The following is a 72,089-nucleotide window of genomic DNA, read 5'->3' as shown; positions in this document are numbered from 1 at the left end:
GAGTAAATGATTTAAAACAAATTTCACACTTGTTTTCTCCCGTGTGAAATCTCATATGTTGTTTCAAAACAGTTTCATTGGCAAACTGCTTAAAACAAACGTCACATTTTAAAGTTTTATCTTCACCAGATCGACTGACACGTTCTGTATTGAACGGTTCAGAAACGGTCTCCGTAATTTCCAATATGTTCTGTTCCAAAAAACCTAAAAAAATATAAATGTATTATATATATATATATATATATATATATATATATATATATATATATATATATATATATATATATATAGTTTGATAACTATTTACATTCTAATTTTCATCTATTTTTTACTTATCACAAAAGAAATAATAAATTTTATAAATTAATCTCTCAGGATTCTTCGTGCCTTCGTATTTGGATACCTAGAAGCCAATTGGAAATAAAAAAAAAACCCACATATGGAACCTACACAACAGTAAAAATTCATAAAATAATGCTTTGTGACATACAAAAAAAAATATTTCTAATAATTATCTGATCAGATCAAAACTACTTACTGACAGTATTATTGACTATTGACGATCATTTAGATTATATAAAAAAACAAATTTCAATTGTATGTTATACCGTGCGTAACCTTTCCTCTCCACCAACCATATGGCTGCGAACGGCAGCCATATGGTTGGTGGAGAGGTAGTCGTGGGTTCGAAACTAGCTTTTGGAAACGGTATTTGGTCCAACAAAACAAATTATCAAAGATAAGACAGGATAGATAAAGAGATCGATAGAAAAAACCAATCGGTTTCTTCAATTTTCTCCCAGTCAGATTTTTTCTATACTAATTAAATTAATAACCAAATTGACCAAAAGGTCACCAAATAGCAAGAATATTTTTCACAGTAATAAAAGAAAAAATAGAATACCACATGATGGACCATTAAGGGGAAGAACAAGCCGGATTCCGTAAAGCCAGATCGTGTCTAGATAATAATATATTCATCATGAGACAGGTGATAGAAAAGAACAAAAAGAAAAATATTAAAACACATACGACCTTTATCGACTTTACTAGAAAGTATAGCATGCCCAGGAAACTATGAGAAGCAATGAGATAATGAATAGTCGAATGGGTGCACAGATGACCAAGTCATTTCTGCACAAGGCAGGGAGGATATGGAATATATGATAAGCAAATTAAAAAAAGAATATGAGCTATGGGGACAACTATAGGATGAATATGTGTAAGACCGAATACTTATGTATTAGATCCGAGGTTGCAGATTTGAATTTATAAGAAAAGACTATTAAGAGTTATGACTTTTAAGTCTTGCAAAGTATTAAAAAGGACCTTTCACACCACAGTGATGCATATTATCCTCTATGGAGAAGTAAGGCCAATGACAACATCAATACGAAATTAAATAAGAACAGTTGAACTGGACTTTATGAGATGTCTATACATCACCAGAGCGGATAGAATAAAAATAGGAAATATGCAACAAAATGGAAGTAGAATGCTCAATTATAAAAAAGTTGAAAAACAAAGCCCTGCACTGGTACGGGCATGTACAAAGAATGCCAGAGCACAGGTGGCCGAAAGGAATATTGAACTGATAGAAGACCTGCTACAAGATGGAAAACATTCATACGAAATGCTATGATAGCTAGAGACCTCAGAGAGGGCGACTGGGAAAATAGAGTGCTGTGTAGGACACAAACATCGAACTCATAATGGGAAACGCCGAAGAAAAACAATTGGCAAGAAATCGATCTCTTCGAAATATACCTCCCACTTGCCTTTCAAAAAATTTTCATGCATTTCATACAAATTAGAAAGTTATAGGCCATCTCAAACATCTGTACCTTATGAGAAATTATGAGCAAAATCATTACTGCCTGTTTATTTAACAATCAGGTTTTAAATTCTTATCTGTTCCCAACGTCATGTCTTGTCTTATCTACCTATTTAAGATTAGAGAAAAGATACGATTACTAAATCGAACCTTTCTCGGAAACTTTTAAATCACAAAGAAAGTTTTCTTATTCGGTTCACTGCACATTGTCCTTTTTTAAGGATTGAGTTTAGAAGAATCCAAGTATCGATACTTCTAAACTCAATCGTTATATTCATTTCAACGAGAACTTCAGCAATTTTCACACATCGCATCCGATGTAAAATCGTTTCCAAAAGGAACCTCATGGTTTCCTATACAATTTCGTGGTCAATGGTCATCGGTACCTTATATTTCCAACCTTTCTTTTTAATCAGAGTTATAATATAAAAAATTTGACTTTTCTATTCTGTCCTGCTTAAACGAGTATTTTTGTTATCTAGTTGATTTTTCGTACAAAGTCTGATCTCCATAGATAGAAAGCCACATTATCTTTTGTTTTTCTCTTCGTAATAGTTGAGCTCTTTTTGTCAAGAATAGTTGTTTTTTTTAAATTGCTTTGGTGTCTCCAACAATAAAGTTAACTTTCCATGCTTTTTTTTTTATAAAAAGTTTTTTTTTTTTAAATTGTTTACTAAGCTCTAATTAAAACAAGTTACTTTTTCTCTTGGCTTCATGTTTCGATATATTGTACATCAGCAATAGAATAGAAGTATTGTATTATATTATATTGTATTCTTGTTAACATACTGTGACTTTTTAAAGTTTGTAAAAAATTGATTATTAATTATTAATTAAAATATTAATTATTTTATTGTAGTTATTAAATGTATTTTCTAACACCTAATACTGCATATAAATACACTGCAATAAATACTGCACGAAACGTTTTCTATTAAAAGATTGAAATAGTTTTTTAATTTTTTTTTCTCCTTGACCGATATCCTCATTTACAGGTTACATATTACAGGAGTATATATATATATATATATATATATATATATATATATATATAATAAAGTTTTATTTATTTTACATAACGTGTCAGTCAATAATACCTAACTACTTTATATATATATATATATATATATATATATATATATATATATATATATATATATATATATATATATATATATATATATATATATATATATATATATATATATATATATATATATATATATATATATATATATATATATATATATATATATATATATATATATATATATATATATATATATATATATATATATATATATATATATATATATATATATATATATATATATAGAAGAATTTTGAAAATACCTTGGACAGACAAAGTAACAAATAGTGAAGTTCTTCGAAGAATGAACAAAGAACGGGAGCTGTTGATCACCATCAAGAGAAAAAAGTTGTAATATTTTGGTCATGTGATGAGAGGGAAAAAGTACCGATTGCTCCAGTTAATTATCCAAGGAAAGACTCAGGGCAAACGAAGCGTGGGGAGACGACGTATATCTTGGCTGCGCAATTTAAGAGACTGGTTCCAGTGCACATCTAACCAATTATTTAGAGCAACAGCTTCAAAGATACGAATAGCAATGATGATTGCCAAACTCCGTAGCGGAGAGGGCACTTAAAGAAGTGCTCTTAGGCCTCCCATTTTTTATCTGCCGTTGCCAACCTGGCATTCAGTTCCCATTACTCTGTATTTCCGAGTATCATGTACGTTGACTTGTCCTGGTTTATTACTAGGTCAAAATATTTTGCCTCCTTTTCTAATCTTTTGATAACATTTTGTAATTCTTTTCCTGTTTTCGTTAGAATAGTAAGAGCGAAGGCCAGACATTGATGTTCACTGTTGAAGGTGGATCCGGTCGTTTTAACTCGGCTATTTATGATTATTGTTTCCAATACCAAATTAAAAACCACCGTGGATAACGGATATCCTTGTCTAAGACCTCTATTCACTTCAAACTCATTCGATGAAAATCCTCTCTGAACATGAGTGTCTGGTAATTTTGCCCGTCGCATGCGACGGGAGTTCCAAACAATTGCCACCTACAGACACTCGTTAAATTTTTAAAATTATAAACATATAGTTATAATATATTACACATTAATCAAAATTGTTAGCACTAACTCAACCGTATCGTTTCAAAAACAAAATATGATTGAAATGTCAGATGTTGGTAGTTAAAATTCCTTTCCATGGTGGCGTAGTTACCCTACCGGACACACAGTGTGATTTGTCGTCCTAACCTTATATACATACTGCTATCATTTTGGTATCATCTTGCAAAGTGGCGTCTGTATATCGATGCCACTGTACAATTAGCTTTTCTTCATTATTAATATATAAGTGATTAATTAATGTTTCTTGAATTGAAAAGAGCGGAAAATTTTACAAATGCGGAATTTTGGCTGTGGTCGACGATTTTATGCTGAGTTGTATACAGGAACTACCTCATCACACAATATTTGATCGTCTTCACCAACGGTTGCGACCAAGTGATATATTTAAAATTGCCAACTTATTCAACGTAAGCAACTTGCCTGTATTTAAAATTCTTAAAGATCTTCAACCGTATTCTTTTCATATCCAACGTGTGCAAGCTCTACTACCTAGAGACTTCTATCCCCCATATTTTCCAGTGGATTTTTAATCAAGTCCCCTTTTTATCAATAAATTTTTTTTATTGGGGTTTCTTTTGAAGAAATTCCTCTATAGCTGAGACAACACTTATGGTTTCTGCGTGATAGTGCACCAGCCCATTTCAGAATTAATGTACGTAAGCATTTAGATAGTATATCAAAATCGTTAGATAGGTAGGGGAGGTACAGTACAGTGGCCTGCTAGATCACCGAGTTTTAATCCTCTAGAATTTTTTGCATTTAGGGTTTTCTTAAGTCCTTAGTTTATTCCACTCCCGTCGAAAATGTTGACTGTGAGACAATAAGAATGAGAGTGAATTATAGCCGTCTGTGAGACAATAAGAAATACACCAGGAATATTTGCGCGAATACGAGTCAATGAAGCGACGAGTTGAATCCTGTTTCACATCTGAGTGATTTTGACCATTTGTGCCTAGATAAGAAATACGCGATATTTTATTTTTTTGCATAAAAATGGTGTACCATATGAAAAAAGATGGATAGGTTTTTTGTCACAAATTGAACGAGAAATTTAAAAATAATTTTTATTTTAAAATATCTCACTGTAATACCATTTATTTAATTGGGAATTTTACCCGTATGCGCTCCAATAATGAATATAAAATTTTTAGTTGTATCTTAAAATTTGCGCAATAATCAATTTTTAAAACCCACCAAATTTTATTTCCATATCTCAACCGGTCAACACCCGGTATCTCGGAAACAAAGCATTTGTGGACATAAATTTATATAGCAAACTCTCATTATTTGTTTATGCAGAATCAACGCCTAAAGTTTGTCGCACTTATTTACTAACACCCTTTACCTAAAAATGTATATTTCAATTTCATTCACAATCATTTTGGCATCGCTGTTGAATACAATATTATTTTCATCACGTTTTTGTTCCAAAGTAATGCGTTTTTAAGTCAGTGTGCCACATCAGATATGTAAAAATTATGTTGCAATTATACAGTGTAGTGCAAAAGAAACTATTTTGAAATCAAATCCTCAAACTCGTCGATTTTTATTGTTAATTACACCCTTTACTAGGATATTTCTTTTTGATGTAATTTCCTTTTTCTCATGGTGCCGCTTCGTTTCGGAGCCTCACGATCATGCTACGACGTTCACAGCGCAGAGCTACGATGTTCTGCGCTCTGGTCCACTTTCGCCTTGCAAAATTCATTGAATCATTGAATCATATATATATATATATATATATATATATATATATATATATATATATATATATATATATATATATATATATATATATATATATGATTGTTGAGCATTGAATGTCGTAAATATATAAAGTTTAACGGCTTTTATGATATTAATCAATTATGATTTTGTTTATTCGACCTAACATGTTAGCGTAATATTTTCTATTCAGCCGGAGTTCCAAAGCTAGCAACTTCTTAATTGTGACCTCTGTTAAGGTCCATGCCTCAACTCTATAAATCAATTCCGAGAATACATAAAATTTTGGCAGTCATGTTTACTTTCAAATATGTTCTGAGTACTGATTGAATAAGATTGATATCCATCATGAGACTGTCCAATAAAATTATTGAAAAACCAAGGCAAACAACTCTATATAACTACAAAACAAATTGGGCAGATTTTAGGGAACACTGAGATCCAGAAATCAATCTTCAAATTCCATTAAAAAAGCCACTAGAAATAGAAGACGACACAAAAGAATCCACAATAGCTCTACAGAAAGCAGCGTGGGCAGCAACCCCGACTGTTGCCTACACTAAACCCGGAAAAAATCTTGACACCACAATTAAACAAAAAATACTAGAGAAAAGGCAGATACGAAAAAAATGTCAGATATCTAGATGTGCAAACGATAAAGCAAAACTAAATACAGCTAACAAAGTTACCGAATAATATCAAAAACAAAGGTATCCAGGATTACCTAGGTTCTCTTGCAGCCTCTGAATATACAGCCTACTCACTTTGAAAGGTGACAAAAATGACAAAACAACAACAACAACATTGTCCTCCAATAAGAGACATGCAGGGTAAATGGGCCAAAGATAACAAAAAAAAGCCGCAGCCTTTGCTGAACACCTAGTAAAAGTTGTTGAACCAAACTAACCAGATTCCAACTACAATTATAGCGAGATTCATAACTTCTTAGAAGACCCACTTCAACTGGACTTACCGATTAAAAACTTCACGCTTACTGAATTTATAAGTTATTGCAAGAATGTACAATAAAAGGGTACACATTTCTGCAGCGCATTTGAACACCATCACCAACACCAGAATAGGCTACTTTCCGAGTCAGTTGAAAATTTCACAGATTATCTTGACACCAAAACCTGAAAAAAAAAAACCAGACGACCTAAAATCCTATAAGTTTACTGCCGATTCTACCAAAGGTATTGGAAAAGCTTCTATTGATAAGATTTATTCCAATCTTAGAAAAAACTAAACTTATTCCGGACCTCCAATTCGGCTTCAATTTAAAGCATGGGACAATTGAACAAATCCACAGAATAGTAAAAAAATCTCCTACGCGCTGGAAATTAAATCCTACTTCTCAGCAGCCTTCCTAGACGCCAGTCAAGCATTCGATAAGGTTTAGCATGAAGGCCTACTTTATAAGATAGACATTAAGATAAATAATTGCCATATCCTTGTGATGGGTAGCTCTTTCGGGGCGACAGACTCAGTAAAACACAGGTTTGAAATAAAAATAAATCTATTAAGTATATATATATACAATAAATAAAAACTAAAAAAAAGGAATTCTACGTTGTATACTTATAAAACAAAAATAAAATGAATTCTACGTTTCCGTCTGGGTCCCGCGATGAATGAATATTCCCCGGCAAACGTCTATAAAAGAAAAGAAACTAATTAGTACTACTAATATACTCGCTTTCGCTTCAATTCAGAGAAAGCTCCGTATATGCTCGCAAACAAAATATTTAGCTGTGCAGACCCACGGCAATGTTCAATACACAATGCCGACGGGTTCCGCTTGGCTAAGGACAGAGTATGATCCTCAATACGGAAATCTCTGTCCCGGTTGGTTCTGTGCAGATCCACGGTAATGCTCAATACGCAATACCGATGGGTTCCGCTTGGTTAGGGACAGAGTATGATCCTCAATACGGAACTATCTCTGTCCAGAATGTCTCGCTGGTTCAGTACACCGGCGAGTCAGGGAGCCTAGAGCGCTAGCTGCAAGACTGTCTAATTCCGCTATTCACACGCCTTAAATAGCCGTCCTGAATCCCACTACGAAGTCACGTCGTAGAAGTGGATGCGCAAATATTGACACTCCCACGGTTCGAACTGTTAAACGATCAGAGCGATCGTTACACCCCCTTCTCTTTGAAAAAAAAAAAAAGTAACATACCTTTTTTTTGTGTAGATGGTGTCTACAGCCTCGTGATACCATCTATCCCTCTCGGTATCTTTATTACAATCTTCCTCCCCACGGTTTTAAATCTTTTACATGCGCCGTCATCTGCTTGCGGCTACTATTATCGGCCAATTTCAGTTTTACTATTACTGGTGATATCACTGACGTTACTATGTATGGTCCTGAGTACTTCGGCGCTAGTTTGCTGGTGAAAGCTGCACTAGCCGATGATAGATGGTGTTCCTTTTTCATGACTCGATCTCCTGGATGTGGCTGCCAGTCTCTTCGTCTTAGATCGTAATGTTTCTTCTGGTCCTCGAAAGCGTGTTCCATGTGTACTTTCGCTAGTTCTCTTAACGCTTCTAACTTGTTTAAGTTTTCTGCATACCCCTGTATATCTTGTCCATTTGTCGCCTCTGTTGTGTCTAATTCCCTTCCGAAATTAAGGAGCGCTGGTGAAAATCCTGTTGAATCGTGTCTTGACGAATTTATGGCGTAGCAGAATTCTGGTATGAATTTGTCCCAGTCTTTATGGTTATCCTCCACGTAAGTAGCTATCATCGTTTTCAGTACTTTGTTCGTTCGTTCTACTGGATTGCACTGAGGTGAGTACGGCGGTGTTAGAATGTGATTTATGTTATAGGACTTTAGGAACGCCTTAAAATTTCCGCTTGTAAATTGCGCGCCGTTGTCCGAGATGATTTTCTTCGGGATACCGAATTGCATGACTACCTTTGATCGTAGAGTGTCGATGATTGAGTTCGTAGATGCTGCTCTTATTGGCTGAGCGACGACCCATTTGGTAAACCGGTCTTGCACGACTATTAAGAAAATGTTTCCTTTTGCAGATCTTGGGAATGGTCCCATTAAATCAACTGAGACAGTATGCCAAGGCTTTTCTACAGTGGACGGTTGCATTTTCCCGGCTGGTTGCATTTGAGACGGTTTATATTGGAGGCACTTCGTACAGGCTCTAACGTAGTCTGCAATTTGTTTAAACATCTTAGGCCAATAGTACTTTTGCGCTATTCGGCAAATTGTTTTTGCAATTCCTAAGTGGCCTGCTGTGGTCGAGTCATGATTTTCCTCCAAAATATCTTTCCTTTTATATCTTGGTACGCATAATTTCCATGGGTTATTAAACTCTGGGTCGGCTAAATTACGGCTGCTCCAAACGTGTTTATATAATTTCCCGTTTGATATTTGTAAATCCGGGAAATCGTCTGGGTTCTGGAGTACATTCCTATATAAATTATCGTACCAACTGCATGATTCCAGTTCTGATGCTAATAATTCCGACTCTGGTTCTTCGCTCTGGTTTTCTTGTGGTTGTCGTGACAAAGCATCTGCTACCTTGTTGAGGACTCCCTTTCTATATATTACCTCGAAATCGTACTGTTGGAGTTCTAAACTCCACCTGGCTAACCGACCTGACGGGTTTTTAAGGTTCTTCAGCCATTTGAGGGACTGATGGTCTGATATGACCTTAAAATTGTATCCTTCTATATACGGCCTCATTTGCTTTATCCCGTACACGATGGATAGACATTCTTTTTCCGTTGTGGAATATTTTGTCTCGGCTGGTGTGAGGGTTCGACTAGCATATGCAATTACTTTATCCTGGCCGTCGTATTTCTGTGTTAGTGCAACTCCAAGTCCACAGTTCGACGCATCTGTTTGCAGGTAAAATGTTTTCGAAAAATCGGGGCATGCTAATACTGGGGCCGATGTAAGTTTTGATTTTAGCTCTTCAAACGCGTTTTCCTGCTTATCGGTCCATTTCCATCTTATCTTCTTCTTCAGAAGCATGTTTAGCGGTCCTGCTATTGTCGAATAGTTCTCTATGAATCGGCGGTACCATGATGTTATTCCTAGGAACCGGCGGAGTTGACGTACATTTCTCGGTGCTGTAAGTCCGGTTATAGCGTTGGTTTTCTCCGGGTCAGTTTTTATTCCTTCTGCTCCAACCACATGTCCTAAGTATCTGAGTTCTGACTGGCAAAACGTGCATTTCTCGAAGTTCAGCTGTAATCTGGCTTCTTTCAGTCTTCGGAAAACTTCATGTAGGTGATTTAAATGCTCTTGGAGCGTTTTAGATATTACTACGATATCATCCAAGTAGGCAAACGCGAATTCCATATCGGGAGGTATTACCTTATCCAGTAGTCGTTGAAAAGTGGCTCCTGCGGAATGCAGTCCGAATGGGGTGGTTTTGAACTGAAAATGGCCTTTTCCGGGTACGCTGAATGCTGTCACTGGGCGGCTTGTTTCTTCTAGGGGTATTTGAAAATATCCCTGTTTCAAATCGAGGGTCGATATAAAATTTGCTTCCTTAAGTCTATCCAGAATTTCCGATATTCTGGGTAACGGATATGCGTCTTTATCTGATAGTTCGTTGACTTTTCTAAAGTCAATGCAAAATCTGTACGAGTTATCCTTTTTCCTAACTAGTACAATCGGTGAACTCCAACCACTTGTGGAGGGTTCGATGGTTCCTTCTTTTAACATCTTGTCCACTTCTTGGTTGATGATCTGTAGCATTGCGGGATTGTGCCGCCTATAAGGCTGCTTGACTGGATCGCACTTTTTCTTCAATTTTATTTCGTGTCTTATTAAGTTGGTGGGTCCTGTTATGTTCTCAAACTCCCTTAGTTCTTTTCTTAGGAACCTTTCTAACTCCGTATTTTGAGTGGAGTCTTTTAAAGTGTTACAAGTCTCTTCTTGATGTTGTATGTATTGTTTGGTCGTATGTTTATCGAATTTAAGTTCGATAGAATGGTTCCTGAGGAATTCCACTCCTATTAATGCATCTTCCGTCAACCCTGGCATTACTATGAATGTTTGTCGGGTTTGTAACTTATCGATCTCGCATTCAATTGTCAACTTCTGGTTAAGCTCCATTGACGCTCCATTTGCTAGTCTTGTTCTCCCGCTGTAGCTATCTAGAGAGTCCTTGTATATCTGAGCTATTCTATCCCCGACGTAATTTTTAGTAGTTCCTGTGTCGATGAGCGCTCTGTATGTTCTTTGCCCTATTTTTAGTGATGCGAACAGTCGAATGTCATTGCTTGCTGGCTGTGTAACGGCGAAAACGAATGGAGTCGAATCTTGTTTTACAGACTGGGACGACTCCTTGTTTCTCCAGTCTGTAATTCGTTTCCCTGACGCCTGAAACAGCAGTCGCTGCTGTAAACCCCTTCTCTGCCGCAACGCGAACAAAACTTTTTCCATGGGTTTTTGCAGTTTTTACGGCTGTGACCTGGCATCTTGCATCTAAAGCATGCCGTTTTCGCATCGTACTCTGCTTGGTCCATGCGTCTCCAGTTTCCACGGCAAATCTGATTTGCTCGGGTCTTTTCGTCTTCTAGAGCTTCGTATTCTTGGGCTAAATCCTGTAATTCGGCTAAGTTTCCGAAATCCCGGCGGCGAGCATAAAGCTTATATTCTGGTAACAAATTTTTGTATATCCTTTCGAGTTCTTGGTTTTTGGAAAAAGAGCCTTCTCGTCTGATTAATGTTTGAATCTCCGTGATGTATTTATCTACTGGTTCGTTCTGTCTCTGTTTTCTGTTTCGGATTTCCTCTTCTAGTTGTAGCAAATATCCCCTGGGATAGAAAGCTTTTTTAAAATCTTCGCTGAAATCTGTCCATGACTTCCAATTTTCGTTATTGTTTCTGTACCATAACAAAGCGTGGTCTCCTAATAATTCTGGTAATGCTCTTAGTAGATCTTGTTTATCGATCTCGTAGGCCAAGCTTAATTCGTCTATCCTCTCTAAGAATTCTATTGCATCCGAATGTTTCTTGTCGAAGTGTGTGTTCCACTTTCGTACTTGATTTAGCAATTCTGGTTGCCCCATTTGTTTCGTTATTGTTAATTCCTGTAATTGTCTTCGGATGCCCGAAATTTCCTGGGCCAGTGTGTCGGATTCTGTTCCCTTGGAAGTTTTTTCTTTTGGGATTGTTCCTGTAGCTTCCTCGCGATTTTTAAAATAGGTTCTGAGTCGTGCTCTCAATTCGTCGACGGTTCCCTTGGGATCTAAGCCGTATTTTTCGGCCTCGCTCTGCAATTCCTCTTTGCAAAGTCGGTTTATCCACGACGTACCTGTTACTGAGTCTGTGTCTTTATCTGTCGGCATGTTATTAATTTTGCTCGGGCGCCAGTTTGTGATGGGTAGCTCTTTCGGGGCGACAGACTTAGTAAAACACAGGTTTGAAATAAAAATAAATCTATTAAGTATATATATACAATAAATAAAAACTAAAAAAAAAGGAATTCTACGTTGTATACTTATAAAACAAAAATAAAATGAATTCTACGTTTCCGTCTGGGTCCCGCGATGAATGAATATTCCCCGGCAAACGTCTATAAAAGAAAAGAAACTAATTAGTACTACTAATATACTCGCTTTCGCTTCAATTCAGAGAAAGCTCCGTATATGCTCGCAAACAAAATATCTAGCTGTGCAGACCCACGGCAATGTTCAATACACAATGCCGACGGGTTCCGCTTGGCTAAGGACAGAGTATGATCCTCAATACGGAAATCTCTGTCCCGGTTGGTTCTGTGCAGATCCACGGTAATGCTCAATACGCAATACCGATGGGTTCCGCTTGGTTAGGGACAGAGTATGATCCTCAATACGGAACTATCTCTGTCCAGAATGTCTCGCTGGTTCAGTACACCGGCGAGTCAGGGAGCCTAGAGCGCTAGCTGCAAGACTGTCTAATTCCGCTATTCACACGCCTTAAATAGCCGTCCTGAATCCCACTACGAAGTCACGTCGTAGAAGTGGATGCGCAAATATTGACACTCCCACGGTTCGAACTGTTAAACGATCAGAGCGATCGTTACATCCTTTCTTTCCTCTCCTAAAATCCTACCTGTCATATAAACTTCCTGGTAAAGCAGCACGATGAATAGACTCAACTCCATCCTATCAAAGCAGGTGTTCCACAAGGAAGCGTACTTGGGACTATTTTATTAGGTTATGTACGCAGCATACCTCCCATCCAGCAGCAACACATAAGTTGCTACTTTTGCAGACGACACCGCAATACTGGCCATGAACTCTAGTCCCACAAAAGCGTCAGAAAATTTACAAAAAAAAACCTAAATAAAATAAAAACTTGGCTAAAAAAATGGCAAATTAGAGTAAATGAGACCAAGTCAACACATGTAACGTTCACAATGAAACCAGGTGAATGTCCACCAGTCACACTCAGTAGCAAACAATTACGTAAGACAATAAACACAAAATAATTAGGTATCCATCTTGATAAACGACTAACCTGGCAGAAGACATTGTTATCAAAAGAAAACAACCGAGTATTAAATTTAGACATACCTATGTACTGGTTGATTGGTCGAAACTCTATCTAAATTTAAATTATCTTGCAACCCTCCACCGCTTTCAGAATAAAGTGTTAAGGTCTATAGTAAATGTCCCATGGTATGTTACATCCTCCTCTATAGAAAAAGATCTGGAACTACCTTTGGTAAAAAAAAGTTATAACAAGTTACAATGTCAAATATGGTGAACGGATAAAAGTACATCCAAATGCACTCGCGAAGCAGCTATTTAACAACAATAATGAAGTGCGTAGGCCAAAACGTTTTAAATTTAAACCAAATGATCTACCAAACAGATTTAATGTTTGCAAAACTAACTAAATTTTAAATTCTACTTAATTATGTAATATGTAATTTGATTGTGTTTTATTATTTTATTGCTTTTAAATTATATACTTTTTAATTAAACTACTCATAATAAATTAGAAACCTTTATAGTTGCTAAGTAAAGAAAAGGAACTCTCCACTGGAAGAGGCTATGTAAACAAACAAATTACTTATTCTTTATTTTTGGATACATTGTAATTTTCATTGGAGTTAATAAAAATAACTAAAGGAAATTTACGGCTACAAAAGAAATTTAAAAAAATGGCAGAATTAATTAAGGAGACAGCAAAACATATTCCACTTCCACTGCCTCTTATGCACCTATTAAAAGTATATTTGAGGACGAACCTACACCAAATACATTACAAGATTTGGATATATTTAGCCCCAGAAAAACCTGGTCTGTTAGTCATTTTCTTTTATGTTCAGTGCTTAAACTTGAGTTTCCATTTCTTACAGAATCACGACATTACACTAAAGTTCAATCACTACTGTATAGAACATGGTAACTGGTCTTGTTTCTCCAGCAGAAAAAAGTAGCGTAAATATAACATTTTCTCAATATGTATGTTAGGGATGTACCGGATATCTGGACAATCCGGCCGGAACCGGAATTCCTACCGCTAACCGGACAGGACCACGGAATTCCGACCGGATCAGGACCTATCTATAAGGAAGTATTTCAACATTATATTCCGATAGAAAGTATGGGACATCAATAATAATATGCCGAGTTTAAGAGACTGCTACACTATTTCTACTTAATATAAAACAGCATCCAAAAAATATATAAGTGAAAAAATAATCGCTATTTACAATTGGGTTAGGTAAAAAATTTTCAAAGCTTTAAAAGAAGCAGTGACAAACCACTGAATTCAGAAATATGGAAAAAACGCAATGTTATTTTGTGTTGTAATAAATTTTGGATTTGCAATAGCTGACAAAATTGCAACCTTGGACAAAAAGCTGGACCATGAGAAACAAAAAATTCATTTACTGGTAACGGACAGCGAAGCTAATATGGTAAAAGACTGTAAAGATTAAATTTTGCCAGATCATGATGCTGAAGACAGGACCAGTAGTTCCGGTCAATTGGCCGGATTAGTGGTACCGCCGGAATTCCAGTACATCCCTAATGTATGTGCACGCTTGGAGACAATGAACCTCGAAGATGCTGCTAAAACAAGGAAGCAGATCTGTGTATAGTTAGAGTAGTTTTTTACATTGTTGAAGTGAATACTTCTTATCGCTCGGTACGATGTTTTGGACTTGCGAGAAATCCTATATAGCCTGACTCGAAAAATCGAGACGGGTGTAGTAATCTTGCGGTATACCGTAATATACATAATATACATACATAAATACACTTATTATAATTTTATATAATATATATTTATATAACAACTGGAGAACAACTTATCTAATTGTAATTTTAAAATATTTGTATGAAATAAAATACAACTTAACTAAAATTAACCAAAATTAAGCAAGATTAAGTTAATTTAAATAAACTTAAATAAAATTTAAAAAAATTCTCACAAATTATAAAAAAATGTAAACAATTATATAAACTTAAATAAAATAAATAAAAATACATAAAAATAGCTAAAATTATAGAAAATAAAAAATTATACAAAACTACAGCTATAAAAAATTAAATAAAATTATAAATAATTATATAGATCATATTTAAAATGTACATGATGAATAAATTGTATATTATAATTAACACATTTTGAAAACACAAAATTTTTAAAGAAAAAAGATTTTTAAATATAAAATTATTATATAAAAAAAATTAGATGTGTAGTGTTATTATAAAAAATATTAATAATTCAGTAATAAATGGACATAAATTTCATGAACTTACATATAGCAATGAAGCAGTTAAGGGAATGAAATTAAAAAAATCTCCAGGCCCAGGCGGAATACATCCAGAGTTGATTAGGTATGGATCATCAAAACTGTTTGAGATGATCCGAAAATTATTCGAAAGATGCTTAAACGGAGAAGAAGTTCCAGAAGAATGGAGACAATCGTATATCTCTCCAATACACAAGAAAGGCACAAAGATGGATCCTAAAAACTATAGAGGGATCGCAGTGATTGCTACTATAGGCCGACTATACTCAAAAGTACTACGAAACCTGATAGAAAATGATATCAAAGACAAACAACCCGAAGAACAAGCGGGATTTAGGGCCGGACGCTCCACTATGGATAATATCTTCACATTAAAAATTGCAATGGAAAAACGAGTGCAGAGAAATAGAGAAACTCATATAGCTTTAATAGATTTGGAAAAAGCATATGACAGTGTACCGATCTCCCAACTATGGATAGAAATGGGTAACTTGAAAATAAACCCAATTCTTATTAACGCCACTCAAAAATATTACGAACAAAACTTTGCAAGAATTAAAATGGGACAAGAAATCACCTCTCCTTTTCAAACAACAAAAGGACTAAGACAAGGCTGCTGTCTGTCACCCACCTTATTTAAAATCTATTTGGACAGATCCTTAGTGAAATGGGTAAAAAAATGTAGAAACATGGGAATAACGGTGGAAGAAAACAAGCTATATACACTTTTCTTTGCGGATGACCAGGTAGTAATTGCCGAAGACAGCTACGATCTTAGCTATATGGTAAGAAAACTGCAAGAAGAATATGAGGTGGCAGGTCTAAACATGAATATGACAAAATGTGAATATCTCTCAGTGGGAACAGATGAAATATGTGACCTAGTCTTGGAAGACGACAAAATCAAAGGCGTGCAATCCTGCAAATATTTGGGGGTCATTTTCAACAAGAAGGGAAATAGCGCAGACGAAATCAGGGAAAGAATAAACAAGGGCAGAGCAGCGACCCGTGCCTTAAACTCTCTTCTCTGGCAAAAAACAATTCGACGAGAAACCAAAAAACACATTTACGGTAGTATAGTTCAAAGTATTACACTTTACGGTTCGGAAGTATGGGACGTCACCAAAGCTAATAGAAACAAACTTTTGACGACAGAAATGGATTATCTGAGACGAAGCTGCGGTAGATCGAAACTGGAGAGAGTTAGAAACGAACAAATAAGAAACGAAATGAAAATGGAGAGAAATATCAATGATGACATAGAAAGAAAACAATTAATCTGGTTCGGACATGTTAAAAGAATGCCAGAGTACAGATGGCCTAGGAGAGTACTGGAATGGATCCCTCCTGAAAGAAGAAAGAGAGGACGACCACGGAGAAGTTGGCGCAACGATATTGATGAAGCAATGGCGGCAAGAGACTTAGAAGAGGCAACTGCATATGACAGAAAAAGATGGAAATTGGGGGCGGAGAAGCGGCGACAGCCGTAATAAATCCGTTATTATTATTTATTTTACATATAGCAATAACACGCTATAAGAACTATTCACTTCTTTCGGCACTCCCCAAATGCCACACTCTTTTTTTTATTAACTTAGTATATTTTTTAAGGCATTCTACATTAGTTGGTTTATTGATGGAAATAAAACAGTTAATTGTGCTGCTGTCTTTTTATTTTCCTAATTTAATCATAAAATAGAACAAAAAATTTACAAAATAATGGAAAACAACATTTTGAACAATAAAATTATTACAAATATCACAAATGTCATGGAATATAAAAAAACTGTTAAAAATGTAATCAAGTGAACTCAATACTTCCAAATCAAAAATGTGTAGATGTCACATGACATTACGCCTAACGGCACCGCCAACAGAAAGTTTATAAATCGGCTTTAATACCATCTTTGGGTTATAAGATTTCATTCGACACCTTATTTGCCATTACATATTTTCTAATAACGGAGGAGTTATGTTCACGAAACGACAGAAAGATTCATATTCAGGAATATAGCATTCAAACTTTTTAAAAATAAAAGAGGTATAGGATATGAATACAGATCATTCTCCCATCCTTATAACAAGTGAAGAAGTGATACAAAAGGAGTTATCTCCTAGGTAAGTAAACAGAAGGGTAGATTGGGAAAGCTTCAAACCAGAACTAGGAGCAATGATTAATCTTTCTGTTAAGTTAAAAACAACCAAACAACTTGACTCCGAAGTAGAGCTATTCACAAAACAAATCCAAGAAGCACATGGAACAATAAACCAACCAACCAAACTCGAACAGAAGGAAAAAATTTCCCAAAAGAAATAACAGATATAATCTCGGAGAATAGGAACCCAAGACGAAAATCGTAGCAAGGCATATAGCCACCTCATAAAACAGAACTAAGGAGTGCAATGCAAAAACTCAAAAGAGAAAACAAAAAAAAATACAAATGAATCAATTGGACTTTTCCTTAGCCAATTATTGACGTATGACAAAAGCATTGCCTATTCATTATGGAAGGCTACTAACAAACTGAAAAGACCGATCACGCACAACGCTTCAATAAGAAATGCAGATGGTAGCTGGACCAGAAATAATGAACACAAGCTAAACGTTTTGCCGGCGGAATATTTAAAAAACACATTCCCACCAAACGAGGGAGATGACCTTGAGGAACTAACTGATATGTACCAAGACGAAATGGAAATTAAATTTTTTACTCCTAAAGAAGTTCAAAAGAGGATGCATGCAAATTATAGTTTGGGAAAAGCGCCTGGATCGAATCTGGTAAGAGGAGAAATATTAAAACAGCTTCCAACAATATAGCTTACAGCTATAGTGAAAATTACTCACTTAATAAATGCATCATTCAGATTTAAATATGTGCTCATTTACTTGAAAGTTGCGGAGGTTATAATGATAGCAAAGCTAGATAAACCGCAAAATGAAGTTTCATCATACATATCTATATCTCTGCTGACTATACTATAGAAAATATTTGACACAGTATTGCTAAAAGATTAAAAACCCAGTAACATACGAAAGAGAACCTCATACCACCTTATCAGTTTGGTCTCAAAGAAAGACATTAGACATTGGATCAATTATATAGAATAACTAATTTAATAGAAAGCACTGGAAGGAAAAAAGTTTGTTCAGCCATCTTTTTGGAATAGCATGAAGGCCTCATTCACAAACTAAAAAGAGTATTACCAAAACATTACTCTCAATTATTGGAATCTTATATTATACAACCTATTATACACTAATGAAATTCCAGACCTTAAAGATGCGCTGACGATCGAACTATCATAAAGACCATAAAGAAACCTCAAGAAAAATGCAGATCTCAGTGAATAAAATCAATGATTGGACAACAAAATGTAGAATTAAATTTAATGGTATAAAATCAGTGCATGTCAACTTCATCTAGAAAAGAGAGCAATATCAATATAATAGAACAAATATCATTCATGTCCCTGTTGCAGATTCTGCAAAATATATGGGGTTATATTTGGATAAGAGACTGCGTTGGAAGAGACGAACTCAATATAAAATTTAGAGAGATGAACTGGATGCTTGAAATAAATTCTAAATTATCCTTTGATAACAAACTACTGATTTACAAACAAATACCAGTATGAACATACGGCGCACAGCACTGGGGATGGCGCCAGTAAAAACAACATTGAAGTAATAGAAGTTTTAGAATAGAGTACTAAGAACCGGCGTTGATGCTCAATGATACGTAGATACAGTACAAACAATCCTGACCACGGCGAAGAAGACGAAATTTGGTTTCCATGCGAAACGCACCGTACTATGCAACGTCGAAGGTAGAACGTTTCAGTTTGGTTAGTATAATTTCACTTACAATAGACACTTTCTGCCTTTACGTGAATTTTGACTCGACCTTCGCGCAGCTCCATGTTCAGGAGTATTTGCACTATCTTTAAAAACAGGCGCATCCACCGAGATCTGAAGATGGAGACAGTAGAACAAATGATTGCCAAATGTGCCAGCAAATATAAACAACGTTTACTTCAACATGTGAATATCAAGACCATCCAACTTCTCGACAACACATATATAGAAAGAAAGCCCAAGAGGACGAAACCCTTCGAGTTAGTGAAGTGAAAATAGTTGGCGTCAAAGCAGAGCATTGTGCGAGCTTAATATACCAGTGTAAAGTGCAAATTACTGTAATTAAGTTAGTACCTATAGAAACATTACTGAATGAAACTATAGTCCTTAAAATGACAACTGTAACAATTTAGGTTAGAATAGAACGAATCAATAATGTTTTTGATCAGATTGTAGTACAAAGTACCTTCAGCTTGTAAGCAAATAATTAATGTAAAAGAATACTTTATTTTTATATTAGCGCCACGGGTCGTCGCCTGGCTTGCCGGCCTCTTTATCAGACGCTGATGCCAAAGTATAAGTTGCCAATACCTATGTCCAATAATCAGTTTGTCATTATTCGTGACGCTGACAAAAAAAGATCTGTTGTGTTCACTATATGTTTCCGCACATCGGAGCAAATTAAGACAGAGACGCCACGATCTCGTTTCCCTCTAATACGCTTAAACCTTCCCATGAGTACTTTTTCAGAAAGTAATACATAGTTTTGTTGCTTGTGTGTCTCGGAGTTAAGGTAGGTATCTAAAAGTAGACATTCTAATTGTCCAGGTCTTTTTCTATTAAGTAGAATGATTACAAAAAATTGTTGTAGAATTTGGACTGGATTGGATCTGGACTAATTGTCCAGGTCTTTTTCTGTTAAGTAGAATGATTACAAAAAATTGTTTCTAACAATATCTTGTACGAATCTCTGTAGTTTAAATTCGATTTTAAATTGTATGCTGGAAGTCATATCTACCTACTTAGTAAAATCTTCTTCTTTGTGCAGATGAAACACGTCCTCGACTGTTCAACCTGTCCATTGTCTAATGTTACGAAGCCAGGACAGTTGTTTTCTTTCGACCCAGCGTTTTTCTTTTCCGATTTTGCCCTGAATGATCAACGGCAGTAAGCTATATGTAGATCCTCTCATTGTATAACCGAAGTATTGCACCTTCCTCATTTTAATAATGTTGAATAATTCTCGTCCTTTCTGCATGGTCTCAAGCATACGTTCGTTAGATGTGTGCTGTCCACGGGATTCTGAGCATGCAACTGCACAACTGGAACGCTTCTGATTTGTTAAGATTTTTTATTTTTGTTGTCCAGGTTTGACATCCTGACGTAGCACATACCGAACAATATAAATTTACATATTTTATACAATATACAAGGTGTCCAGAAACTCCCCTGACAAACGAAAACAGGAGATTCCTTAGATAATTATAAGACGACTTAACCCAATTTACCTAGTCCGAAAATGCTTCCCAAGAAAGCTGGAACTCTTTGAAGATGGCGCCTAATAAGTAGGTTTTTTCGAATACCTCCAGAACCCTTTTATTTAGAAAAACGAAAACTGGTACGATTATTTATCCTTCAGAGTTGAATCGATGCCATTAATTGCGAATTTCTAGTACCGTTCATAGGCGTCCTTTTGGATAGGTCAACGTTTAAGCATTTGTGAGACTAGATTATTAAATTTTTAAGCATTCTAGTACTAAAAGGTACTCTTACAGACAAACAGATATTCCGTGAAATTAAAAAGTCACCGCGCAGAAACAAATTACAAATTTGAAAGTGGTGGTCTAGTAAAGCCATTCGTGCAGTAAACGTTATGCAGTGAGGAGCTGGATATTTTTACACTGTTGCATTGTTTCTTTTACTCGCGGTATTTAAATTTAATTTAGTTGGGATTTTACGTTTTGTATTTGTGTATTTTGTTTTACCCATTTCCTGCAAAAGTTCGTTTCAGAACTCTGTTAAAATTAAAAACTGTAAAAGCAAGGAAATAATTCTGATATAAAAAAGTAGTGTTATTGAACCTAAATTAGTGTTACGAAAATTGAACAACGTATGTCTTATAGAAAGTAGTAAAAAATACCTTTATCTAACCACTAACTTTAAATGTATTTTTAAGTTTTGAAACGCCACATTTTTCATAAATGACGTTACATTACATCACTAATGATCTAATTCAATTTTACGTAACTGCCTAGTCCAGTAGTCAGAGATTTGTTCCCTAAAAATCATACGAACAAGCTGCATTATACTGAGAATGTCAATTTTGGGACCCAAAAAAAGATGCAAAAAACTGTACCTTGTTCGTATAATTTTATAAGTTACTGGAGTAAGTAACTATTTATATAGTAATTGTATATGATATCCACAGCAAATTATGTATGCTAGCACTAATGGATAAATGTACTTGCAGGGCAATGCTCCTCGTTCTCCTCTCCAAGAAAACATATAAAGAAAAAGAAGTAAACTATAAGCGATGCAGAAGTACTTGAGCTAAAAAATATTCTGTCGAAATTTAGAGACGCTGTAGGTTATCAAGGTAGTCGAGAATCTTTAAAATTGTTTATAAGAGACATTGGCTTCCGCTGGAGAAAAACAAAAACAAATCGACTTCTAATCAAAAAGGCTTCTAATGGAAAGACATGACATTCAGGAGCTTCGTATACACTACTTAAGAGCTGTTAATAAGTATCGAGAAGAAGGTCGCTCTATAGTGTATATGGATGAAACATACATTCACTCAACACATACCACACGCAAAAGTTGAGGTGATGATTCGACTAACATCAAAAGGAAATCGTTGTTCAAGGAGCTGCCTTAATTTTCAAATCTGGTACTAGAACTGGCGATTATCACGACGATATGTCTTTTGAAAATTACTGTAAGTGGTTCAAAAACAAATTAATACCCAATCTTCCTCCACAAAGTGTTGTAGTAATAAATATTGCACCTTATCACAACAAACAAATTGACAAGGCATCAACATCAACAAAAGAATTAATAAAGAAATGGTTAGAGGCCAGAAATATTCCAATAAACAATAGTATGCTAAAGACGGAACTGTACGATTTAGTAAAAATGCATAAACCAGTATATGTTCGTTATGCAATAGACGAGATAGCAATAAAACATGGACATATAATTTTAAGATTACCTCCGTATCACCCAGATCTTTATCCAATTGATAAAGGGCCAGCTTAAAATCGTAAGTAGCATCCAAAAATATTACATTTAATATCAATAATGTAAAAGACGTAGGCGAACAATTCTTTGCCATTTTTCCTTTTACTGAGTGGCAAAGCCGATGCAACCGTGCAAAAAAATGTGAAGAATTTTTGGTTCAACTAGCAACAATGGAAAATAATATGGAAAATTTTGTCATAACTTGACAGTGATTCGGAATGGGATTTTTCTGGTGGTGAAGAATCAGGTACCGAGGATCTCTAACCGCCCATAGGTAAGTAAAAAAAATCTAATTTATTTTATATAACATATCGTCGGCTGAAAGGCAAACATTACCAAGCGCCATTTAGCCAACTTTACACGATAGCGATTTAAAGTTTGCAATTTTGAAAAAAAAATTCATAAAAGACGATTTAGTGGTTTTATTGTCATAATTCCAACGAACTTTAAATGCAGTTTAGATATTTTATAAACTGTCATTTGAAGACTATGTATTTTTTTAATAATTTATGAAATAGTGTCGGTTAGTAATATTTTATGCTCAATCGCAACCATGAAAAAGTTACCTACCGACGATATTTTTTTACCTTCAGCTGGAAAAAAATACCATACATTTTTGACTGTATTTTAAGAAATGTAACCTATCCGAAAAGCATTCATGTTTGTAATAGGCAAAATGGTTGAAGTAGAATACTAAAAAAGTTAATATACAGTAATTATCATATTAATAAACAGGCCTACTTGGAATCTCTGTCGCCTATCAGTGAAATGTATAAATTTCTTATTTGAAAACTTCTTGGCATACTGCTAAAATGTTAGCAATTTCCTTCTAAGCTAAGCTTTTTATCAAGAATAGTTTTTGTTTTAAATTGTAAGATAAACTTTTCTTCATTTGTATACAATTTTTTGGGACACACTGTATATCATACCTAACCAAAAATCATTCCCTTATCCTTAAGTCATTAAATTTTTGTGTAAATGATTTGAAACTCATTTTTTCAGATATCAAACTAAAAATACCCAATATTACTGTGATCATCCACATATTGACAACATTGTAAAATTTTTAAAATCTACCAAGTGATTATCAAGCCGTACAATGATTTTAACGTTCGGGTAAATTTCATCCTTTTCTGGCCGAATGCTTTCTCTCTCTGCGCACTAGAAGCTCCGCCCGTTTCACGAGATTCCTGTTCACCAGTACTTTAAGTCTGTAGGATACTCCGTTTTCTAGAAAAATCGATTAAAACATTTTTTGTTTTTTCGTCTTAAAAGTTATATTAATAGGTACCTTAATTAATTTTATAAATTACCTTTTATTTCAATAAACGCTGCACACAATTCGTAAAAAAAAGTTTGGAAAAAGAAGCAAAAATTCAATTTGAAACAACATTTTATTTAAAGGTTTTTAAAAACAAAGTATTTATTACGATAGAACGAAACTGCAAGTAATGCAAAAGAACAAGTATCAAAGGTAGATAGTAACAAAAGATGCTCAATATGATGACGTTAGTCTCTATGCATAAATTTTTTATTTTGCTTAGAAAACGCCAAATTCTTGCAAAAATTCTAAGTTATTTCTAAATTCGTTGCAAGCATCTTGTATCCTTAGCCAGAGTTGTGCACGATTTTGTATCGGAATGGAATAAACAAACGGTTTTATATATTCTCAAATACAATAATCGCAAGGATTCAAATCCGGCGACCTTGCTGGCAACTGAACCGCATCTTCTAATCCAGTGGATTTTGTAGTTATTATCAAAATATTATAGTATAATACTCATGTTCAGACGTTTATGCTAAACCTACGCTGATGCTTAAATTCTTAAACAACGTGAGGATTGTCACCAACGTACGAACAACAATGTGCATTATGTACATTAAAAATTACATTTTTTGTGAATGTTGTTTCGTCGCAAAACAAAATGTATCTGAAAAAATCTTAACTATTTCGATTTTTATTTTGTAACCATATAGCGACATCTTCACGAGCAGGAAGATCTTGTAGCAGTGCTTGTTTCTTTGTTAAATGGAAAGGATATAAATTTTCGTTGTCTAAGATATTTTCTGCGGAAGATTTTGAAATTCGGCAGATAGTCGTCGAACGCTAATTTCTAAATGTTCCTCAAGTTTCATTAAATAACATCTTCATGTGCCGCTGTTACAATATTATGTCGCCCTATTTCATTATTTTTTTGGGAACATTGAACTTGTTTCTCTGAATAGGGAAAATTTTCAGCGTATTTACGTTACTGCTCGAGCGTTACACCTCATTTCACAATAAACTAAACTACTAGTGCAAAGAATATTAATTTAACTATCATGACGAAAAATTTTCAAATCCATTTTTCTCAAAAACGGTTTATCCTAACGACTTAAAATAAGAGTACCTTTTAGTACTAGAATACTTAAACATTTAATAATCTATTATCACAAATGCTTAAAAGTTAAAGACAAAAAGTTATGTGTTAAAATAACCGTTGACCTACCCAAAACGAACGCCTATGAACGGTACTAGAAATTCGCAATTAATGGAATCGATTCAACTCTGAAGGATAAATAATCGTACCAGTTTTCGTTTTTATAAATAGAAGCGTTCTAGAGGCATTAAAAAAAACTAATTGCAAGCAGTCATCTTCCCTAGCTCCTTAGGAAGCATTTTCGGACTAGGGGAATTGGGTTAAATTGTCTTAAAATTATCTGAGAAATCTCCGGTCTTCGTTTATCAGGAGAGTTTCTTCACACCCTGTATAAATAAACCCAGTTTCTCACAGAAGTTGTGTGTCACATGGACTACAACTTGTACGTTAACGTTTTTTAACATCTTATTATCGCACAAATTACAATTATAAAAACTTTAAAGTAGTAACATGAAATATATATTATGAGATCTTAACGGAAATTTTCATATATTGTCATTTTGACAGTTTTGTTATATAAATAATCAGCGTGATATATTTTAATGATATAGGTACTTATGATCACCGTAGACAAACCGACAAACTGGCACATATTCAAAACGTAATTGAAATGTTTATAAGTAATTGTCAAAAACACTATAATCCCGGTTCTCATCTTACCGTTGATAATTAGTGTCATTTCGTGATGTGCTTTCGACGTAGGAATCGTTTCGTCTTCAGTTAAATCAGTTATGCTGGAAATAAATTCTTTAAAGAGATTAACGATAGAATTTGTTGCATTACCCATTTCTACATCTGACTGCATCCAATTATCTGTTAACATCTTTTTGTAAATCTTTATAAAAATATCCAATTTAACGCCAGTTAATAAAGCTTTTTGATGCAAGTTCTATTCAGGTCGAAATTTCCTCGTCACTTTTAACACTGCAGTCAATCCAGCTAAAGTTTGTTTAGCAGAAAATTGTTGAGTTCAATTAGTGCGGTCGTAAATATTATTAAATTTATCTGACTTGGCCCATTGTTAAGACCGGTCCGGAGCGATAGGCAAACGAGGTAGACAGAGTTGGTCTTTTGACAATTAACACTGACTAGGCGGTACTCCTATAATAAAGCAAAGGATCCACAAAATTTACAATAATTCTGACCACAAAAACAAAAAAATAGATGTATTGTTATGAAAAAAACCGTTTTCTTTAATCATATCATTTGTAGATTTGATGCCAATATCACTCCACACATAGTTCTGTTTCGCTATCGCTATCCAATTCGTATCTAAATTATGATCGGTTCAATTATCTTATGATTTACATGAACATACGAATTTTCTTTACTTATTACGTGTCGGACTGAATTTCTCCAACTACTTGGAAGAATATCATTGACACATTTTAGTACTACCTAACGTTGGAGAAAAATTTGGTGACCTCACGTTAGACTTCAATTCGTGCCATATAATGTTCTATGGGATTAAACATACAATAATAGGGTGGAAGCATTTCCTCTGCCAATATATCACAAACATATACTTTTTTTTTTTATAGAAAATGCCTTTAAAACTTCTAAAAGCTCTTGTTTGGTGTAATATTCTTCAAAATACATATCATTCGTCTCCATGTAATTTTGAATTTCCAATTTAGTATTATTCGTGTTTGGAGCCTTACTTAGTTGGCGACTGTGATAGCTTTCATTGTCCGTTACTATCACGCTATTCTGAGGAATGTTTGCCATAAGATTATTTTTGAACCATTCTTCAACAAGTTCTGCGGTTGTATCTTCATGGTAGTCAACGCAGGAGTCTTTAACATTCTTTGCAGTAAGTCACGGGGCATTTGGAACTCAACCATTTTTTGATCCAGCATGTAAAATCGTTATTCTTTATTTGACGGAGCTTTTGTCTTACATTTACCGGAGGAATTGGCAAATTCTTTAGGTAGTGTTGAATGCGTCGAGGTAAATTATCGGACGATTTTCAGAACGGAATTTTCTTATCGAAGTTATATACTCATAACGCCATTTTTGTAATGTATGAGATTCCATAATTACTTGTCTTTTGTCAATTATACGACATCGAAAGCCCATACTTTCTAAAATTTTCCATAAGCTGGTGAGGTTACAGCTTATTTGGGTTTTGTCAACATTGAGCCGTTGCTTCACAGCTCTTGATATAGGTATGCGTTGCTCTTCGTACATGGTATATACTTTTCGACGTATCAAGTCGTCCAATCGGCATCGTCCATACATTTGGTGGAACTGGAATCTTTACGTTTCTTTCTTGTTTCTATGAGATTTGATGTAATTCTTTTTACTGTGGTCAGAGGTATTTTCGTCAAATCGCATATTTCACACGTAGAGGAAGTTGTACCAAGTCCTCTTTTAAGTAAGGTACTGTATACAGTTTTTACAATTTGCTTTGCATCTACAGATAAATGTTTCTTCTTTACCCGAACACTAGAAGAAGCCCCATTATTATTATCCTACGGACGCCACATATTGATAGAAAACGTAATGAATAAAATGAGTAATACTACTTAACACTTCCCGTGATACATAAAGACAAACAAATTTTATCAAGAACTTAAATTCAAGTATCTCCAGTAATATCAAGTATTTAAATACTGGTTGGTGTTCAGTTCCATAAACTTATTATATAAATACCTGAAAACCACTTAAAAGGTGATTAGCAAACCCGTCGCGCACTACCATCGAATTCGAAAAATCCTCTTATCAGTACAGTTTCGTCAATATAAGCCTTATCTGCAATTAAATCAACATTTAGAAATAAAGATTGACAAATTTTACCAGGAAACATATTTAAATGTTACCTCAAACCGGGCCTTTTATACTGTTATCGGTTAATCCAGCATGTTTAGAGTCGGTACTAATTGAAGTGAACCATTAACTGCTAAACAAACTTTACCCACATATCTAAAGTGTTCCACACATTGAAGGATTTTGTTATATAATTTTAGTACTGAGTCTTCAATATGACTTTTTCTGACCACCATCCATTTTGTTTTTTTGCATTGATTGTGAAGCCCTATTCAGTGCATTGGTTGTTTCCAGAGTTCAACAGGGTTTAAAGGTCTTCTAGACTCTTTGCCATTGTGGCGGTGCCATCTGCGTATCTGATGATCTTTTACCAGCAGAACAATGGTAATCTTGTTATATTTTTGCATCTTTAATTTCTTTTGTTGGCGTCTGTTAAAATATCAGATCTCCAATCAGATTCGAAAAGTGTTATCATAGTCTTTAAGTCTGCTTCGACTGTGTCAACATTATCGTCCTTCTTCTTTAAAGCATATGTAATTGCGATATCACAACACTGTTTTAGAGTTATGCCAATAGTCATCGCAAAAGTAGGAGATTCAAATCTTTTTTTAGTTGTATCATATTTAGCAACTATTTTAGTAGCTGTTACAAAACAGTCATAAAACCTTGGATTTAAAGCGTTAAATAGCGTTTGAACAGTTGGTTCAATTTTTTTAACCTCAATTAAAATTTTTGCCAACTCTCTCATTTTTCGGGATGTAACATTTATACAATGTTTTTCTCGATGCGATTTAAAGTATCTGGCTCCAAATGCACAAATTAATGAGTCTGTTTTAGCTACCATTGAGACCTCATCTATCCTCATAGTTGGAAACACTTTTTCTTGTAAATCGTTGTCAATTCCAGGTTTATAAATAAGTTTACTTTTTATTTGTTTATTTTTGTTTAATCTTTTTTGACATAACTTTCTATGACGCCGAAACTGCCTATCAACATAAAGCCCCAAACAAAATTCACATGGAACATAATTATATTCACTGCAAGGTATGTTCGTTTTTTTCATGGGTTTAAAATGGACCTGAGCATTTAAATAATTCCCTTTTTTTCTAATTAGTCCAATTAATTCTTTTCTCTCTCTACTGTTAATCGGTTTGGATAAAAGCTCTTGAACTTCCACTTCAGAAGAGTGTACATTTACAATATGTCTACTAAAATTCATAACGAGATTTTCACAAAAATAACAATAATTTTTTAATCTGTTTGGTTTTGATTTAGTCGAAGTAGATGTGCCTAGACTGTCTTCTATTTTTACTATTTGATCACAGTTCTGATTTCGTTTATCAACTTGTTCTTTCTCTTTTTTTCTTTCTTTGTTAATACCTTGGCTTTTCCTGCTGCGTGACTTAGTACAGCTTCCCTAAAATTCAGATTGTTAGTGCTATGTGAAAATTACATATTTACCTGATTTACCTCTGAATTATCGCTACCTTGAATACTTGGTGAATATGCACAATCCTTGTCAGAATCGTAGAATGAATTCTAAAACAATATTATGTTAGGATACATGTAAATTACGTAATGACCTTTGCTACCATTGAGACCTCATCTATCCTCATAGTTGGAATCACTTTTTCTTGTATATCGTTGTCAATTCCAGGTTTACGAATACGTTTACTTTTTATTTGCTTAGTTTTGTTTAATCTTTTTTGACATAGCTGTTTATGACGCCGAAATTGCCTATCGACATAAAGCCCCAAACAAAATTCACATGAAATATAATTATTTTCACCGCAAGGTCTGTTCGCTTTTTTCATGGGTTTAAAATGGACCTTAGCATTTAAATAATTCCCTTTTTTTCTAATTAATGCAATTAATTCTTTTCTCTCTCTACTGTTAATTGGTTTGGACAAAAGCTTTTGAACTTCCACTTCAGAAGAGTGTGAATTTACAAGATGTCTACTAAAATTCAAAACGAGATTTTTACAAAAATAACAATAATTTTTTAATCTTTTTGTTTTTGATTTAGTCGAAGTAGATGTGCTTAGACTGGTTTCTATTTTTACTATTTGATCACAGTTTTTATTTCGTTTATCAACTTGTTCTTTCCCCTTTTTTTTTTCTTTGTTAATACCTTGGCTTTTCTTGCGAGTTATTCTGCGTGACTTAGTACAGCTTCCCTAAAATTCATAGTGTTAGTGCTATGTGAAAATTACACGTTTACCTGATTTACATCTGAATTATCGCTACTTTGAATACTTGGTGAATATGCACAATCATTGTCAGAATCGTAGAATGAATCCTAAAACAATATTATGTTAGGTACATGTAAATTACATAAAGCCGAATAAAAAATTATTTTCTGCACGAATAAATTTTTAGTTCCTGTTGCTCTGACCATAAATATAACGTTTGTTCAAATGAACTTTTGCTTAGTTTTAAAAATATTATTATTAAATGAGTATAATAAGGTGCATTCAATTGTTTGGATATTTTTAAACAAGCCAAAATAATTTTAAAGTTCTGCACGAATTTCTTGTGACATTGTTAACTGTTAGTTCCTACAATGCTACTTGTTTTATAACATGTGTTAAATGCTAATGATGTACGTAATTTGTTATTACTAATTGGCATATTTACGATTAAAATTACTCAATGATATAACAATTACACTTTAAAACTACAAAGAATTGAATAGAAAAATCAAAATTCAAATCAAAAATAAAAAAAATCAAATAACAGAAGTAAAAGTATATCCTGTCAAAAGTCAAATGGTTACCTACAAAAAACCTAACAAAATAAGCCATTTTGAATATTTACAGGTCTGCGATCAAAAAATTGTTTAAAATTTAATGAGTGATTTTCATACTGTTTTCAACGCTGATTTCGGGAAAAATAGTGAAAAAATTTAATCACGTACACTTATTTCATAAAATTTCATAATAAAGAGTAATTATGAGAAACCAGCAGAATTTTTATGTCAGCACTTGTTCACCCACTCCCCATTCATTTACTGACTCACTGCGTCTTCTTTCATGTCAGTGCCTATTTGTCGCGCTGCTCCTTTCTTCGTCATTAATAAGCAGTGAGCCTTTGATGCTGTCCTACAGTTCACAGCAGCTCTTCACTTGGTGCAGTTCACGTGTTGTTGTTTCACCAGTACTTTAAAGTAGTGACTGTTTTCTTGAGTTGTGAAGTTATTGTGTTGTATAGACGCAAACAATGGCTACCAGAGGATGTATAAACTCGCCAGTTTATTTCGTTAAAAAAGTATATTTCGCTTATTTTGGTATAAAGTTAGGTGATCAAGATAAGCCTTGAGCCTCACAAGAAGTTTGTTCACTGTGTGTTAAAGGGCAATGGTTTCAAGGTAAAAAACAGTCCTTACGGTTTGGAATACCAATGGTTTAGAGGGAGCCCAAAAATCATAGTGATGACTGCTATTTTTGTTCTTGCAACGTACGAGTTTTTAATTTGAGAAACAAAAAGAATATTTCTTACCCTAACATTCAATCAGCCATTCGCCCTGTTTCTCATAGATCTGTAGTTCCTCCAGATTTTTTTGGATGATATACATGACCATCACGAGTCATTGGATCAGTAAGGTGATAGTGAAGAAAACAGTGATTGCTACGATCCTGGTACAACCTATCACATACCATTCTCACAATTTGAACTGAAAGATTTAGTAAGAGACCTAGGCCTTTCTAAAGAATTGGCAGCAGTTTTAGGATCTAGATTGAAAAATAAACATATGTTGGCTCCAGATACATCCTTTTCTTGGTATCGATGTAGGTAAAAGGGATTTGTATCTTTCTTCTCCCGAGATCACCTGGTGTTTTGCAGTGATTTTCCTGAGAGAGACTTTTTATCTATTCTTCAAAAAGAACCCTTAAAGCAGTACTTCTACACAATGGCAATAAGTACTTATGCTTCTATACCAGTTGGACACTCGGTTCACTTGAAAGAATGTTACGAAAACCTTGAACTGGTTTTAAGCAAACTCTGCTATTGAGACGACGAATGGACGCTATCTGGTGTTTCAAAAGTGATTTCAATGCTGCTTGGTCAACAAAATGGCTATACAAAGTTCCCTTGGTTTCTCTGTAAATGGGACAATAGAGACAAAAAGCAACACTACATAAAAAAAACTTGGCCCTTGAAAAACTTGGCTGATAAAACAATTTATCAAGGCATTGACTAAAGAAGGGGAGTGTTTCAGATATCTTTGTGGACAGTTTCCTGGTTTATCCACGGCAAACCTAAAGGAAGGAATCTTTGTTGGACCGGACATTGGAAAACTAATGACAGATTCCAACTTTGTGGACAAAATGGAAACAAATGAAAAGGTAGCATGTACATCTTTTAAATTGGTTGTTACCGGTTTCGTAGGTAACAAAAGAGATTCAAACCACAAGATAATCGTCGCAGACATGATCGATAACTTTAAGAAGCTGGGATGTAACATGAGCATTAAACTTCACTTTCTCCACTCACATCTTAACTTCTTCTTCAGGTTCCTTCTCCTATCGGAGGTTGGAAATCATCATCGCTATTTTACTTTTATTGGCCGCGCTTCTGAATAATTCTAATGAGAGGTGCAACTGAACCACTCTCTCAAATTTCTTAACCAGGATATTTTGCGTCGTCCTGGGTTTCTCTTCCCTTGCATAATTAATCTAAGTAATACGTACTTCTCGCCCCTGATTATATGACCCAGATATTGAATCTTTCTAATTTTAACAGTTTTTATGACTTCGCATTCTTTCTTCACTCTTTGTAACACCTCTATATTAGTTACTTTTTCGGTCCACGATATTCTGTGGATTCTCCTGTAGCACCACATATCAAAGGAGTTTAATTTTTTGAGTTCAGACTGTTTTATTATCCACGCTTCCATGCCGTATAGTAAAGTAGAAAAAACGTAACAAAGTAGCATTCTTGTGCAGATCTCTAGATTAAGGTTACGGTTGCAAAGTAAGTTCTTCAATTTTATGAACGTGTTTCTTGCCATTTCTATTCTAGATCTGATTTCTGTTGTTTGATCTTCGGTTAGCCACGTTCCTAAATATTTATATGTTGTTACTCTTTCGATCGTTGTATTATTGATGATCAGTTTATCTACATTTTGTGGTTTTTTTGAGAATATCATTGATTTCGTTTTCTTGAGATTCATTTGCAGTCCGTACCTTTCACATGCATTGTATACATGTTGTATTATGTACAGTACATAATACACATCTTAACTACTTCCCCGTAAACCTTGGTGATGTCAGTGAAGAGCAAAGCAAAAGATTTCACCAAGACATCAAAGAAATCTAAAGAAGATACCAAGGAAGACGGAACGTGAGCATGATAGCAGACTACTGCTGGACGATTAAAAGAGATGATCCCCAACGAGTCCACAGCCGGAAAAGCAGTAAAAGAAGCTTCGACAGAATAAGGACTTATGAGCTTAAAGAGAAATGTAAGTGTACATACTGGAAATGTAGTTTAGAACATGATTAATAAATAAACGAAATTTTATAACTTTGGAAAAAGGTGAAAAATTACTTACATTTTGTTATTATACCCAAACATACTCCCTACTTTGTGAGAAAACCTGACGTGATATACAAACATTTTATATAACATAAAAGGCTGACCGGGTATTACGAGACCCCAGGTAAACTAAAGTTTAAATTTAATCTAGCCCTTAAATATTCTTATCTGCACAATTTTTTATTAATAAAATATATAGATAAAAGATTGCCAATTAAAAATTAAGATATGTGAACTAATAGCCAAAAATTGTAAGTTGGGATCAAAACAGACCCCGGTCAGTCCGATGAATGTTATGAAAAATTTTGAGATATTATTTTATCAGAAAATACTTACCGCTACAATTTAGAAACAACAGAATTTGTAATTTTCTTCTATGTTTGCACCAATAATTGTATATTTCTCTGGATGAATGTAAAATACATTATCAGTTAAAACGGTAAAGTTTGTTTAGCATTAAAGGGTTGACTTCAATTAGTACCGACTATAAACATCCTGCGTTAACCGATAATAGTATCAAAGGCCTGGTTTCAGGTAAAACTTAAATATGTTTCCTGTTAAAATTTGTCGCTCTTCATTTCTTAATGTTGATTTAATTGCGTACAATCCAAACTCATTATAATTGCATTAATACAGATAAGGCTTACATTGACGAAACTGTACTGACAAGAGGGTTTTTCGAATTCGATGATAGTGCGCGACGGGTTTGCTAATCACCTTTTAAGTGGTTTTCAGGTATTTATATAATAAGTGTATGGAACTGAACACCAACCAGTATTTAAATACGAGTTCTTGATAAAATTTGTTTGTCTTTATGTATCACCGGAAGTGTTAAGTAGTATTACTCATGTTATTCATTACGTTTTCTATCATTATGTGGCGTCCGTGGGATAATAATAATGGGGCTTCTTCTAGTGTTCCGATAAAGAAGAAACATTTATCTGTAGATGTACTTGAGGGAGGACTTGACACAACTTCCGCTACGAGTGAAATGTGTGATTTGACGAAAATACCTCTGACCACAGTAAAAAGAATTACATCAAATCTCATAGAAACAAGAAAAAAACGTAGATTCCAGTTCGACCAAATGTATGGACGAAGCCGATAAGGACTTGTATATACCACGATACCATGTACGAAGAGCAACGCATACCTACATTAAGAGCTCTGAAGCAACGGCTAAATATTGACGAAACCCAAATAAGCTGTAGCCTCACCAGCTTATGGAAAATTTTGAAAAGTATGGGCTTTAGATATCATATAATTGACAAAAGACAAGTAATTATGAAATCTCATAGATTACAAAAATGGCGTTATGAGTATATAACTTCGATAAGAAAATTCCTTTCTGAAAATCGTCCGATAATTTACCTCGACGAGACATGGTTTGACACACATTCAACGCGACCTAAAGGAGTTGCCGATTCCTCCGGTAAATGTAAGACAAAAGCTCCGACAAATAAAGAAAAAAGAATAACGATTTTACATGCTGGATCAGAAAATGGTTGGGTTCCAAATGCCCTGTGGCTTTCTGCAAAGAATATTAAAGGCTCCTGCGTCGACTACCATGAAGATAAAACGGCAGATCTTTTTGAAGAATGGTTCAAAAATATTATTATGCCAAACACTCCTCGGAATAGCGTGATAGCAATGGACAATGCAAGCTATCACAGTCGCCAACTAAGTAAGGCTCCAAACTCGAATAATACTAATTTGGAAATTCAAAATTACATGGAGACGAATGATATGTATTTTGAAGAATGTTACACCAAACAAGAGCTTTTAGAAGTTTTAAAGGCATTTTCTATAAAAAAAGTATATGTTTGTGATACATTGGCAGAGGAAATGAGACATACACCAATATATTTTACATCCGTTTTTTTGTTTTTGTCGTCGTAATTATTGTAAATTTTGTGGATCCTTTGCTATATTATACGAGTACCGTCTAGTCAGTGTTAATTGTCAAAAGACCGACTCTGTCTATCTCGTTTGCTGATCGCTCCGGACCGGTATTAAAAATGGGCCAAGTCAGATAAATTTAATAATATTTATGACCGCACTAAATGAAGTCAACCATTTTCTGCTAAGCAAACTTTATAATGGTGCCTCAAATATTGGGAGAATTTGCTATTAACTTTTTCGACACAGCGGACTGTTTAAGTCAAACCTTTTAGTCCTAATCCAAAATAGTCGAAAATTCGTGAAATATACTTTGTTTTATTGGACAATTAGGTAAGCAAAAAGAAAATTAAAAATATTCGGAAGCATTAATCAGTTCAGGTATTTAATTGAAATTACTATTTAAAATCTATAAGAACCATAAAAACATCTCGTGTAAGGTCAGCAAGCACAAATAAATCAAAAATAGAAAATTATGTTGATTGAAAGATTGTTTAAAATTTTAATTTTGTCCGTACATACACAGTACGTGCATAATTGTCGTATTTACCTCTACCAAAAGAAATTCCATTCTACTTACAGGGCTTGGAGGTGGACTCTCTTTTTCGAAGACTGGATCAATACTTTCGGGTTTAATGTGTCCTAAAAGTGTAAAGTATAAATTTCATTCTCCTATGATGGATCGTGTGTGTTTTTTCAAACATTCAGCAATATTTTTAAAGTAAAATAAAATTTAAAGAAAAAAAAGTTAATTTTAAAATAGGGGACTGTTTAAAGACCTTACGATTTAGGTATATAAATAGTTTGAGTAGTTATTTAAAATTTTGAGAATTAGAAATATTACAGTATTACGTATCAACGACTTACTAAAAAATAGTAAATATACATGTAAATATATATATATATATATATATATATATATATATATATATATATATATATATATATATATATATATATATATATATATAGTTGGTACAGTATAAATTCCGACCGCACGTCATCCGCGTCATAGTAAGCGACGTCACATGATACCAACACAAAATATTTAAGTCTTAGGTCTGTTCCTTCTTAGAATCTTTTAGCCAAGTGTTATAGCCACTAGACATATTTTATTATATATGCGTAGAAATAATATTTGAAGATTTCTAAAAGAAATAGACCATAAATAAAGTATACTATATTATAGTATATATAATTGTCGTTAGAGATCACAAAGTGTATTAAGTTCAGATTTGTTTAACTTGAAATCAAATTTAATTATTTTCAGAAGAACATGGGATTTTGACCTCTTTAAGGATTCAATTGACCGAAAAAGAACTCTTTAGTGGTTGTCGTATGTAACTCAGTATTGTAGTGAAAGACATTGGTCTTAAATGGTTAATAGATGATCCAAGGCGAGGATTGATGAAACAGTCTCACATTGTTGTGAAGAGAGCAGAATGTTTGAGATTATATCGAAAATATTTTCATTGAAGAACTATACAAGTTTGTTGTTATAGATGAAACTTTGATTTTTCAGAATGGATCTATATGTCGCTCATGGCAAATAAAAATAAAAGAAGCGTAATATCTATTAAAATGGATGGAAAACGGTAATACATTTTAATCATATCGAAAACGTAAAGGTGTTATAATAATTTTTTTTAGATACATTATTCTTCATGCTGGTAATGAAAATAGCTTAACATGAAGGCTATATTTTCCTCTAAATAGGCTTTAATGGACTACCATGGACCATCCCTAATTATAATGAATAACGCTCCATACCATAGCATGTTGTTAGAGAAAGCACCAAACATGTCTTCAGCCAAGACTGCAATAAAATATTGGTTAACGAACAATAAACTGCCTTTTAATGAAACAATGTTAAAAAACGATCTTTTGCGTTTTGCGAAAAAAGTAAGTACGCTTAATACGCAGTCCCTAACTTCGTTCCTATTGGTCATAGAAGGTTTCTTTTCTTTTTAATGTGAGTTTTTTACCAGTTATCCAATGGTTGTACGTACAAGTCTGTAGCTTGAAAAATATAGAAGTTATTACAATTGTTTACAAGTAAAAAACATACCCCTTTATCAAACGTTTATTTTGTAAATAATTTAGATGAAAACGCAATATGCATTTAACTTCTGAGATAGTTTATTGTGTCTAGCATTATTAATAGAGCAAGTTCAATAGTTTAAATATTTAGGCTCAGGGATAAATAAATTAAATAACTTTTAAACTATTTGACCGATCGGGGGGAAATTTCGCACAAATTTAAAAAACGGTAATTCCTCGATGTTCAAATGTATTAATAACATTTTATTTTGTTAATAAAAAAAATAATAAAAGTTATAAATTAGTGCAAAAAAAACTGTTTTTTGCAAATATCTCCTATATATAAAAAAAATGATATAAATATTGTTTATGTAAAATATAATGGAAAAAACTTAAAAAACCATAAATTATTGTTTTTCATCTATTCGTCATCTAGTAACCCCCGCCTATGTCTTAAAAGCTTCAGATATCTGCGAAAAATTTTGCCGTGAAATCGATGATTTTTGCATAACCAGACTGGACTATAACCGCTATACCTTATTTTCCTGCAGGATTTTTTTAAGTCCCTAGCTGGACTTGGAATAATTTTTTATTTTATTGTATTTTCCAGGTATTTTCGACATTTATATTTTCGCATATTTTATTTCGATTTATCTGATATTTTTGACTTGATGCAATTTCGTAAATTTCTTTCAGGATTTTTTCTAGGTCCCTAAACAGAATAATTTCGTATTTTATCTCTATTTTTCAGGTATTTTTTTAACTTTTAATTTTTCTAATATTTTATTCTTTAGAGACTTTGAAATATTTCATGTTGTAAAATAACTTTTTTTTCTCGCTTGTGTTTAACTTGGATGTAATGTGATTGTTGATTATTCCCGAAGTACCGCTAATAAACATTATTATCTATTTTTCAGAGAAATTAACATTTTTCACTTTTTCTGAAATCTCAGCGACTTCACTCTTCACTTTTTTATTTTTGTGTTATTAGTCTTAGGCGCACTAATTAATCTTTCCTTGCAGATTCTTAGCTTTAAGACTAATTAACCCATTTTCTCTTGCCGATTCTTAGCCTTAAGATTAATTAACTCAAGTCTCTTGCAGATTCTTAGTTTTAGTTAAAATTTATTGCATTTAATATAAAAAGGTATTTCCATTTAGCTTTGGACATATACAAACTTTATGTCCACGGACCGAGATCCTGACCTTCTCCGGTCATCACAAGCTATGGATAGTGCGACTGGACCACCTTCCCTCATTCCCGAGGGTTCAGGCCAGCGACAATACGACTGTATTTTCAATGCTATATAATTAATAAGGGGAATTGCCAAAAAAACCATTATAACCGACATATTGGCAGAGATGGCTATAAAGAATGTTAAGCTTTAAACATGTGGAAAGAAACTCTATAAACTGTTACACCCCAGACATAACAAAATACTATTAGTCATACGGAAAATGTAATTAAAAAGTGGTATGACCGAGAGTATATACTAGATAGACAAGAAATTCTACCTATTATAATTAATATAAACGGCGACAGTGATTCAAATAGCAGCTGTGACATAGACAGTGTTTAGTAAGTAAAGCATCTTACGGCTCTTTGAGCATTAAAATTATGCGAATGGTACATAGTCTGATCTCTAAATTTAGATTTTTGCACGTTAGGAGTGGCTTCATTCGTATAAATGTGATCTGGCAATCTCTATTCGCCTGTTTATTTCTGCAGTAAATTCATTGGTTTCATTAGGTGCGTGTTTAAGTGTGACGTGGTTGGTCACAAATGTTGATAGAAAAACCCGAAATTATTTCTTGGCGCCATCGATATTTGCGAGAAATTCGTACATTTCAGGAACAAAACTACAACATTCTATATTTGGACAAATCATGGGTAAATATTGGTTACAGTGTCAATTATAAATGGAAGGACACTTCCGAAGGGATGCATTTGCTCGTGGACTCACTACAGGCTTGAAACCCCCTACTGCACGCGGCCCACGCCTCGTTTTACTGCATGCAGGAAGTAAAGATGGTTTTATTAATAGAGCCGAACTAACTTTTTTAGCAAAGAAAAATACAGCAGACTATCATGACGAAATGGATGGACTTATTTTCGAAAATTGGTTTAAAATTAAACTTCTCTCAAATACTCCCGATAAAACTGTAATAGTAATGAACAATGGGTCGTATCACTCCAGGAAGTTGGAAAGAATTCCGAACAATTCTGACAAAGGTAGACATAAAGGAGTAGTTGCGTTCAAGGAATATTTATTTCTAAGAAGATTACCTAAAATCCGAACTGTTGGACGTTGTAACTCATTTTAAATCGCAGTATGATGAGCGTATCGTAGATGAAATTGCAAAAAGTAAGAATGTTAAGTTGCTAAGAGTACCCCATATCACTGTGAACTAAATCCGATAGAGCTGGTACGGAGTAAAATAAAAAGATTCGTGGCAAGACATAACACAAACTTTAAAAAGGAACAAGTAGAAAATCTAATACATAAAGCGTACTCTCAAGTTACTCCACAAAATGGAATAATTACGTGCAACACGTAATTAGCAGAGAAAAACAAATGTGGAATATCAATCATTTACTGGACAATATCGACCCAGTTATAATAAACCTTAATGACGACAGTGGCAGTGAAAGTGCGGAAGACGGGAGTATAGAAGAAATGTAAAATACACAGTTTAAATACATTTTAATTATTTATGTAGGTATCTAAGTATTTATTAAGGTTTAACATATTTATGCGCTTTAATAAATTATTATAGAAATGTTTTATACAAAATTATTTTTATTTTATTCACATAAAGGTATATTTCGAAAAAAAAAAAAATGTTTTAGAGCCCCTGACAGCCACTAAATGTCAATAATATTAATTCCTAAGTTAATTATAGTTATCCTATAGAAAAAAGTATATTTGCTACAAGCCCGTTTCTAATAAAATTTGGCATCATTGTTTGTCATAAGAACCTGAACTGTAAAGTCAGACAGACTATAGTATTTTTGTGGGCTTTATCCTAGGGACATGGAGTTCCGGACTGGAAATCCCTAAAGGCGAACATATTTGAGTATAGTCTCCTATCTTGAATTCTTTTGATAACGTCAGGTATATGTTTGCGATTTTGTTGCGTTGTACCATTATAGGAGTCCAAAATCTTATGTCCAAAATCATATAGTTATGCTAACTCTATGGAAGTATAATAGCGATCTGTAGTAACGTTTCGACCTGTATCCTTTATTGGTTCAACTAAACGCTTCACAATACCTTTGGGTCCTCTAGACTCTGGCGTCGTGCTTTCGACCTTTTCAGAATAAACCTCTATTTTCAGAACGTAACGAGATTTACAATCTGTTAACATCCGAATAAGAATCTCATACTTTCCTCGTTTATTTTTCACGAAAACTTTAAAAGGACACCTTCCTCTAAACAGGGACAGCATCTAATCAATAACGACATTCACTCCTAAAGTAAAGTACCTTAGGAATATGTCGTTCAATATTTCAAAGATATTTTTAAGTAGTGCAAATTTATCTTGATTTCTTCGCTATCATCAAATCACAAAACTTTTAACCAATCTACAAATCTGTTTTTGTTCACGATACCAACATAGATAACCCTGTCAAATGCTTTTGACCACAAATCATGACAGTTCAACTTAGTATCCCCATTTAGGCCCATTAAAATTAAAATACCAGTAAAAGCCAGTACTTCAGATTTGTCGATTTTCTCCACATTGTTCCTTTCACTCTCCTCATTAGTATAACGGATAATTACGTCGATTATGTCATCGTGGCCGAATTTTAAAAGTGACTCTAATAGACGTAACGATACCTTTGTTACGGAGATCTTCCCGTTCTCATAAGATGTTCTTCTTCGATCGTCTACTAATTCTTGGAGGGTGACACAAGTATGCTCTACCAGTTTTAATCACATACTGATGCACAGGAATTACATCCGAGTTGTCATTCTAAGCATCATCAATTTCAAAATCTTCGTTGTGGGGATCTGGCAAAATAAAATCTTCTGTTTCACTTATATCGCAGTCATTATCGTCATACTTAATGTCTGAATCACTAGCACTATTTTGGATCTTCTCTATTTCCAATTCCAACTCGCGTTCTGACAAATACTTGCTCATTTTGAATCAATTGCGTTCACTACTTCCTAGCACAACATATAAACAAGCACTAACAGCTCCTACGAATTCCTACAAAACAAAGAAGCGAAGCCCAAGATACGCGCAACAACTGCAATTCTAACGGACACGAGTCAAATTCCTTTTAAAGAGGAGGCAACTCAAAACAAATTCCTTCCAACGAGAAATTATATAGAAACCTTTATTAACAAGTTTTACGATGGGTGGACATTTTGTGCCCATCCACATTTAACTCAAGATATTTAATTTTCAAAATTATCGGTAGAACTTATACGGAAGAACGGAAAATTAACTTTCGATAGAGGGTCGTCTTTTTAACATTAAATATTTTTGGAACACTTAATAAACCTGTTACAAGGGAATACGCATTAGGTGCACATTTTTTACCCACCCTTGGTCGTTTAAGGGTTAAAGGAGACGGTACCTAAAGAAGAAGACAGGTTAAATTTTAAAAATATTTATATATATATATATATATATATATATATATATATATATATATATATAAACTTTCCCCAGTGTTACGGGGTTTCATTTACCCAAGCAAACATGTTCTAAAATGCGGCAACTTAAATTGTCAACGTTTATTAACAAAAATTAGTAAAATTGTTCTTGTGTATTTATAGTTGACCATTAATACCTCTTGTATAACATTCATATGTTATTCAAAATAAATAAGCACATTATGTGTGTTATGTGTATCACTTAACATAAAATAACCGTTTTTTTATTAACTATGTTTATTTTAATAATTCCAAATAATTTTGGATTTAGTCATTCAGTTCTTCGAAAATTACACTCCTTTGAATCATTTTTTAAATTTAACTCAACTTGCCTACTACGACTTAATCACAAATAAATAAGATAAACTTTTAAAAATGTCTAAGAAACATAACGAATCTTAAAAAAAATTACGTAAATAAAATATTACTTACCTCCTGCTGCTTGCGACAACACACGCTTAGATCTATGACTCATTACACGGCCTACACAATATCTTTACTCCCTGTGAAAACTAGGAAGCAAATGAACGATATTAAACACAACAAGTGGTCTACGTACTTTCGTCAAACTCGAACCGGTATTTAATTACTGTGTTTTTACATATTCATGCCAAAATGTAACAATATATATTTTGTGACGTGTGGCAACATCTACCGAGTCCATAATGATTGCAATTATAATGGTTTTAGCTGTTGAAGTCAAAAGGTCTGTTTAATGTAAAAATGATTTATATAAAAAATCGAAATATTAAAAAACCGACAATGGTAACAAGCCTAAAAAATAAGCTAAACGAATATACACGAGTTATAACTCGAAAAAAAAATATATATATATATATATATATATATATATATATATATATATATATATATATATATATATATATACATCTCCATTTTGAACTCTTTGCATTGCAGTAATTTGGCATCACCAAGAAATTCTATCATTTTCGAGTTATAGCTCGTATATATTCGTTTAGCTTATTTTTTAGGCTTGTTACCATTGTCGGTTTTTCAATATTTCGATTTTTTATATAAATCATTTTTACATTAAATAGACATTTTGACTTCAACAGCTAAAACCATTATAATTGCAAGTGTGGTAAATAGGTGTGACAAACTTCAGGGGGTGATTTTACATATATACATAATGACAGTTTGCTATATAAATGTATGTCTACAAACACTTCGTGTTGAAATTTTTCTTACAAACTGACTATTTATTTCTCTGAAGCCGGTTGAGATATGCAAATGAAATTTGCTGGGTTTTAAGGGAGTTCTTGCGTATTTTTTAAGACATTAAGAATTTTATATTCATCATTGGCGCGTATATGGTCTGATTTGTTTTAAAGAAAAAAATAGTACCTATGCCCCTGAGATATTTCAAATAAAAAATCATTTTTGAATTCCTCGTTGAATTTGTGACAATAAATCTCTCTTTCGTATTTTTCATATGAGGCGTCGTTTTTATGAAAAAAAAAACATCTTAACGCGTATTTTTCATTTCATATTTATTAAATTATCAAGATCTGTCTTATACAATCACATTAAACCAGAATAATAACGCAAAGACGTGATATGTTCAACATGACGTGATACATATGACTCATAGACGTGACATAAGATTCAAATCTTCTCCTCATTGATTGTTGTATTTGCGCAAATATTCCTCGTGCATTTCTTATTGCCTCACAACCATAATTCGATTTTTCAGGTTATCAACATTTTTGACGAGTGGAATAAACTGAGTTGAGAAAACCCCAAATTCAAAAATACAGACGATTTAAATCCGGCGATCGAACATTGACGAAATTCGTGTACCCCCAACAATAAATTGTCAGCAGGACTCTGGTCTTTCGGCATACGACCGTTAGCTAGCCACTGACCCCTATGAGTCCGACACCATTTGAGGATTGCGCGTTGCACGAAGCATCGTGGGGCTCCACCCTCCCCGTAGTACCTGTGTTGCGGTACGCACACCCGTCCGTTATCCCCCCCGGGCGGAAAGGTGAACGCAGGTCGAGGCTCGAGCTCGCACGTTTGACAGGTAGCCGCCGAGGAGCACTCCTCTACTACTCTTAAGTCTCCCAAGGTGGGTACGTGCCGTAACCCCACGCCCTTAGTGGGGAAAGGGCGTATCAGGGACGCAGCACGTTCAACCTCACCTTGGTTCTGTGGAATGAGAGTAGAATGGTTCCACGAGAGGCTCGTCTCGGATACTAGGAGTTTAGACCGGTGACCGAAACGCCGAAGCACCCTGCGTGCGTTTCTACAAACCCGACATCTCGAACGACGGCTCTCAACCTCTTCAGTCCTTCCCATTACTCGCCTCTTACGACAGGTAGAGATAACTTGCTCCGGCTGTATTCTTGTCTCCGGCTGTTTTGTATCTCCCCTATCTATTCAACGATTTGGATATACTGGTGATATACAACGAAAATGGGCTCGTGCACGTAAGATTGTCGATCATTTCCATCACTTCGAGCATAGATGAAGTGATGTTTCCATCACTTTGAAGAAATTTATATGCAAATGGTTTTTTGTCGAATGCACATTAATGTGGATTCTTAAAGCATTGTTTGTTGAAAACTACCTGCCACACATATATCTTAATAACTGATATTAATTCTGATAGATTTTTCTATTATTACAGTAATTATATATACGAAAGGTTTTTATTGTGTGCCATTGTATATTTACTTTTATAGTACAAGACAGAAGAAATGAACTGAAATACATATTTACTTTAATTGATTTTAATTTCCCCTCCAGATTCACCAGATTATCTCAAAATTTTGCAATTAAGTTTCATGGGTGTAATTTTGATAAACATTCTCTACTGAACAGGATAATTTCTAAATGAGAATAAAATAGACCTTAATTTATTAGTATGTGGTTCTCAGAACTTCTGTAGAAAAATCATAAAACAACTATACAACAAGTGTTATAAGAATTAAGATATTTGAAAAATAACTGAGCAAGTATCATAAGCAAAATAGAAATAAAACAACTTAAGTGATTTGGACATATAAGGATAGACAAAATAAGAAGAGAAGATAATCTGGGAAAATGGAAAAGCTGAGAGCAAAACGTTTAGAAGTGAAATATGTCTGCAAAGTACCAAAAAATGTGGATAAACTGGATTAGATTTAAAATAAGTAAAGTTGAGCTGTAATTTGTACAAGGATGTGGAAAAACGAAAAAAATTATCCTCACTCAGTAAAATTTATACATGGATTTAGTAGCATATTGGTCTACTACATTACATTGATAAAGGAAATGTTTTTATTTCAACAATATGCAGCAGTATGAATTTTGTTTCTTGGAGAAGAATTGACACACTTAAGATGTGTTGTGAAGAAGAATGATTCAATACCTTGATATCCAGAACCGACACAATGGACAAACTACACTTGTCAAAAGGCTGGAAAAACATAAAGATTTATAATCACTAACATATGCAAAGATTAAAAAAAGAATCCTTCAGAAAAAAGTAATCAACAAAGCAAGGATCCTGATTTATAGAATCTAATATAATACCATTCAATTTTAATATACCATTCTGAAACTTACTTGCTTTAAGTATAATACAGATAAAAAAAAGACTATTACAACCTCAGAAAAATACTAGGTCCAATATAAGAGGAATCAACCTAATCAATAGTATGTATGAGCAGCCATCCTGGACTTAAGTAAAGCTTTTGACAGAGTCTGGCATAAAGGGTTAATTTACAAAATGAGAGGCTATGGATACAGTGGGACAATGATGAGACTAATCTCTTTGTACTCAAGCAAATGGTGCTTCAAAGTTAGAATAGGACAAGTCCTGTCTGAGCTCAGAACCACTGAGGCTAGAGTGCCACAGGAAGTGGTCCTGCCTACAAAATAATTGCCAGATTCTTTTTCATAGTGATTACATTGAAATGATGAGTAACAACAGCTATTTTATACACTCCACAGATTACTGTATCTACACAGTAAAATAGACACACAAAATATAGTTAATATAGTATATATTCAATTGTAGGTAAATATTTTACATGTTTATAAATATCACTAAGTTTCGATACAGTTTTAATAGGAAATTATACTGTTCTGTTGATAAAATTGAAAACATAAAACACATAAAACCTATAGCTGTTTTTGAGAAAAATTACTATTACCTTCTACCAAAGAATATAGATGCAAATATGCATCTATATTCTTTGCTTCTACAGTACTTTAAAACCAACAATTAGAAACTGTTAAGCATTATTGTATCTGCACCAAGGAATATAAAGCATTTATATTCTTTGCTAAAATGATGTAAAATTGATAAAAGTATTTTAGTGCTATTCATCGTTTTTTGTTAAGTGCACTAAGCACTATACAGGGATTCGTATTTACTTACCTCTTCCATCTTTTTGATATTCTTCAACTGACTCAAGTTTATTTTCATATTTTATTTCAGACTTTACTGTTAATTCCTTCAAGACTAAATTATCAAATGTATCATCTGTACTATTTGGTTCCGCTTTAATTTCACTTTTAAAGCTATCCACAAAATAATTGTCCAACTCATTATCATCTATTTCTATTTTACATAGCTCCTCAACAACTTCTTGTTTTACTTCCATTTGGTTAAGCACTGTTTTAAGATTTCAATACTAATTTTACTCTCATCCAAAATGACTATAAATTACTCAAAGAAATGGAACCGAACCGAACTTCAGTGATTACCCCCTTTTTAACAAATTATTAGGCAGTCGTAGCATTCACAGACAACTAATAACGATTTGTTTGTGTTAGTATTTGGATTGGATTAGCTTAGCTGGAGGACTGGACACTGGACTTGACACACATTCGAAATGTCCGAATACTCCGAATACCTGTTCTGACCTGGCTCTCGCAGTGTTGCCAACCTTCTTGCAAGCTTTTTCCCTCAACTTGCCTTAAAAATTTCCAATTTTATGAAAAAATTCTCTCCCGTTTACAAAATGGGTCTTAAGTAGACTTTACACTACATGATTTTATCATATGAGATTTGTTATGATTCCTCGTTTCTATGATGTTTTAAAAAATCGTGTTTACATTGCATGATAAGTTATGACTTATGATATGGGTGATAACACCGAACAACCTCATTATCACCACCGTTGTTCGGTGGTGATAATGAGTGAGGTTTTATTGATTCTTTTTTGTTTATGGTCATAAAGATATTAGACACAGTATAGGCAAAGAATATAGACGCCTAGCTAAGCGTCTATATTCTTTGGTATAGGTATCAACTATTAGATTTTGATACCATTATATAATGGAAGATCAGACTCCATTTGGCTTGCAGGTGGCTCTTACAAAGAAATCGTGGATAGGGTATATCAAATTTAGTGTTGATATTATACCAAATTAAAAATAATTAATAAAGAAACTAAAATTATGACTAAGAAGGCTATAAAACACTAAACTAAGAATAAAATAAACTAAATAAATAATAAAAGAAAAATACGACACAATAGCACACATTAGATAATAGGTTCAACATCAATGCAACAAACAAAAAATGAATAAATAATGTTGTCTTTGGGTAAGGGAATGTTGCTGAATTGACATAAGAATAAGACGCGATATTTAAATATGTTGGTGTTACCCGTATTATTACCGAAAATCATATGATTTTATTATGCAAAATAGACACCGTCCTATTCTCCTGTGACAAGCTATGACGAGCCGCATGGCAGTGCTTATGACAAATCACACAGTGTAAACATGTAAATTTTACTTATGACCAAATCATGTAGCGTAAAGTCACGTTATGTTCAGCAAAAAAAAAATACTTAATCTTATTTCGGCGCCTTTCACGGCATTTTGGTGTCTTAAAGAAGTATTACCAGTTGCCAAAAACGAGGAAATACTTGATAATAGCAGAATTTTTTTTAGATATTTCTTACCTGCAGCATGTTTTTGCAGTTTTCACTTTTGCCACATAAAATGTCTGCATTACACACTTTCCACATACATTTTTTATTATTATGTAGCAAAGCCTTAACCCAGATTTTAAAAGAAGGATCTTCTAATCACTTAACATTAAATGTTTTTATCTAGATTTGTTTTTTTTTATTGGATGACTATCACTAATCAATAAAACACTACTGTTATTATTGTCACTCATTTTTATTGTTATACTTACACTCTGCTCTAAACTCCAATAATTATTAAGAAGTAACAGAAAGCAGAGTAGGTACCTATATTGCTTAAAAAGAATATACTGTGCAGAAAGTACCTACCTAATAATAAAGACGAAATTATTGGGACAAGTGCTTACATCAGCATTCATTAAGTTTTATTATATTTTGATTTGGGGAATAGGTACCTAAAGATATGTTTAATTCTTTTCAAATATTCTTCTCTATTTTTTTTAAATATTTTACAATTTGCACTGGAGTAAATATTCCCTTTTGAGTTAATTTTTTCCCTTTTATGTCAAAAACTCCCGCAAAAAGGGAAATTTCCCTTCGGTTGGCAACACTGCTGGACAAGAACGGTTGTTAGTGTCCTTGGGCTCTGGATATATTTACAACCTGTTTACAATTTAATTCACAGCGCATTACTCTCGACCACAGTATTTCCTATAGTAAAAGTTCAGAGAGAGTTTGTAGCGTCATACGTGTTAGGGTCGTAAACTAAAACAATTAGCGCCAAATTCAAAAGTTACATTTTATTATTGAAAATTTATTTTACAGCAATAGGAAATAAATATAGACGTAAAATAACAAATTTTAATAAAAATGTATTTTATGCCCCAAAAAATAGCATAAACTTGTGCATTTGTATATAATGTAAAACATATTACAGGGTGGCCCATTCGATACGCATCGGTCTCTGTACGGAAAACAACTTAATATTTAAAGTGTTTTTCTAATAAACAGGACAATTAACACTACCATTGAAGACCTTGAGACCAGAAGGGAACATGTCACCAAACAATATTTTGGAGAAAAGATTTTTAACTTATTTTCAAATCGTGAAATTCGATTTTTACATTTTTCTCGGAAGTAAGGACCTCAAACGTTTGGACATATGCAATTAAACACATAATAAAAGTAACACAAATGTTTATTTAACGGTTTTTGAGTCTTTGAAAAAATCTGAGGCTTATCCTCTTTTATATAAAAAAATTGTATTAAAAAAAATGAACATAAAATGCAATATTTTTTATCATCTAGAGTTGAATCAATTCCATCAATTGCGAGTTTCTAGTACCGGTCATAGACGTCCGTTTTGGGTAGGTCAACGGATATTTTATTGCATATCTTTGTTGTTTTTAACATTTAAGTATTCCTTACACTAGATTAGTAACAACAGTTTGGGAAAAGAAGAAAAAAAATCAAATTGAAACAAAATTTTATTTTAGGGGTTTTAAAAAAAGTATTTATTACGATGGAACGAAACTAACACAAAATAAGTATCAAAAGTAGATAGTAACAAAAGACACTCGATGTGATGAACATTAGTATCTATGCATAAATTTGCCCTTTTGCTTAGATAACGCCAAATTCTTGCAAACATTCCAAAGCTATTTCTAAATTAATTGCAAGCATCTTGTATCCCTAGACAGAGTTGTGCACGATTTTGTATCGGAACGGAATAAACAAACGCTTTTATGTATAATCAAACACAATAATCGCAAGGATTAAACTCTGGCGTAGTTCGGATTAAACTTCGTAGTTATTATCAAAAAAGTCTCGCACATTTCTGCTAAAGTGGACCGGACAGCCGTCATGTAGAAACCATAAGTTCTGCCGAATATTTAAAGGTACATCATCTAATCAATCAGGTAAAACATTTTGCAGGAAATGTAACTAATCAGCACCATTTAAACGAGCAGGTTATAACTCTAAACGGACTTCGTTTACAAACAATTTTTTGACACTTATTGGTATCATACATGGCTACATGGCATGTAAAACAATGCATTGTCCTAACACAAGATCTTCAGGCAGTAAAAGTATGTCCCATGTTAATGCATCGGTTTTATACTATAAAACAAAACTTTGCTGTCACAACTTTACCATATTTAATGTTAATACTCATCATGTAAGATGCTACTGGTTTACAGAAACAGAAGCGGACCTATCCGCCAATACATTTGCAACTTGTATCACTGATTACTTGTTAGACTTCTGTCCTGTAAATATTCCTATTATTATTTGGAGCGATGGTTGCACCTATCAGAATAGGAATGCTACATTGTCAAATGCGCTTCTATCTTTTAGTGCCGGAATAGCATTTATAGCCGGAACAAATTGGAAATATGTTGCTCAGGATAGAGACCGATGGAAGGAGTTGGGAGAGGCCTATGTCCAAACATGGACGACAGAAGGCTAAGAAGATCTTTTAGTGTCGAAAACAATGTTATTATATACTAAAAGTATCCTGAGCGTGGCCACACACAAATGGAGGCCGATTCCGTTCACGCTCAAATAGAAAAGACAGTAAAATATAAGTCTATTTATCTTCCAAGTGATTATATCAGACTCACAAAGGAGTCGAGGAAACAAATACCATACCAGACAAAAGAGGTCACTTATGACTTTATCAAAAATTTTTCCAAAACTTTAGTATACCCTTCCATTAGACCAGGTCGAAAAGGAAACGATCCAACCGTAACTGATATTAAAGTCATCAAGTATACGCCTGATGGAATCATCCAAGTAAAATTAGATTATTGTGGTGAGTTTATAGATCTACCCACAAGAAAACCTAGAAGTGCGAAAACCAATGTTTCACAACTAGGCCAGTTTAAACCATACGTAACGCTCCTATCAAAATAACCAACACAAAATATAATCACTTACAGCAACTTAAAAGTGTAATTCCTAAAGAATGTTATGGTTTCTACGACACCTTGCCTCACGAGAGTAAACAGAAGAATTAACATCGTTTTTGTTGTTTTATTGATTTTTGTGTTTTCTGCATTTTTTAAATAAATATTTTAAGTCAATAAATTTCTTTGTCCCACACAAATAACAAATTGCAATATTTACATTTGGTAGAGATTACACGTAACACTCCTCTAACCAACAATTAAACAATAATGATTCTACGTAGGTATATGCAGCTTTTTGTTAATGAGATTATAGTTTTACAAAATATTAAAAGAAATGATACTTGTGAGATCCAATGTACAAAAAAATATATAAAATAGTATTAATAATATTTAATTCTCACACAACAGAACGTTTTTTGCGTCTCCTGTACAAAGGGGTTTTTGCAGATACGCGGTATCACATCAATGTCAACGGAAACATAATAACAGAACTAGAAGAACAGTTGAAGACATGGAAAAACTATATTGAAGAACTCTTTGCAGATGATAGACAACAATCTGAGCTAAGTAACATACAAGGAGACGAAGGTCCAGAAATAACGGAAGAAGAAGTAATGTACGCACTAAAAAGAATGAAAAATGGTAAAGCCCCAGGTCCAGATGAAATACCAACGGAAATCCTTAAACTAATAGAAAAAGACTCGATTCACATTTTAGTTAAACTTTTCAATAGCATTTATACATCAGGAAAAATACCACAAGAATGGCTTTTATCCACCTTTGTTACTATATCAAAAAAGATAAATGCCAAACAATGCAGTGATTACCGTACAATCAGTCTGATGAGCCATGTACTGAAAATATTTCTGAAAATTATACACTCTAGAGTACACAGAAAACTGGAAATGGACATCAATAATACCCAGTTTGGATTCCGAAATGGACTTGGAACAAGAGAGGCGTTGTTTGCACTGAACGTTATGTCTCAAAGATGTCTTGACATAAATCAAGATGTATTCATGTGTTTCATAGATTACAACAAGGCCTTTGATAAAGTGCGGCATGATCACCTAATCAGACTCCTGACAGAAAAGAATTTAGATAAATGAGACATCCGACTAATAGCAAATATGTACTAAAATCAGAAAGCAGTAGTGAGAGTAGAGAATAATACCACTGAAGAAATTGAAATAAAGCGAGGTGTGAGACAAGGGTGTATACTGTCACCAACCCTGTTTAATCTCTATTCCGAAGACGTAATGAATAGAACACTCTCTGAGCAATCCGTAGGTATTAAAATAAATGGTGTTAGATTAAACAATCTGAGATTTGCCGACGACACCGTTCTGATCGCAGAAACACTTGAAGAGCTACAGACATTGGTGAATAAGATAGCATACTGCAGCGAAGAATATGGACTATCTTTGAACATAAAGAAAACTAAATTTATGGTAATATCGAAATCAACACAAAATGTTCAAAATTTATATTTACACAATGAAATTATCGATCGAGTTAGCAAATACAAATATTTAGGCACTTTTATAAATGAAGACAACGATAGCTCAGCAGAAATCAAAATAAGAATAGAAAAAGCCAGATCCATATTCACTAAAATGAAGAGAGTGTTCTGCGGAAGAGATTTGAGCCTTGAAATGAAACTTCGCCTGATGAGATGTTACGTACTTTCTGTGCTGTTCTACGGAATGGAGTCATGGACGTTGAAAAAGATTGATACCAAAAAATTAGAGGCATTTGAACTGTGGATGTATCGCAGAATCCTGAGAATATCATGAACCGAGAGAGTCACAAATGTCGAGGTCTTGAGAAGAATGAATAAAGAAAAGGAAGTCATATTTACGATCAAAAAACGAAAACTGCAATACTTGGGACACATTATAAGAGGCGAAAGATATGAACTGCTTCGAATAATTATGCAAGGGAAAATAGCAGGAAAAAGGTCCATAGGAAGAAGACGAAACTCCTGGCTAAAGAATCTACGGGAATGGTATAGCTGTAGCAGCAACGAATTGTTTCGGTCAGCAGTTTCGAAAATACGTATAGACCTGATGATCGCCAACCTTCGGAACGAAGATGGCACTTGAAGAAGAAGGTATCACATCTTAAGCATCGATATTTTATTTCTTTTCTTTATTAACAACTTAAAAATCCCAGGATATAAAATGTCAATTACAATAAATATACACGCAGGTGTAAAAAATTAGATCAACGCCTGTGTTATAGAGAAGAAGACGGAATTTTTGGAGATGCCACTTATATATTGGGCATAGATTTAAGTAGGAATATTAAATGTAAATAAAAAACACAATTTATATCAAAAAAATTATTATTTATAAAAACATATGGCTTTATTCGAAAATTGAAGAAAAAAAAGCTACTTTTCAGTTTTGTTGATAAAAAATAGTTATAACAAAATAATGTTACTGTCATTTGGTCATTGTCAATAAAATTTCCTCCTTGGGCCCTTATAACAGACTTTATACGTCTTGGTAATTAAATTTTAAACATAAAGTTGGTCTCATATTGTCTGAAGCTCCGCACTAAGCTCAGGTAAATTGTTGACAGGGTAGCCCAACTTGAATTCGTTTTTAAACTCTCCTATAGAAGTTCGATTGGATTGGATCGACTAGCACGGTGGCGACGCGCGCTATCGTCTATAAAAATAAAATTAGGTCCTATAAATGACGCAAAGGGCCATGCTCCACATGCTCATCTAAAATAGTTTTTATATACCTTGATTCTATTATAGAACCTCCATCCACAAGAGCCAAGTAAGTACGGACATCGAACATAATACCAGCTCAAACCATAACTGAGAATCCTCTATAGGTGATTCTGTCGGCAATATTGCATTAAGCAAATCCTTCTTCTTGTCTTCTCCAGATTCTTTCGCTAGCATTTGTCGACCTCAAGCAAAAACCTGGACTCATTTGAGAACGAAACATTACTTCAATCTGCGTAATTCCAATATTCATATTCCCTTACAAAAGCAAGTCGAGCTCTGCGGTGTTCCATGGATAGCTGTGCACATAGGTCTGGTGTTCTGGATAATAAATTCACTTCATGAAGTTGTCGCCTAACTGTACACATTTCTAATTTCGTTCAGGCGAAATGGCTCTTTAAATAGCACTTGCACTAAAGCCACAGCTCTTGCAGCATAAATTAGATTTCTTTCCGATTATCAAACTTAAATTTTTGACAAAATCATAAATTGCTATTGTTTATAAGAAATGCCGTAAAAAATTTTAAAAATAATGTATAGAAATGAATAGTTGTCCTTATACGAGGGTATCTCTAAATTTATATTACAGGTTTTAAAACTCACGAGACACGGGAAATATGTCATGGCTCGAATTTTTTGCACCTTTTGAGTATATTTACAATTCACGTATCTATCATATAACATCCACCATTTTGTTTTTTGCAATTTCGACTTCGGAGTCGTAATCAGAACCTCAAAAACCCCCGGATACCAAATTTCATGCAAATCAAAAGACACTTTCAAAAGGTTAAAACGGTATAGATTCGTTAATACCCCAATACGCAGCCTCACTACTAAAACCGTATCAGAATTTTTGTGAGAAATATTTGAAGATTAATACAAAAATTTTATGACTTATCGGATTTATTGTTTTTATAATACCAAACTTAATCACGTTGAATTATTTCTTGAAGGACTTGTTCGCTTAATAGCCCTGGACATTAGTGCTAAAGGCAAAATTACAGCCAAATCCAAATCTCAACAGCTGCTTTTCAGTGGGAATTCCCAAGTTTTTTTTTCAAACCACATGGTCTACAAAATGACAAAAAACATTTAACAAAACTAAGATATTTCCCTGGTGTGCACTTTCAAATGCTTTTTCAAAATACATGTTTGAGAAAACTTCTTAAAACAAATTTTACACGTGTAAGGCTTTTCTCCAGTGTGTATTCTCAAATGCCTTTTCAAACCACATATATGAGAAAATTGTTTAAAACAAATTTTACACATGTAAGGCTTTTCTCCAGTGTGTATTCTCAAATGCCGTTTCAAACCACTTGTATTGGAAAATGGTTTAAAACAAATTTTACACTTGTTTGGTTTTTCTCCAGTGTGCAATCTCATATGTTGTTTCAAATGACCTGCCTGCGAAAACAGCTTACAACACATTTCACACTTGTATGGTTTTTCTCCAGTATGTAGTCTCATATGTCGTTTCAAATGACAATCCCGGGAAAACAGCTTAAAACAAAATTCACACTTGTAAGGCTTTTCTCCAGTGTGGACTCTCATATGTTGTTTCAACTTACTTTTGTTGACAAACTGCTTAAAACAAATTTCACATTTTAATATCTTTTTCACATCAGGTTGACTCGAGCGTTGTTCGTTATTACTTGTATGTACAGATATTGTTTCCATAATTTTCAATATGTTCTCCTCTTTGATATAGTCTAAAATAAAAACTAATGTATATATATATATATATATATATATATATATATATATATATATATATATATATATATATATATATATATATATATATATATATATATATATATATATATATATATATATATATAGTTACAATATATATACAGGATGATCAACTTTTGTGACAAAGTCCGTTATATCTGTTATTATAGGAGATACCAAAAAAGTTATTTACAAAATCAGGTAGCTATTGCTAGGTGCTTTGTATTTTAAAATTAGTTACAAATATATAGGGCCATCCATAACACTGCTGTATCAAAGATAGGTTTTATTTATTTATTTAAAATTTAACACTAGCCTTACTTCTTCGTTACAAGAACATGAGTTCTTGAGCATTTAAGAAGTTATAACCAAATTTCAATGAAGATCGTAACAAGTTTAACACCCTATATAATTGAAAAGGGTTACAAAATTAACAATCCGCAGTGCCATAGGAGAAAAAATTTACCACTTTAGGATACAAGGAAAAAGGAATACATCAGTCCAGCTATACCAAGGAAATTTTAAGACATTTTAGTGAGTTTTTGTTCGACTTTATTACAACAGCAAACACCATATACAAATGCTCTTATTTCTTATTGTCCTTGTTAAATACAGTATACAAATTGAACGAGATAAATTCGGATCATACGAAATATATGTATTTCGGCTCAACTCCGCTCTAGGTGGTTGGCCAACAAAAGGTTGTCAAATAATTATATTATAAAAATCCAATATTTCAGCGGGCTGCTGGATTCTGAACTCATTCAAGAACAAGTCAAAACTCCACCCAAATAGGTTGCTCCGCCCATCACGTATAAAAATTGAAAGCTACACTTGTCTTTACATTTCAGCAGTGTTGCCAACCGGAGGAAAATGTTCGTTATTTATTTATTTCTGTCACGTTTGATGAGAGAAATCACATGCCATGAAATTCGATCAATAACGACGTATTTCAGTTGAGTCAATTTACCTTTACCCGTGCGTCATGATTTAAAGCATACGAAATCAGTCGGAAATTTACTCAACGCAACAGCAAGTGACAGAAAGTGGTTATGACAATCCATGTGAATAAGGTTAACTTTAAAGAAAATTAAGGGCAAAATAAAATACACTTACCATAAAATTTTCAACTACAATATAAAGTTAGTTGTGAAAATAACTGTTTGTGTAATATAAATAATTCCAAAATGTAAAAACAGGACAAAAAATAGCAGAATAGTCAACAAACTGACAGCCACAAAAGTAAACAAACCAGAAACGTCAAAAATTGTACTTACAATCTGAAAACGTCCAAGCGTCTTTTGTGTACCTATCTCTTTTCGATGTACTGACTGCAGAGCGTTCATAAAAATAACTCTTTACTTAATAACAGGCGGTAGCTGGTTTATCCTTAGTTTCATGCGTGGGAGACAATGATGCTAGATAAAAAGTATGTGTTTTATCTCGCCAGGTATTAATGACGCACGGGTAAAGATCCGTGGACTCAACTGTATAAGAAGGCACAAAATGGCCTGTTGAAATGTAAAAAAGTTTGGTTTTTTTTACAAATATTCATATTATATTAATTTCTAGTTAAGTTAGCTGTTGTTTTTATTATACAAGAATCCTAAATTATATACAAATACGTTAATAAAGTTTTATAGTATACTTTAGTTTTTGACCTCTTTTCACCTCCGAATAAGTATTTATCGGGAGGGTAAACTGATAGATTTGCATGTAATCTGTCAGATAAACTTCCCGATAACTATTTATCCGGAGATGAAAAGATCGGGCCTAAGTAGATTTTAGCTAAACATTCAGTAGATTTCCTAAATAAAATGTGGCAACGCTGTCCGGCCGCACAGTCAATACTGTTAGTAGCTCCGTGTCACACTCGGCTCAGTCTAGTGATGTGCTTAGAAGTTATTTTTAAATAACCGTTATAACCGTGGAAGTTATTTTCGGGTAACTGTTATTTTAAACAGTTATCAGTTATTTAAGTTATTCAAGTCAAAATCTGACCAAGTTCTTCTTGGAAGTCCCAATATTTATATAACCGGCTTAGAGTTTGTCCTTGAATAAGGGTTATAAAACAAAATTTGTCTGTTTTTATATCTCTAGGTAAAAATATTTATAAAATTTTAGATATAACTAAAATTGAATCCTTGAACACGTGTTTACGTGTTATTTTAAATAACACATTTTAAATAATTAAATGGTTTTTTAAATAATTACAGAGTGGTAACACAAACAAAAATTACTAATCCATTGCCTATTATTCTCCTTATTTCTATTATTGACATCATATAACAATACAATGAATTTGCATTGTTTGTTGACATTAATTTTGATTTCGAAATAAGAAAAGGATAATAAAATCCTTCCTTGAATTACATTCCGAATCCGGAAATTGTTTAGAATTCTACCTTTTGCAATGTATCTTTGCAATTAATAACGAAAAAATTTTTTAATGTTTTTTATTTATGTCTAAATATTAAAATTTCAATAATGTTAAAAAGTGCAGAATAATTTAAATGCTGCTGTCTTAAGATCATCAATTTTTTTTTTGCTCGATGCTTAATGATATTAACAGTATTCAGGTTAGGTACATACATACTCCCAAAAAGATAAATAAGTGGTCACTAAATAATTACTACGTATTATGTCGTAGGTATCTACATCTACGAATATTTATTTCTTACTCTCGCTTCTAAAACGCAATACGTGATTTCGCATTTTAACTGTCTGAATAACCGTGTACCAGAATAACCGTGTACCAGAATAACCGTCTATCAGAATAACTGGCTATTTTTTTAATGCTAACGCTAATCTTTCCAGTAACTTACTTAGTAGTTACTCCAGTAACGTACATTAGCGTTAAAATATTGACTGTTATTCTCTGGTATACGGTTATTCACTGGTAGACGGTTATTCAGGCAGTTAAAATGCGGAAAATAGGCATAAGAAGCGAGTAATACCGGACTGAGCTCGGTATGTTGCAATACTATTAACAGAATAATCGTTTACTCAAGTAACTGACTTGATATAAAAAATAACTGAATAACTGGTAACTTATTTATTGGATAACTATTAGTCACTGTTATTTGTCAGTAACCAGTTATTAATAACAGTTCCTGTTATATCGTCACTTCTCTAGCTCAGTCAGTAATCAATGGGCGCGTTCAGCAGACGGAGCAGCTACCGCTCCGCTACTTCCGAATCCATCGGTTAGCGCTGGACCAAATGTCATAAGTCAAAACCTGCTGGATTCCGCTACCGCTACCTTATCTGTCAATGTCAAATAATTTGTCATTTTAAAAATTAAATATTTTTGTTCTTTGTTTACGTTTGTCAGTAGATTACCAATTTAGCTTGACTTTTAAATATTATTTAACTTTACGTCACATTCATATAATAGGAATATAGAAAGGAATGACATAATTAGAGTATTAGTGGAAGAACTTGCGGACGAGGAAAATAATATCCAGCTAATTGGAAATGTTGTGGATCAGTTGACACAAAATGAAGAATTAGAGCTAAATAATGATGAGAGAGCTCAAGTGCCTCCTAATCAAAATTTTTATGAGGAAACCATTCACCAATAATATATGGGAGATCTTTTTGTAAAGCATTTTCGCATGAGTAGGGAATGTGATGAAGTAGGTTTTAGTAAAGATTATTAGTTCTTTGAAAACTACATATAAATATTTTAGGTAATTACTCAGCAACTAGGAAATTTAGGAGTTATACCCATTTCAATTCAATACCCTACAATTCCTTTAGATAAAAAATGGAACATCTATTAATGTGGCGAAAAGGCAAATAGAATGATGATACTTGTATATATTTTGGTTCATTAATATTTATGTTATATTTACAAACTTTTCTTATTTGGCTTATAAACACACTTTCCTCTGTAAAATAATTAATTTTAATAAAACAAAAGCTACTAAAAATATATCATTTTATTTACAACATTTTACAAGTTTTATTTACAGTGCTATAAATGTAGTTAATACAATAAACTGATTTGGAAGAAGAATATATGAATAGTATGATTACAAAAAAAAAAATAACATATACAGTCACAAAATAAGATAACAAATCAATTCAGAAAAAGTCACAAGGTATAATGGTATTAAGTTATCTAATGCATGCAGATAATGTAACACTAAACACAATACAAAAGCTGAAGTCGAAAGTATTACAAAGTTGGATCAGAATTATCACTTTTGAAGGGGAAAACTGATAGATTAAAAATTTGGAGCTTCTTTGAAGAGTTAGCTAATAGAAGAGTTCTGGGAGTAAAGCTGTTATAAGAGTAATTGAATCTATGAAAAGAATATAAAAAGTCTGCACATACCTAGTTGCAATATTGGAGAATAATAAACAAATATTTTGGAGAGAAGTTTGAAGCAGGTGCACAGGCTGTTGATAATTTTAAATAGAACTATTAAGTCTCTTTGATTTCTATATACCTCAAGAGAAGTTCAGTATACATTCTAATGCAACATATTCACAGTATACATGCATCCATACAATGGCATGACAGAAAATTGGACAGTCTTAAGTTTCAGTTTAGATGCAATGTAATAGGGGGACAAAACTGTAGACCAGTAAATGAAAAGGGATCTAACCATGGAGAAGCAGATCAAATAGCAGAGATGTAAGAAAAATCTTTGATGGTTCTCTTCACAAATCCAAGTAGCTTCATAGATTTCTGTATTGTTGTGGAAATGTGTGATTTATAGTTAGAGTCAAGGTTCACACCTAGATCCTTGGTTTCAAAAGTAGAATATATGGTTAAATTGTGTTTACTATATTCGAATATTATTGGGGGATGAGGAAGGTGCAAATGAAAACTATGACATTTTGACGCATCCAAATACCATTTTGTGTGCTCCACTTAGAGGCGATCAATATCCTTTTGCAGACTTCGGCCTGGCATTTGTTTATTTTAAAGCATTTTAAATCGTCAGTAAATATATAGTAAATTTTCACTTACTTGGAAACAACATATTAGATAGTTGACAATTAGATTAAACATTACACACAATTATCATCTAAATAAGGAAAGCTATATAGTGCCTGAAAGAAAGACTTTGATATGTAAGTAATAAAACCATCAACGAATTGAAACAATAATTACATCTATAGGCATGATAACAACAGAACTAAAAAACCAGAAACAGAGAGGAATAACACCAGCTTTCAGAACAAACAATTACTTAAGCAAATATAATAAGCACCAGAGCCAACATAAAAAAACATTTATACAGTGGGGTATAACAAACTTAATCAAAAACCCAACATACAATATTACATCTGTTAAACTGGTAGAACCTTAAACAAATATATACCAGAACACAAAAGAGCTTTCAACAACAAAAAACAGAGTCTACATGCACACTTCACCTTTTATATCATAATAATTCATTTAGTGAACAATTTCAAATCCTTATATTAAGAAATTTATGAACCCTCACACTGCACCGTAGTGAAAAAAAGGACCCTTCTGGCTGTATATCTTTTTAACTCTATATACACACAAAATTAAAATCTAAGTATATATCTACACATTTCTTTAAAAAAAAACCTTAATTTGTGTTAGTTAGAGGTGAGAATCACTATATGATTCACGCAACCTTGTTGACTGATATCGTATATTACAGCAGTGTGCATCACATGCCGATTCACACAAAAACAAGTCCATATGATTCATGCGACCGTGTTTATCAATGTAATATCGTTTATTATAATTATATGTCCATTTCCACAATATAGGCCATTTTACAGAAAAATACAATTTTGCTCTAAATGAATATTATTTATTTCCAACTGTTAGCCCGTAGGTGTTTGTTGATTTCACTGTGTACTCTGTGCAATTCTTTATACTGTGAAAATGAGTTAAAAAAAAACAAGAGAAACTAAATAGTGTAATGAAAACAATATTTTTTTAATATATAAAGTTTTTGTTAATTTCTTATTAAAATAACAATGTATTTAAATAATAGTTTTCGTTAAAAAATAAATATATAATAGTTGACTTAAGTAGTTTTTATCAGTAACCCACTTTTCAGGCTGTGAGAATCAAACATTGGTTCACATATTTCACAGGCCAAATATAGTTTCTGTTGCTTACAGCCGTCTACGTTTAAACTGCATTAATGATACTTTGATATGAGAGACCACAATTGCTTCTCAGAGCTTTCATAATTTGTGATGTGTGAGCATTACAAATGCGTGTGTATTCGATATTTGATTCTCGCGGCTGTAAAATCGTATTACCCGTGTATCACATTATGCTTCTCATGGCAGTGAGATGTATTAAAATATACAGATATAATTCTGAATGACCAATTTGAGACATACAGCTTTCCCCTCCTTTATTTGTTCAGAGACTATAAAGTGTAAAGCAGACATTTGTTTGTCAATTGAGAAAGACAAAATGCTGAAATAGCTGTAGTGGGAAGAAATTATAATAAAAGTTATAGAGATGTAGAAAACAAAAGTTTTCAGAGTTTTCTTTTTAGATAACATTAACTATAAGTAATGATCAATTTCGACGTAAACATTTTTAATAGCTAATATATGAAGTGAAAAGAAAGTATGAACAAAACATGAAGGAATGGGACCAAACAGTCATTAAATTGTAAAGATAAATAATGGATCACCTTTTTGTTATTAGGAAACAGCTGGAAAGGAATTAGAAATCCAATCAAGAAATACCTCTAAACAAGTTAAATAAATTCAATGGATATGTCCATATAATAAAGTAATATATGGCTGGAAGTAAAAACAAAACAAACACCTAACCCTCAATTTTAGTACAGAAATGTCATGAATGACATTTCTCTCAACATGTTGGATGGAGGTAGCGATACATTTTTACGCTACCAAATTTGACAGGCCGCTCCGGAAGTAGCGGAGCGGTAGCGGTTTCATTTTGCAGACATTTACTCAACAGTTGTGGAGCAGCTCCGCCTGCTGAACGCGCCCAATGATCCATGGAAGGAGTATGTCGAACAATTTATATGAAACGCGTATTTTTACGCACCTATCACGTTTTATGCTCGAACAATTATTTGTAAAATCGATTTACAAATAATTCTTCTTAATAAAATAGGTTTGTAATTGCTTTTTCCCGTAACGGTTTGGAAAATAAAAAATAAATTCGTAAAAAAAAAAACAAAATATAAACTCTAAAAGAATCTTAAAACTTACTAAGTAAATCTTAAAAGAAACAAAACTTAATTTCTAAAAGAAACTTAAAAGATAAAATTTTAAAAACAACTAAAAAAACCTATTTAGGCACAAAATTTAATGGAGTAAAGGTTCAAATAATCCATCTTGAATATCCATACAATAGGTGAATCTATCATACAAAGAAGCTCTTGTATGTCTGAGTTGATCAGGCGTAACGTCGGCACAATGTTGGATAATTTTCGCCCTTAACTCCATTAAATTTTCGGTACGTTCAAAATTGTGCCGATAAATATTTGATTTAAGAAACCCCCAAAAAAAGAAATCATTTGGGGAGAAATCTGCTGATCTTGGAGGCCACTTGATTGTACCGTTTGTCGCAATTAACCGGTTTGGAAATGTCCTTTGGAGATATTCTGTAACTGCCCTTATATTATGACTGGGACATCCGTCATGCTGGTACCAAATATCTCCAAAATTCATATTAGGAAGTTGCTGAATAGCCGGAACGATTTGATTTTGTAGCAGTTCGAGGTATTTAGTGCCGTTCAGGTTGCCCTCAATAAAAAAAGGATCTATTACATAATCGCCCAAAATACCCGTCCAAACATTAAGTTTTTGTGGGTATTGTTTGCGCACAGGAATACTTAGATGTTTATTTTCCCGAGACCAATATCGAACAATGGATGGATTGTGTTTCCTGTGAAGAGAAAATGTCGATTCGACAGTAAATAAAATGTTCTTTAAAACATTTTCGTCAGCATTTTGCTTTTCCATCATCTCTTCACAGAATACCATTCGTCTAGTATTGTCCTCGGGAAAAAGTTCTTGAGTTGTTTGAACTTTATAGCAACGATATCCATTTCTTTTTAAAATACCTCGAACAGTGTTTTTGCTTAAGTTTACTTGTTCAGCAATTTCCCTGCTTGAACACGGCTGGCTGACCTCAACAACAAAACAAACATCAACTTCATTATTTATACGTTGTTCACTCTTTTGACGAACAGGTGGTTCACCAAGTTTGTTACACTTGTGGCAGTTTTGAATACATCCACATTTGCGAAATTTTTGAATTATTCTCTCAACTGTGGAAATCGAAGGAACCGGCCTATTCGCAAAACAAACAACGAATAAATTAACTATATTTCGAATCGAGTGGCCTCCAAAATACCAAGTTAAAATTTGTAGCTTTTCTTAAATTTTATACATTTTAATATATTAACGAAAATATTTTATTTTCCCGCTACGGACTTACAGCCTAGAATCACTGTGAAAACTAGACTAAGCAAGCAGTCCCAGTCACTAAACCACCACAGCATAATAAATCTAGGATTTTATTATGCTGTCAAACCACCTATCGCTTCCTTAGGCAAGCCCCTCTTTCCTTTATCTAAGCAGTCAGATGGATATTTTGAGCGGTGTTGCCAACCTCATTCCTCTAAATGTTTCTCAAATAAGGTGTTAATCATAAAATATTTACAGGAAAGAAAGGAAATAACTACAAACCATTAAGTTTATTTTTGTTATTAGTCTGTTGTAGTAGATTGGTAAATACAATGAAAAATATAGGCAAATATCCGATTTATTTAAAGATACGAAGAAGATATAACCACCGAACAACCCGAAGGTGCACTCCGATAAATTTACATTGGTAGCTGTCAGACAAATTCGGTGACCTTGCGCCATTTTTTTAGTTAGGAAGGCAGTATTTGCGATTGCACAAAATCAAAAACTATGACTAGGGATGGTAAACTGATCCCGTACCAGTTACTTTGGAACAGTTTTTTTTTATACTTGTGGAACTGATCCCTAACACCAATATAAACGAGTACGCGTACATTGTAGCATTGTACTCGCACTGGACTTGGACCTTGTCTTATATTCGATAATTACTTACATTCGATATCTATTATATCTTACATACTTATTTATATTCGATATCTATTTAAACCGACTCAGCTGTACCATTGGATGATAAAACAGTACGCGGACGCGTACCTACATTTATGAATACTCGGTACCTCGGTAGATTAGATCTAATCTAATCTAATCATTTTTGTAGGTGTATGCATCTGAAAGAAGTTTAAATTTATCTTAGCTGAATGTAATATGATATAAGGCATTTACCAAATAAATTACTATATACCATACTAAATTGAATTGTATAAAGATCGTTTTATGGCAAATTTGAACAAAAAGAATAATGTATATAAGATTTCGAAACATAAATTAATTTCTCAAAAATACAAAAAATTTTACATTTATTTTTTACTTGTTCATGTAGTACTCCTAAAATTTATTATAATGATATGCGTTTTCATTTGTTGTTATTCATATTCATTAGGAAATTGTATAAGCTTGTCTATCAGTGGACTATTCAACAAATATACATGAAAAATAAATAACAATTTAATCGTTTCATTGCATTTGTCCTTAATTTTTCTCGTGCATTTCTTAACGTTTACAAAGCTTTAGAGAAATATCAACAGACGGCAATTGGTGTGAAGTAGGCAAGACTATAGACCTTTTTTATGAACTTTTTATGCAATCTCTGAATAACAGTAATTTAACTATTTGAAGTGAAACAGTCATTTTAATAACTATAAAGAAATCTAACAATATACAAATAATGTTATCGTTATGCTTAGATGTCTATTAAACGAATGATAACAAACTAATTTAAAAACCAGTATTTTTTAACAGGTATTTTTGTTTACGCGTATCAGTTTGACCTGATCCACAAAAATACTTGGACCAACCACCTCTAGATCTGACAACAACAAACACAAAATAATCGTGCCAACGATGTGACTGAAAACTAAAACATGGCCGCTGACAATGCGCGAACAATTCCCGCCGAGTCGAGTGCACCTTCGGGTTGTTCGGTGATATAACTCTCAAAAAGATCCGCAAATCGGATTATTACACGGCGATTGGCAACATTGACTTTGGGCGGCGCTATAGACTATGGTGCGTCCTAAAAGGAGACAGATAGTTGAACGATATTTTATACAATGTCTATCACCGGGTATGGATTTATTTTTGTCCAAGTTTTATATTGGTCCACTATTTCAAATGCAGTTCAAATAGACATAGGTATATTAAATTTTATGATCCGTTTTAAATTCGTTCAATATGTATATTTTGCTAAAACTAAAACGCTACTGTTAAAACCGATGTGGCTATGTGTACTTTAACAGCTGTTTTCCAGTATGAATTTCCATGTTTTTTTTCAAACCACCTGGTCTACAAAATGAAAAAGCACATTTAAAAACACTAACATATTTCTCCGGTGTGTACTTTCAAATGCTTTTTCAAAACATCTGCTCGAGAAAAATGCTTAAAACAAATTTTACATATGTAAGGCTTCTCTCCAGTGTGCACCCTCAAATGTTTTTTCAAACTAGCTGCATCAAGAAACTGCTTACCACAAATTTCACACTTATAAGGTTTTTCTCCAGTGTGTATTCTCAAATGCTTTTTTAAATATCTTGTATTACTAAATTGCTTAAAACAAATTTCACAACTGTAACATTTTTCTGTAGTGTGCGATTCCAAATGCCTTTTCAAATATCCTGCAAGACTAAATTGCTTAAAACAAATTTCACACGTATAACATTTTTCTCCAGTATGCAATCTCATATGTTGTTTGAAATAACCTGCCTGTGAAAACAGTTTACAACAAATTTCACACCTGTATGGTTTTTCTCCAGTGTGCAATCTCGTATGTCGTTTGAAGTCATCTGACCGCGAAAATAGCTTTAAACAAATTTCACACTTGTATGGTTTTTCTCCAGTATGTTGTCTCAAATGTACTTTTAAATTATCTACTGTAGTACACTGCCTGAAACAAATTTTGCACTTGTAATCCCCAGATGTTTCTCCAGTATGCAATCTCATATGTTGTTTTAAATTAACTGCCTGGGAAAACAGCTTTAAACAAATTTCACACTTGTAAGGTTTTTCTCCAGTGTGTATCCTCAAATGCCTTTTCTTTACTGGATGCCTAAACTGCTTAAAACAAATTTCACACGTGTAACATTTTTCTCCAGTGTGCAATCTCATGTGTCGTTTCAAAGTACTTTTGTCGACAAACTGTTCATAACAAATTTCACATATTAATTTCTTTTCCACATCAGGCTGACTCGCACGTTGCTCTTCATTACTTGTATGTACAGATATTGTTTCCATAACTTTCAATGGGTTCTCCTCTTCAATAAAGTCTAAAATAAAAACTAATATAGTTATTATATAAATTATATATATATATATATATATATATATATATATATATATATATATTATATATATATATACAGGGTGATCAATTTTTGTGATAGTCCGTTATATAACTGTTATAGAAGATACCAAAAAAAGGTATTTACAAAAATAGCAGGGTCTTCCATAAAACTACCGCATCAATGATATGTTTTTTCTAAACAAAATACCCTGTTTTAAATCTAACATTCGCTTCACTTCCTTTTTATAACAATATAAATTGTTTTATATAAGAGTATTTAAGAATTTATAACCTAATTTCAATGAAGATCTAAACAAGTTTAATACCATATATAATTAAAAAGGGTTACAAAACTAACAATCTGTTGTTGTCATACGAGAAAACATTTATGTCAGAAAACTAATAGGCGAAGAGAAAATCAATCACCACCTTAGGATACAAGGAAAAAGGAATAAATCAGTCCAGCTATGAGAAGGAATTCAGCTGGTCCTGATAACATTCCGTCAATTTTTTTTTAAATCTTAATCAAGCAGCGCTATCAAAACTCCTCGAACTTTACAATATGATATGGTGTCATCAAGATTTAACTGCTCTCTGGGGATAATCAATCCTTATGCTTATTAAAAAACTCTTTCAGACCTATCTCATTATCATGTACGCTTTGCAAATTATTAGAGATGTTAAAGTAGTAGCTCAATAGATACTTTTAGTACTTTAGTACATTAATAGATAATAGCCTTGGGTATACATAGGGACTTTGATTGAATTTTTTAACACATCCTTAGTTGCTACAAATAAAAAAAACATCTGCATCACTTACTCTTCAAAACTGTGTACACAGGGCTCAGTTCTGAGCACTACCTTGTTTCTTTTCAGTATAAATGACATGGGTTCCTTCTCACCTCCCCCAATAAAATATGTGATATATACGAACGTCCTTATTATATGTTGTCAAGGAAAAGTCACAAAAACTACATCTTCTTTACTCCAGAACGTATTAGATAGAATTTATAAGTTATCCAATTTAGTAGAAGATACAGTTGTGATTCTCCTGTTATTTATTTAAACGGAATCCCACTCAAAGTTGTTGAACACAAATTTTTAGAAGTTACTTTTGACACACGACTAACATCTATACATATATCGCTAGATGCATTTAGATCTAGCCCAGCTGAAAGCATGTGCATTGAATCTTTGGAACCTCCCCTTTTCATACGACATTAGCTTCTACTCTCTTCTTGTTTAATTAAAGTTTCTGCCAATCCAAAAAATCCAGTAACCAAACTAATCGGTGTACCCTTTTTCACAATTAGTAAAACCTTTGTTAGGAGACACAGACCTGACAATAACCAGCCTCGATCAGCACCTCCAATATTCCTCCATGGACCAAACCGCTACCTACTTTCCATAATGGTCTTACTCGAAATAAAAAAGAAAAAACACCTAGCCGTGGTCTTGACAATTATTTCAAGTAGTAATAAATACCAAACAATACAACCAAATTCTTTACAACGACACCTCAAAAAAATAAACAGAATACTCCGAAAACATAACCTTCACTGAAAACAATTCATTTAATTGTTTAGTTCTCCACCAAAGCACCTCTGTACTCGAACCACTGAAAGTGGGAAGATTTTGGAGACATTAGTTGGACTTTTCGGTTTGAATCGGAATCAGCTCGAGCGGCTGACGAGGCCGAAATAACAGTTATATCGTTCTATTGATTATGACTCAAAAGTGAAAAGTTGACTAATTGGTAATTAAAGTAATACACATTATTTTAATTTTATCTAAAACTAAACCTAACAATGAACAACAAAGAACAAAGAATTGTATTTATAATATAAAACGTCTAGAGACGTTTAAACGTCTATTTTCGGCAAGCGAATATTAGATTGTTGAACTACTACCGATCTAAACGGTTCTGGAGTTTCAAGTTGTGGCTTAAATAATTCCGCACTAAATAGTTTTATTTTATAAAATTGTTTCAAAAATAATTCCCGAATTTTCAACCCTCGTATCCGCGTCTGGTACAGAAAGAATATTACCAATAATATTTGTGTGATGGTAATTAGCTCATAACAAACAACGTAATAAACAACAAAAATCAGATGAAGAAAATTACCTAAATATATGTAGGTTATGAGAAATAAATTAAAAATAATTCATCTTTCTTAAAAATGTAAAGTATTCATAGTCCTTACAAAATGTTTGGAATTTATGATTATAACGAATTGTTATAGATAGTAATAACAATTATTCGGATTTGTAGGATAAAAACAGTAGATTGCACACTTAGGGAAGTACCAATCAATAGACATTAATTAGCAATAACATTTTAATGCAGGTTATTTATTTATTTATAAAGTGAAAAAATAATTGCAAAAGAAAAAAAAATCATAATGATACGAATATGGAAAGTGTACACTTGCCAATGAAGATTTGATTTGTTATCATTCATAGGCTTTATAGATTTAATATAAAATTATAAAACGGTTGCAGCAATAAATTGTTTCTTGGCGTAAAACTTCAGCAATAAATTAGTACCTAATTAATTGCTGGCCGTTCTCTTTTCTTGTTGAAACGTTTTTGGCTGTATCTTGATTTCTTCGGGGATGAGTTTTGCCCTTGGGGATGATGGGGTATGGGTTTGCCCTGACAGAAGAGTATGGTTGGATAGAACTAAAATTGTTATTTAAGGAAGACAAGACACTTGCCAGAGGTAAGTTAGTGAAAAGTGAAACTACATCAAAACTTACTACAATGTATCCTTGTGGTAACTGATCTAGTAGAGATTGATTCAGCTGACATTTAATAATTTTTATAGATTTCATACCTTAGTGATTCCTTAAATGAATAATTAAGTAAATTAATGAATAATAATAAATAACTAAGTAATTAAATATTGATGAATTTATACTTTTTAATTGCATTTACATAGTTGCTCTGTTGGATATAGTGAACAAAAGATTAATTATGATTTATTTATCTGAATCGTTAGTGCTCCATGTAAGAACTAGTTGTGTCCTCACAGGTTGGTACAAAGTTGAGATCCACATAATGATAGAGGTATGTCCTCACAGATTAATGCAATACACTAACTTTGGCAACACCATGGTATGCTAACTGATTTGAAATTACTGCTCTGTTAGGTTGAGCTGTATGAAATGTCACTCTTGTTTTCAAATGAATACCTGTTGAATTTGTGAATCTTTTCCAATATAACGTTTGAAGTGATCACGTTACTACTATAACTTAACTTAATTAACTCCTATAATATCTAGGTATTATTTTTAAGTAATATATGTGCTATTATAGTTTATTCGTCTTCCGGGTTTGGACCGTGTCATTTGTGAGTGACCCAAAAGTGGGTTCATCTCTTTTTTGAGATGAATATAATTTGAGATGAACCCACTTTTGGGTCACTCACAAATGACACGGTCCAAACCCGGAAGACGAATAAACTATAATTCTGACTCTGGCCGTAGAAGCCTACGATTTCATTTGAATATATGTGCTACTTTGGAACTTTGTTCATCCCTATTGGATATAATTTTTTCTTTGTTACTTACACTAAAGTTTTTTTAACATGCCTGTTCTTTGAACTTTTTTTTTAACTTTTACAAAACTGACTTAAATCTGTTTTTTTGATAACTCAAACTGAATGTTTTGAAACCCTAACAATCCCTGAGAAATTAACCTTCACTTCAATAAAGAAACACAAATGTATCCAATATTCATAGCTTTAATATGATACTGTTTTGTTAATAAAACTTTAGCAGTTTGTCAGGAAAATTACTACTAGGTACTTTCTACAGGAGTATAAAATAACAACAAAACAACAATTAGAAATTGTTTAGTATTATCCTATTTGCAATACCAATGGATATAAAGCATTTATATTTATTGGTAAAATGATTAACTCACTTAAAGAGTATGTTAGATAACAATAATTCTTTCTTATAGTAAGCTTTATGATTGAATATGAATACTATTTAACTGTTTTATATGAATTCAAAAAATGTAGCTTCTCATAATAACAAATATATTATGATTTCGTAAAAGTCTATCTATAAATATACATCTACATGGTAATGGTAACGCAGTTACGGTAGGTTATGCTTTACCTATCAAAGAATATAGACGCATATTTATGATCATTGTCCTAATCATTTATCGGAATTGGTAAATTCGTATTTACTTACCTTTTCCATTTTTTTTATTTTCTTCAACTGGCTCAAGATTATTTTCATTTATTTCAGACTTCATTGGGCATTCCTTTAAGACTAAATTATCAAATGTATCACCTGTACTATCTGTATTGAATTCCTGTTTAATTTCATTTTTAAAGCTGTCTAAAAAAGCATCTTCCAGGTCCAACTCATTATCAACTATTTCTATTTTGCATGTCTCCTCAACAACTTCTTGTTTTACTTCCATTTGGTTAAGCTCGGTTTTATGATTGCAAATTGCAATACTAAATCAGCCACCAAATTTCCCTTACACTAATACAATGAAATGACTATAAATTACTCAGAGAATCAGAACCGATCTCAATGATTGGAATATTATATTATTTTTCTATGGATAGGACGTTTTTCACATTCACATTTGGTCTCAGTGTAGTCAAATTAGCTGTCAATTTGTGGGACGTGTACGTTTTTCCATACATAGTACATAAAAAGAAATAGTAGTGCAAGAGAGATAGGGCAGCGGGGAAGTTTGTTTGGACGATTCCAGTCGTACGTAATGGCGGCGGCGCTACAGTCACTCTAGGTGGGGGTATGAGACGCATGTGCCGTGGAAGAATTGAAGTTGAAGAATGAAGGTTGGTGTTGTGTTGGTCTGTTGGTATTGTATTATTTGTATTGTACGCCATTGAAATATTGCAAGTTGAATTTTGTTTTGTTTTGTCTTTGTTGTAATCATCTTATTGATTGTTGATCGTTAAAATGGAACAAAATAAAAGAAAAGAAAAAGCCAACCATGTTGTGTTCCTGGTTGTAAGGACCACACAAGCAGTAGATTTCGTTTTCCAAATCCGAAAAATGAAATGGACACGTTGGAATGGTTGAAAGTAATTAAGAGAGGAGTATTAAACAATTATACACCTCTTACTGTTTACAATAAATTTCGTGTTTGCTCTAGACATTTTACAGACGAAGATAAAGTGGATTTTTACCAGCAATAGGTAAGCACTGTACCTCATAGCAAATGTTTGTTAGCAAACAAATTAAATAATATTTTGTATGTTTAAACTGTTATTGTTTAAATTAATGTTAATCCTATCATATGAATCTTACTTATATATTTTAAAATCATCAAAACTTATAAATCTAATTGTACTTAATTGTATTCCGCAAATATGACTTTGATTTTTAATATAAGTATTATGAATATTAATTGTAGTTAATTATTATAAATTTTGATGGGTCTTCTGGGCAACATATTATTTGGGTTCATTTCTGATGATGATAAAGATCAAGATATCTAGTACTTGTT

At 33.2% G+C, this 72,089-nt stretch overlaps 2 protein-coding genes and 1 long non-coding RNA gene across 4 annotated transcripts; 1 reads left to right on the top strand and 2 right to left on the bottom strand.

The window, feature by feature from the left end:
- Window positions 1-27,324: 27,324 nt before the first annotated feature.
- Window positions 27,325-46,879, bottom strand: LOC140437443 (uncharacterized). The gene is made up of 6 exons (XM_072526977.1): window positions 46,273-46,879; window positions 35,753-35,814; window positions 29,966-30,034; window positions 29,328-29,912; window positions 29,206-29,274; window positions 27,325-29,152 (listed from the first exon to the last, which is right to left on the bottom strand). Exons 1-6 carry the CDS (start codon window positions 46,496-46,498, stop codon window positions 28,145-28,147), a joined length of 2,019 nt encoding a protein of 672 aa, XP_072383078.1. The 5' UTR covers window positions 46,499-46,879; the 3' UTR covers window positions 27,325-28,144.
- A 6,333-nt stretch (window positions 46,880-53,212) lies between these two features.
- On the bottom strand, window positions 53,213-71,207 carry LOC140437440 (uncharacterized). Of its 2 annotated transcripts, none has more exons than XM_072526976.1 (2): window positions 70,793-71,207; window positions 53,213-55,140 (listed from the first exon to the last, which is right to left on the bottom strand). In XM_072526976.1, the coding sequence occupies exons 1-2, from the start codon at window positions 71,025-71,027 to the stop codon at window positions 54,533-54,535; spliced, it is 843 nt and encodes a 280-aa protein (XP_072383077.1). In that variant the 5' UTR covers window positions 71,028-71,207; the 3' UTR covers window positions 53,213-54,532. The 2 variants fall into 2 exon arrangements, with proteins under 2 accessions (XP_072383077.1, XP_072383076.1); XM_072526975.1 differs by lacking the exon at window positions 53,213-55,140 and adding an exon at window positions 59,507-66,570.
- On the top strand, window positions 58,344-59,355 carry LOC140437442 (uncharacterized). Its single transcript, XR_011950378.1, has 2 exons — window positions 58,344-58,803; window positions 58,858-59,355. It is a non-coding gene; the product is annotated as an uncharacterized lncRNA (long non-coding RNA).
- Window positions 71,208-72,089: the final 882 nt, after the last annotated feature.

The sequence above is a fragment of the Diabrotica undecimpunctata genome, chromosome 3 (assembly GCF_040954645.1).
Source record: "Diabrotica undecimpunctata isolate CICGRU chromosome 3, icDiaUnde3, whole genome shotgun sequence".
In the NCBI taxonomy this organism is placed as follows: domain Eukaryota; kingdom Metazoa; phylum Arthropoda; class Insecta; order Coleoptera; family Chrysomelidae; genus Diabrotica; species Diabrotica undecimpunctata.
Note: the sequence above shows the minus strand (reverse complement) of the source record. Positions and strands in the feature narration are given on the sequence as shown.

Excerpts from the sequence above, each read along its gene's own strand:
- LOC140437443 (XM_072526977.1), bottom strand. The coding sequence starts at position 46,498 with ATGGAAGTAAAACAAGAAGTTGTTGAGGAGCTATGTAAAATAGAAATA. Across the intron at positions 29,913-29,965 it reads AAAGTAGCGATAATTCAGAT|GGAAGCTGTACTAAGTCACG; the intron begins GTAAATCAGGTA and ends TATGAATTTTAG. Across the intron at positions 29,153-29,205 it reads AAGGTAGCGATAATTCAGAG|GGAAGCTGTACTAAGTCACG; the intron begins GTAAATCAGGTA and ends TCTGAATTTTAG.
- LOC140437440 (XM_072526975.1), bottom strand. The coding sequence starts at position 71,027 with ATGGAAGTAAAACAAGAAGTTGTTGAGGAGACATGCAAAATAGAAATA. Across the intron at positions 66,571-70,792 it reads AAATAAAAAAAATGGAAAAG|ACTTTATTGAAGAGGAGAAC; the intron begins GTAAGTAAATAC and ends TTTTTATTTTAG.